Genomic DNA, 63,090 nt, shown 5'->3' on the forward strand with positions numbered 1-63,090 from the left:
TTGTAACGATCCCGGCAGTCTGAGTCGGGTCCTGTCTGGTGACTAGTTTTCTGTTGTGATCTCCAGTTTCCGAGGGGTTCGAACGCTCCCGGGAGCCTCTTGATTTCCGCACCTGCATCCCATCAGCAATCTGCACACCTGGTCCTGATCATCACCCCTTCTTAGGCTCTGGCCTAACATCCAGTCCCCTGCGGATCGTTAGCCAAGGAACATCACCCGTCCGGAACCTTCATCCAACCTCTGCCTGGTGGTCAAGCGGCTGCCGACCAGGATGGGATCAACCACTGCACCCCCAACAACTAATCAACGCCACCCGCTCTGTTCCCTGGATTATTAGCATCACTCTTGAATTTGTAATAAACACTCACCTTCGTTTCAACTTACCTTGTCCTGGTCTGCCTTCTGGGTTCTGGCTTAGCAACTCTGTGACAGAACGATCCGGCCAGTAATGAACCCAGCGGACCTGGACTCTGTTCGCCATGCCATTACCCATCAGGAGAAGATGTTGGGCCATCATAGCATACTACAGGAGATCGCGTTGTCGTTCGGAACCTTTCTACCGGTCTGACGGAGGTCCAGAACCAACGAGTTTCGGTGGAGGATCCACTACCGGGTTCACCCATCTCGGCCTGCCGCTTCTGGAGCTGTGTCCTTCCGTGAGCCCAAGGTTCCGCGCCGGATAAATATGAGGGGAGCTGGGAAGATGCCGTTCCTTCCTTATGCAGGTGTGGATTAGTGTTCGATCTACAGCCCTACTCTTATGCCGCAGACAAGGCTAGGATAGCCTTTGTGATTGCGTTGCTGCGTGTTCAAGCGCTGGAGTGGGCTTGGCCGTTGGGAACGACAAGACCCCTGCATGCTTCATACCAGGGGTTCACGGCCGAGATGAGGAAGCTCTTTACCATTCCGTCCGAGGAGGGACGCAGCTAGGCGCCTGTTTTCGCTTCACCAAGGAACTCCGTAGCGTGGCGTTCGTGATCGAGTTCAAGACGTTGGCTGTGGAGAGTGGGTGGAACGAGGAGTCTCTGCAAGCGGGCCTTTTACCAGGGTCTGTCGGAGCAGCTCAAGGATGAGTTGATCTCCTATCCGGAGCCGAGTGACCTGGACAGCTTGGTAGCCTTGTCTATTCGGGTGGATAATCGAGTCCGAGAGGCCGAAGGAGGGAGAAACAATGGGGTCCCTGTCCAATCGATCAGCTTCTCAGTTCCCAGTCGGGTCGGGTGGTGGACCATGAACACGTCGATCATTCTCCACCACAAAGGATTAGTGGAGAGGTCCTCTCTCCCGATTCTGAACCCTGCAAGTGGGCGGCACGGGGTAACCAAGGAGGAGCGTCAACATAGACGTAAGACCAACTGCTGCCTCTACTGTGGTAGCTCGGGGACATTACATCTCCACTTGTTCCCGGCGGTCGTCAGACTGCCCGGCTCGCTAAGTTGGGAGGACTTTTGAAGCAGCCAGTTTCAACCTCTCAGTACCTCTGTCAGACCCCCGTTTCCCGGCTACCCTTGTGAACAGGAATCAGAGCTTAGCGATTAACGCTTTTATCGATTCAGGTGCCGATGGAAGCTTTCTTGATGCCGAGTTGGTGGAACAGCTGGGGCTTTCCCAAGGAGCAATTGCCGGAAGCCATTGGGCGACCACTCTGAACGGCAGTAGTCTGGCACGTATCACGATGAGGGACTGAACCGGTTAAGATGCGGTTGTCGGGAATCATTCTGAGATGATTTCATTCTTCATTCTGCCGTCTTCCCATGTTCCTCTGGTCCTTGGATACCCCTGGCTGAAGGAACACAATCCCACGTTCGATTGGTGACGGGCAAGGTAACGCAGTTGGAGCCTTGATTGTGGTGCTAACTGTCTCAAGACTGCCTGCCCCCATTCGGTTCCCAGTCAGGTGATTGAGGCTAAACCCCAGATTTGTCCCTGGTTCCCGAGACATATCACGATTTGGGGGAAGTTTTCAGTAAGCAGAAGGCTCTGTCACTCTCCCCCACCGACCATATGATTGTGCCATCAACCTGTTCCCTGGAGCTGTCTACCCCAAGGGAAGGTTATACAGTATCTCCCGACCTGAACGTGAGGCTTTGGAGACCTACATCAAGGAGTCCCTAGCTGCTGGTCTCGTTGTCCCTCGTCATCACCCTGGGGCAGGATTCTTCTTTGTGGGTAGGAGGATGGCTCTCTTCGACCGTGTATTGATTATCGGGGTTGAATGACATCACGGTCAAGAACAAGTATCCTGCCCTTGATGAGTTCTGCCTTCGACTCCTTACAGGGTGCTCACGGTATTCACGCGCAAGCTAGACCTACGCAATGCGTATCACATGGTCCGATCAGAGAGGGGGACGAGTGGTTGACGGGTTTCAATAACCGATGGGTCACTTCGAGTATCAGGTGATGCCGTTTTGACTGACCAATGCTCAGCGGTATTCCAGAGTATGGTGAAACGGCGTCCTGAGAGATATGATCGGTCTCTTTGTGTTTGTTTACCTGGATGACATTCTGATCTTCTCGAAGGAACCTTCCGACCACGTCCAGCATGTCCGGCAGGTTCTGCAGCGATTGTTGGAGAATCGCCTGTTCGTGAAGGCCGAGAAGTGCGAGTTTCACGCCCAACACGACATCCTTTCTCGGTACATCATCTCCAGGGGAGAGATTAGATGGACCAGGAAGGTTAGAGCGGTTCTGGAATGGGCCCAGCCCGGTACGAGATTGCAGCTCCAGAGATTTTGGGGTTTGCGAATTTCTACCGCAGATTCATCCGGGATTACAGCCGTGTGGCCGCTCCGTTAACTGCCTTGACTTCCAGTATCAGGACCTTCAAGTGGAATCCGGAGGCGGATCGAGCGTTTCTGGATTTGAAGAGGCGATTCACCAACGCACCGATTCTCTCTCAACCGGACACGGCCCGTCAGTTCGTCGTTGAAGTGGAGCCGCGTCTGATGTGGGAGTTGGCGCCATCCTGTCGCAGCGATGCTCCACGGACAGTAAACTCCATCCCTGCGCCTACTACTCGTCGCCTTTCGCCTGCGGAGAGGAATTACGATGTGGGTAACCGGGAGCTTCTCGCGGTGAAACTTGCCTTGGAGGAGTGGCGCCACTGGTTGGAGGGGGCGGAGCAACCGTTTATTGTCTGGACTGACCACAAGAATCTTGCTTACGTGCAATCGCAAACGTCTCAACTCCCCGTCAGGCCAGGTGGGCGTTGTTTGTCCGGACGATTCAAGTTTTCCCTGACGCTCCGACCTGGATCTAAGAACGGCAAGGCGGACGCCTTGTCCCGGATGTTCTCCAAGACGGAGGAGATGGGTCCAAGACCGAGACAATTCTCCCCGGAACTGCGTCGTGGGAGCAGTTATGTGGAAGATTGAGGAGGAGGTGCTGGCGGCCCTTCGGACTCAGCCCGGTCCCGTAACGGTCCACCCGGTCGGTTGTTTGTGCCTGAGTCGGTTCGTCCTGCTGTCCTCAAATGGTCCCCACGCCAGCAAGATGGCTTGTCACCCTGGCGTGGCTCGGACAATGGCGTTTCTTCGCAGACGTTTTTGGTGGCCTGCCATGGCCGAGGATACTCGGGGTTTTGTTGCTGCCTGTCCAGTGTGTGCGCAGAATAAGAGTACCAATCGGCCCAGCTCTGGTCTCTTCCAACCCCACCTCCTGGGTCTCTCAGTTGCCTTGGGTTGAGTATGCCCACAATACTCTCCCTACATCTGCCACTGGGATGTCTCCCTTCCAGTGCCTGTATGGCTACCAACCTCCCCTGTTCCCTTCTCAGGAGAAGGAGCTCTCAGTGCCTTCTGTTCAGGCCCATATTCGTCGTTGCCACCGGACCTGGCATCGGGCCAGAAAGGCACTCCTTAGAGTTTCGGACCGGTATCAGCTCCAGGCGAATCGTCGCCGGATCCCCGCTCCCACCTATACCATCGGAGATAGGGTTTGGTTGGCCACCACGGGATCTTCCGTTACGGACTGAGTCTAGGAAGTTGTTACCGGGTTCATTGGTCCGTTTGTGGTGGAGAAGGTGATCAATCCAGTGGCAGTTCGACTCAAACTACCGAGGACGCTCAGAGTCCATCCCACCTTTCATGTCTCCTGCCTCAAGCCTGTTTTCCTCAGTCCTCTGTTGCCTCCTCCGCCTCCTCCTCCTCCTCCTCGGATGATCGGAGGTGGTCCTGCCTACACGGTGCGTCGCATCATGGATTCCAGACGGCGGGGCCGGGGTTTCAGTATCTCGTGGACTGGGAGGGGTATGGTCCTGAAGAGAGGAGTTGGATTCGCGGCGACAGGTCCTAGATGCTGACCTCATCAGTGACTTCACCGCCTCCATCCTGGCGCTCCGGGAGTCCGCCCGGTGGCGTTCGTCGGAGGGGGTACTGTAACGATCCCGGCAGTCTGAGTCGGGTCCTGTCTGGTGACTAGTTTTCTGTTCGTGATCTCCAGTTTCCCGAGGGTTCGGGAACGCTCCGAGGGAGCTCTCTTGATTTCCGCACCTGCATCCCATCAGCAATCTGCACACCTGGTCCTGATCATCACCCTTCTTAGGCTCTGGCCTAACATCCAGTCCCTGCCGGATCGTTAGCCATGAACATCACCCGTCCGAACCTTCATCCAACCTCTGCCTGGTGGTCGGGCGGCTGCCGACCCAGGATGGGATCAACCACTGCACCCCCAACAACTAATCAACGCCGCCCGCTCTGTTCCCTGGATTATTCAGCATCACTCTTGAATTTGTAATAAACACTCACCTTCGTTTCAACTTACCTTGTCCTGGTCTGCTTCTGGGTTCTGGCTTAGCAACTCGTGACACATGTCTTGGGGATATATTTGTGCATCTGTAACTTTCTCACTTATCATTATTCATGATTCATTCAGGATTATCCGTAATCATGGTAGCATCCACATTAATGTAGAAGTGTTTACAAACTTATTCTATTCTTATTTACAATAAAAGTGACTCCAAAATGACACAATAAATTATTTACCATTCATTTCTATTGGGTAATTTATTTTCTTAAACACAACCAAAACAAACAGCAAATGCATCCAACAAATGTGTAGAGTCACAAGCTTTATGTAGTCATTGCATGATATGAATATGGGACCAAATACTAAACTTTTGACTGCTTTAATACACATATACACTGTAAGTGAATTTGTCCCAATACTTTTGCTCCCCTAAAATGGAGGGACTATGTAAAAAAAATTCTAAACTGTTCACCTGATATAGATGAACATACCCTCAAATGAAAGCTGACAGTCTACACTTGTCATTGTATCATTTCAAATCCAAAGTGCTGGAGTACAGAGCCAAAACAACAAAACATTTGTCACTGTCCCAATACTTTTGGAGCTCACTGTATAGTTTTTAAAATAGGAGATGTTGAATTACTTTTTCTTCTCACTTTGTTTCATTCTATCTCTCTTCTTCCTTCCCTCTGCATCACTGTTAATGAAGGTCTATAAAAAAGCCCAAGAGAGATACAGTATGTGGTCATTCAAGTAAAGCGTTGGAGGAAGTGGATGGAGGGATGGAGAGTAAAGAGTGTTGGGGGTAAAATAGGACGGAAGAGAGGAGGAGGGGTGAAGATGCGAGGGGGGTATTGAGACTTGTTATTCGCTCGGGCATCCATCACTCCCTCCCTCAGTATCCGTCCATCTTTCTGTCTGTGAATCAGGGAGCCAGTGTTCACTCATCTCATCAAGCCAGTTCCTCAGTCAATGTGCATCTCTCTCTCTCTCTCTCTCTCTCTTATCTTCCCTCCTCCTCCAGCCTTCTCTATTCTCCTCTTCCCTCCCTGTCAGGGATTCAGCCACCCATCCAGCGGGAGAGTTTATGTCATCCATAATAAAGACCATTATCCTGCTTGAAAACACACCTCATGAAATATTGATCAGTATGAGTGTATGTATACCCTGTCTCCATGTGTGTGTGTTTATGCACTATTTATGTATGTAATATGCAACCTGTCCTAGCTAGGTTTCCATCCAATTGGCGACAGATCTTCAATGCGAAAATATGTGCATTTTCCCAACAGTGGTGTGTTTCCACCGAACTGACTTGTTGCGGATAAAAGTCAGTGCGTGACTTTTTCGCTTAAGTGTTCATGTACCAAATAAAAGTTCAATGTGTTTCTATTTCATTTTCAACTCTACTGACAGTTTTGTCACAAAAACGGATGTGTTAAATAGCTCATGTTTTCTTACTCTGGTCTTGGCACGTGCACTCTAGCCAACAGCTCGCAGATGTCAAACGGCAGTCAAGCATCAATCATCATGTCACCAGAATAAGACCCTCGATATTTACAGTGAGGGAAATAAGTATTTGACCCCCTCTCAATCAGAAAGATTTCTGGCTCCCAGGTGTCTTTTATACAGGTAACGAGCTGAGATTAGGAGCACACTCTTAAAGGGAGTGCTCCTAATCTCAGCTTGTTACCTGTATAAAAGACCTGTCCACAGAAGCAATCAATCAATCAGATTCCAAACTCTCCACCATGGCCAAGACCAAAGAGCTCTCCAAGGATGTCAGGGTCAAGATTGTAGACCTACACAAGGCTGGAATGGGCTACAAGACCATCGCCAAGCAGCTTGGTGAGAAGGTGACAACAGTTGGTGCGATTTATTCGCAAATGGAAGAAACACAAAAAGAACTGTCAATCTCCCTCGGCCTGGGGCTCCATGCAAGATCTCACCTCGTGGAGTTGCAATGATCATGAGATCTCAAGGCAGCTGGGACCATAGTCACCAAGAAAACAATTGGTAACACACTACGCCATGAAGGACTGAAATCCTGCAGCGCCCGCAAGGTCCCCCTGCTCAAGAAAGCACATTTACAGGCCCGTCTGAAGTTTGCCAATGAACATCTGAATGATTCAGAGGAGAACTGGGTGAAATTGTTGTGGTCAGATGAGACCAAAATCGAGCTCTTTGGCATCAACTCAACTCGCCGTGTTTGGAGGAGGAGGAATGCTGCCTATGACCCCAAGAACACTGTTACGAACCCCGTGGCTCTAAACATCTAGGGTGGATGGACATGAGACCCGTAACATAAATTCATGTAAATTATAAGTGTGGCAGGGAACAGTGAGAACCAAAAATGACACAACAACCATGAACTACCGTCAAACACAAAGTGTTTATTGCTGAACACACGGTAAGGGTTTGGGAAAAAGGGCTGAGCAGGACCCAAGAAATGAAACAATAGTGTAAAACCCCTAAACTGATCTTGCCTGCCTCAAGAACCGCTAGGCTACTGCTACCATACAAAAATACAGTGGGTGGTCCGCTCAGGTCTCACTAGTGTTTATAGACAGAGTTCTTCCTACGGGTAATGTACGCCAAGGGCAACTAGCTTAAACTCCCTTTTCCCAGAAACACACAAAGCTACCAAACAGGGTAATCAGCAATTATATACGTACACACCACACAGGATACAACAGTATCCACACTCAGGTAAAGAAATATATTCTAATAAAGTTACCAATAGGGTAACCAACAACTTAGTGAGTACACAACACACAGGACACCACCGTGTCCATACTCACATATGGAAAAAGTCTCTCTCTTTCTCAACAAACACAAGACTGGTTTTTATACAATGGGCTGTGTGATTCAACAAACGAAGTAACAGGTGGTGCTATTCACAGGAATGTTCACTGATTGGTCCAATCAGCAGACACCTCAACGACCACCAATCAGGAACATACAGGACACCTGTGATTAGGGCAGAAGGAGAGAAACACACAAAAACACAGGATACCTGTATCCGTAACACTCCCCACCCTTAAAAGAGCAAACCAAAATGGTTTGCGACACACGTACTATCACAACACCCAAAATTCAATAATCATCCTGTCGGGATAACAAAAAAAAACCTAGATTATCAAACACGAGACAAAGCATCTGCCATCACATTATCTAACCCCCTTTTTTGTGGCGGATCTCCAAATTATAATTTTGCACGACAAGTGCCCAACGCATAAGGCGTTGGTTCTGGTTGTACATCCGGTGGAGAAAAACTAAGGGGTTATGGTCAGTATACACTACCACTGGTAATGCACTGGAACCAACATAAACTTCAAAGTACTGCAGAGCTAACAACAAAGCTAGAGCTTCTTGTTCAATGGTGGAATAGTTTGTCTGACATTTGTTAAATTTCCGTGAAAAATAACAGACAGGATGGTCCACTCCACTCTGGTCTTGCTGCAGTAGAACAGCACCAGCACCTCTGGCACTTGCATCTACCTCCAGTTTAAACGGCCGCTCAAAATCTGGGGCAGCAAGAACAGGAGTACTACACAAGAGTGCTTTAGCAGTGTTGAAAGCAGTACAACAATCTTCAGACCATACAAATTTTCTCGCCGGACTGAGCAAATCCGTTAATGGAGCAACTACCGCAGAGAAATTTTAACAGAAACTACGGTAGTAGCCAACCATCCCTAAAAAACGGCGTAGCTCTCTTCTGGTGGTAGGTGCGGGAAATGCGTTTATAGCTGAGACCTTGGCATCTAGAGGGCGCACCTGACCATGGCCGACCTGTTTACCAAGATAAGTAACAGTGGCCTTCCCAAACTCGCACTTTGCTAAGTTCAGGGTTAGAGAAGCGGTTGCTAGACGTTCACACACTACCCTTAGAGTGTTAACATGATCAGCCCACTCAGTTGAATAAATTACCAGATCATCAAGGTAAGCACTACAATTAGGAACTCCAGCCAATACTGTGTTAACCAGGCGTTGAAAGTGGCTGGTGCGTTCCGCATCCCAAATGCCATGACAGCATATTGTAGGAAGTGATCTGGGGGTCACAAATTCTGCAGAGATGTCGGAGGCACGTGGGGTTAACGGCACCTGCCAGTAACCTTTTAGAAGATCTAATTTGGTTACATAGGTAGCAGCACCAACAGTATCAATACAGTCATCCAGTCTGGGTAACGGGAACGAGTCGGGCACTGTGACCGCATTGACTTTCCCGATAGTCCGTACATAATCTGGATGTCCCATCAGGTTTAGGAACCAGAATGCACGGAGAACTCCAAGGACTTGAACTTGGCATAGCCAGGTTATTCTCCAGCAAATAACCGACCCTCACCCCTCATTATCTTCTCTCTTAGCGACGTTGACACGATAAGGATGTTGCTTGATAGGTGCAGCGTTTCCAACATTAATGTCATGTTCTAACACATTTGTACCTGTAGGAACATCATTAAAAGACACGGAAAACTGTGTAATAGTCTCACAATATCATCTGACTGTCTGTCCGTTAAATGAATCAGGCTTGACGGGAGAGACAGCAGCATCTCTGAATTGGGCAATCTAGCACACTGCTGCTGAGTATTGCGCAACTCCAAACCATCTCCGTCCACATCATTAACATGACCTCCCACTACAGCCGTAGCAGCAACAGAGACAGCCGACTCGGCCAGTTTCTCTGGACTGTCTACCTGAGTAACGGGTCTGTTGTGGTATGTCTTCAACATGTTAACGTGGCACACACGAGATTGGCGTTTTCTATCAGGGAGTCTGTATCACATAGTCAGTTTCAGTTAGTTTCTTTTCAATGACATAAGGACCAGAGAAACGTGCTGACAATGACGCTCCTGGCACAGGCAACAACACAAGAACTCGGTCACCTGGCTGCAGTGAACGAGAAACAGCCTGTGTGTCATAGTGTCGTTTCATCCGTTTCTGTGAGGAAGACAGCGCTTCCTTTGCTAGAGCACAGGCAGCATGTAGGCGCTCACGAAAGCGACTAACGTAGTCCAACACATTTTCTTTCACACACAACTCTTGTGACAAAAACTGATCCTTAAGGACTTTCATAGGTCCTCTCATGGTGTGTCCAAACACCAGTTCAGCTGGAGCTGAACCCTAGGGGATTCCCTGTACTGTCTCACGGACAGCAAACAACACTAGAGGAACTCCCTCATCCCAATCTTTCTCAGATTCCAAGCAATATTTACGGAGCATAGACTTCAGGGTCTGATGCCAACGTTCAAGCGCACCCTGAGACTCTGGGTGATATGCGCTTGACACACGGTGTATAACTGACAAGGATTTTAACACTTGTTTGAAAAGTTTAGAAAGGAAATTCGTACCCTGATCAGTTTGTATCACCTTAGGTAATCCAAAAGTTGAGAAGAATTTGATCAACGCTTTACTCACCACCGGAGCAGTAATCCTTCGCAGAGGAATGGCCTCTGGGTACCTGGTGGCCACACACATAATTGTCAACATAAACTGGTTACCAGATTTTGTTTTTGGTAATGGTCCAACACAATCAACCATCACATGTTCGAATGGTTCACCTATGGCCGGTATGGGACAAAGAGGCGCGGGGGAAATAACCTGGTTCGGTTTCCCAACTACTTGACAGGTGTGGCAAGTCCGACAGAACTGAGCCACATCTTGTTTTAAGCCAGGCCAAAAGAAATGTCGCAAAACTCGATCATACGTCTTGGTGACTCCCAGATGTCCGGACCACTGGTGATCATGAGCGAGGGATAAAACATTTTGTCGAAAGGCTGTAGGAATCACTATTTGGTAAACAGCATTCCAATCTCCGCCAGCGTCAACATGGGATGTCCATTTACGCATGAGGAGATTACCATCAATGAAGTATGCCATGTTTTTCTTCTTTAGCTCGTCCTCTGAGACAACACTAGAAAAACATTTAGCCAGGCTAATGTCAACCTGTTGGTTAGCGATCAGCTGCTCACGAGTAACTGGTAACTGTATTGCCTCAGCAACAAGTTCCACATCCTTCTTCCTTTTCTCTGGGCTGTTGGTCAGACTGCACCAGCTTACCAGAGGTAGCACCCGAACTATCCTCTGGGTCACACTCTCTGAATAGAATCGTGTTCGACAAATCTATCACTTCACCCACTTGTCGTGCTTGAGCACGTGTGACAGCACAAGCGGGGAACACATCTGGATAACCCTGTGCCAGCTCCTCGGAGAGAGACTGGTCACTTTTATCCAATACCTCCAATATGGGTATTACCTTTCCTCCGGCAATATCGTTGCCCATTATAAATGTCACACCTTTTACTGGCAACATAGGACGTACGCCAACTCTGAACAATCCACTGACTAACTCAGAGTGTACGTTCACAAAGTGCAATGGCACTGGGACGAAACCCATTTCAATTCCTTGTACTAACACACTGGAACCACAATATGTATTACTGGACAAGGGCAACACATCAGCGAGTATGAACGACTGCGCCGCACCAGTATCTCTGAGGATTCTAACTGGACGCTGAGACGCTTCGTCATCTGATATAGAAACAAACCCCTCAAAAATGAACGGTTCATAACTGTGATCTGGGACAGGGCCTTTCAAACCACATTCACTATGAGGCTTCTGTCTTGATTCCGGCCTTACAACCGACGAATCAGCCCAACACCCGTTGGTGGCCTGGCGTGCTGAGGCATCCCCGGTTTGCGTTTAAGCAAAAGCAATCACTAACCAAATGTCCCACCTTATGACAATAGAAACAGTGACGCACATCTTTTGGGCGCGCTGGATGTACTGCTGGTCGACTAGGACTAAAAGTTAGCAACTCCGCAGCCCTGCTCTCCGTACGAGCCGAAAACACGCTCTTATGCCGTCAACACAAACTCGTCTGCCAATACAGACGCTTCCGACAGTGAGGATACTTTCTGTTCGTTCAGATAAACTACAATGCGTTCGGGTAAGCAATTTTTAAACTCTTCTAACAAGATTAACTCCCGTGAGAGAGTTAAAATCAGTTACCTTACTAGCACTGTGCCATTTGTCAAACAGATTTCCTTTGTCTCTAGCAAACTCCACATAAGTCTGAGTAGGAGACTTTTTATGAGACCTAAATCTCTGTCGATATGCCTCAGGAACAAGCTCATAGGCACGAAGAACAGTAGCTTTGACCACGTCATAATTCAAACTGTCTTCAAGAGGTAGCGCTGCCAGAACCTCTTGGGCTTTACCTGTTAGTTTACACTGAAGTAATAGGCACCATACCTCTTTGGGCCATTTCAATGCTACCGCTATCCGTTCAAAAACACTGAAATAGGAATCAACCTCTGACTCCTGAACACAGGTACCAAGGTGATCTGTCTACTAATATCAAACGTAGCAGATGACACAGCTGGTGAGGATGGCTCACTAGCAGGCATAGTATTAGCAGAGACTAACCTCGCTGTTTCTGCCTCTAGTTCCATTTTACGCACCTCCAGTTCCATCTTACGCATCTCCATTTCCATTTTACGCGTCTCCAGTTCTGCCTCTAGCTTACGCATCTCCAGCTTGTCTTGCCTGATTTGTGCCCGCTCTTCCGCCTCCATTTGGAGCCGTGTCGAGCGGACATCGATCCTGGCATCACTGTCAGTCAGTGGGGAGAGTGGGTCATAACGGGGCAATGTGGCTGGAGCCTTAGCCTCGTCCTCAGACACTGATGGGCTTACAGGAACAGCAACCACATCCCCTACCGGAGCAGCAGACTCAGGCGGCGGTAACTCAAGCACTCGCTCGTTTAACAATATCGCTAGCACTACTTCCCTAACTTCTGCTTTCACTAAACCCCTCGGTATGGGTACAGAAAAGTGGTCAGCCAAAACCTGTAGATCCACTCTACGGCAATTCTCAAAAACCCCCCACGTAGGGTTTTCCAAAAATGCCTCCAACTCAAAAGTAGCCATCCTACTAGCAACACGAGCCGTCGACTACTGAACACACAAAAAAAAAAACAGGTAGTTACAGCTGCCAAGCTCAACACTGAACCAGACACTGACTAATTTACATGAGTATCATGGGATAGATAGGATCCCGGACGAGCCCCCACTTTATGTTACGAACCCCGTGGCTCTAAACATCTAGGGTGGATGGACATGAGACCCGTAACATAAATTCATGTAAATTATAAGTGTGGCAGGGAACAGTGAGAACCAAAAATGACACAACAACCATGAACTACCGTCAAACACAAAGTGTTTATTGCTGAACACACGGTAAGGGTTTGGGAAAAAGGGCTGAGCAGGACCCAAGAAATGAAACAATAGTGTAAAACCCCCTAAACTGATCTTGCCTGCCTCAAGAACCGCTAGGCTACTGCTACCATACAAAAATACAGTGGGTGGTCCGCTCAGGTCTCACTAGTGTTTATAGACAGAGTTCTTCCTACGGGTAATGTACGCCCAAGGGCAACTAGCTTAAACTCCCCTTTTCCCAGAAACACACAAAGCTACCAAACAGGGTAATCAGCAATTATATACGTACACACCACACAGGATACAACAGTATCCACACTCAGGTAAAGAAATATATTCTAATAAAGTTACCAATAGGGTAACCAACAACTTAGTGAGTACACAACACACAGGACACCACCGTGTCCATACTCACATATGGAAAAAGTCTCTCTCTTTCTCAACAAACACAAGACTGGTTTTTATACAATGGGCTGTGTGATTCAACAAACGAGTAACAGGTGGTGCTATTCACAGGAATGTTCACTGATTGGTCCAATCAGCAGACACCTCAACGACCACCAATCAGGAACATACAGGACACCTGTGATTAGGGCAGAAGGAGAGAAACACACAAAAACACAGGATACCTGTATCCGTAACAAACACCATCCCCACCGTCAAACATGGAGGTGGAAATATTATGCTTTGGAGGTGTTTTTCTGCTAAGGGGACAGGACAACTTCACTGCATCAAAGGGACGATGGACGGGGCCATGTACCGTCAAATCTTGGGTGAGAACCTCCTTCCCTCAGCCAGGGCATTGAAAATGGGTCGTGGATGGGTATTCCAGCATGACAATGACCCAAAACACACGGCCAAGGCAACAAAGGAGTGGCTCAAAAAGAAGCACATTAAGGTCCTGGAGTGGCCCATAGAAAATCTGTGGAGGGAGCTGAAGGTTTGAGTTGCCAAACGTCAGCCTCGAAACCTTAATGACTTGGAGAAGATCTGCAAAGAGGAGTGGGACAAAATCCCTCCTGAGATGTGTGCAAACCTGGTGGCCAACTACAAGAAACGTCTGACCTCTGTGATTGCCAACAAGGGTTTTGCCACCAAGTACTAAGTCATGTTTTGCAGAGGGGTCAAATACTTATTTCCCTCATTAAAATGCAAATCAATTTATAACATTTTGACATGCTTTTTCTGGATTTTTTTGTTGTTATTCTGTCTCTCACTGCTCAAATAAACCTACCATTAAAATGATAGACTGATCATGTCTTTGTCAGTGGGCAAACGTAAAAAATCAGCAGGGGATCAAATACTTTTTTCCCTCACTGTAAATATCGAGGGTCTTATTCTGGTGACATGATGATTGATGCTTGACTGCCGCCCTGTGAAGTTCATCATCATTTATTTAATCTGTAGCTTAATAAACTGAATGGTTTCCCGAGTTATAGTGGGAGGACCACACACCATATCATCGTGTGACTCCAAGTTTACTTTGATATAATGGATATTATATCAATATTTGCGCATAAAGGCATTTCCACCACCATTTCTCGCATAATTAATTTTACCAACGCATAAAGATCCCATGTTTTGTCTGCATTTATAAAATTGTACCGAGACTTCCTGTTTCTATCACAGCTGTAGAGATTTATTTTATACGGTATGACTTTACTCATATAAAAACTGTAGATGGAAACGTGGTTAGTGATGTACACTGATTCATGTTATAGGCTCTTGTCAATCCACTTAAGTCAATCAATGTGTATGGGCCACATTAACCTCTCTCTCTCTCTCTCTCTCTCTCTCTCTCTCTCTCTCTCTCTCTCTCTCTCTCTCTCTCTCTCTCTCTCTCTCTCTCTCTCTCTCTCCTCCCTCCCCCCAGGTATTACATTCCCACTCCTCCATTATGCCTGTCTGTGGCTGCCACAGCCCCTCCCACCCTCAGGAAAGGCGAGCGTCCCCCACGCCCCTGCCCCCCCAGGAGGTGAGATGTCCTCCCCGGCGCCGTGCGGCCCTCTCCTCCCTGTCCCTGTCCCTCCTGGGCCTCCTGCTGTGCATGTTCCCACCTGCCCCCCGCCTGTCACTCTCGCAGAGACAAGGGCGGGGGCGTGGCACACTACATCCCCATGGCCCAGCCCCCCACCACCAGGTGCTGCCCAAGCTGGTGCAGGGCCTCAGCATCGCTGTGGTGCTGGTGGGCAACTCTAGCGAGGTGGCGTTGGCGGGCGCCCGGGAGAAGGACGACTTCCTGCACATGCCGCTGGCGCCCAACGTGGAGGTGCTCACCATGAATGAGACGGATCCCAAGAGCATCATCAAGAGCATCTGTGACCTGATGACAGAGCACTGGCTGCAGGGCGTGGTGTTCGGGGACGATACGGATCAGGAGGCTATAGCCCAGATCCTGGACTTCATCTCCGCACAGACACACATCCCCATCCTGGGGGTCCGCGGTGGCTCCTCCATGATCATGGCTGCCAAGGTACAGTGTGTGTGTTTGTGTGTGTGAGAGAGAGTGATAGAGAAATAAAAAAAATTGCGATGTTTTTATCTGTTTGTCTTGAACGTCTGTATTTCATTGTTGTCTTAAACAATTATCTCTTCAGAGAGAGAGAGAGAGAGAGAGAGAGAGAGAGAGAGAGAGAGAGAGAGAGAGAGAGAGAGAGAGAGAGAGAGAGAGAGAGAGAGAGAGAGAGAGAGAGAGAGAGAGAGAGAGAGAGAGAGAGATACTGTCACCTCGGCATGACAGAGTTCCACTAGATCCCTCTATGGCTCATCCCCATGACATTTCTCACCCACCCCTTTTCGTTCTATTCACTTTAGCCATGTCTAATGGGATGAAGCAATCTGGTCCTGCTTTATCTTAGCCGGCTGGAATCCGCGTTTGGACCGTGCTGTTGGACTGGACTATTCTTTCTGCAGCATAATCAACTTTTATTCAGCCTGAACAAATACAGCTGTACAAAATGGCCTCCCAGAAACCCCTAGAATTTCAAACAGTCTCCAAAAAAACACTGCCCGGAATGAGGTTGTCCGCTGGGCATTCCAACTGATGTCATGTGCTTACAGCACAACGGGTTCCATTGGGGATAAAACATGATCTCTGCTCACCCTTCCACGTTTGACCCTGCATCAACAGGGTCCACCAGTAAACATGACCCGCTATGACACACTAGGGCCACCAGTCAGCCATTCATCCCCCTCTATCCCCTCTCATTACACCATGGAGGATAGATGGCATTGGACAGTCAAATCACATTTACCTCACATCTCTATTGACACGTACAACATCCACTGGCCCTGCCCCTTGTGCCACGGCCATACATACAGTACATGTCACTGACCCCATAGTATATCCTACACACATATAAATCTTTATGATACACCACCCGCCCGTCTTATGCGTGTAAACATTATGTATTTTATTGCTTATAAAGAGGTAGATGGAGTATACATGCAGACTGAAGGTATAATTCATTAAGCACACGTGCCCTCCATGCGCCAGGAACTAAATGGATTTCCCAGGCCAGAAGCCAACACGGGGCCCAGGAGAGAGAAATGGAGCCACATCCAAGGCCATGCAAGTCTCCGTCTCCAAACGGATTTGTGTCTGTTGTTTAATGGGCTGAAACAATATTGGTTGAGAATATGGTAGAATAAGAGTGGGAGAAGGGAGAAGGGAGAAGGGAGAAGGGAGAAGGGAGAAGGAGAAGGAGAGGGAGAAGGAGAGGGATGGTGAAAGAACAACCTCTCCTCCTGAGAGGTCATCTTGGGGGAAAGATGGACAGCAGGTGAGTGGAGAGAACAGAGATAAAGAAGCTAGCTGCTGGAAACGTAGCAGACAGAATGAGACAGCAATCAGACTGGAGGTGTGAAGGAGCAAGGAGAGGCCCCGTAGCTGGGAAGAGAAAAGGTAGAGAGAGAGTGAAGGAGGTCAAATAAAAGGTTGAAGCAGAGAGCTACAAAAATGTGGTGTAAGGCTTGGGGAACTATACTGAACAAAAATATAAACACAACATGCAACAATTTCAATGATTTTACTGAGTTACAGTTCATATAAGGAAATCAGTCAATTGAAATAAATAAATTAGGCCCTAATCTATGGATTTCTCATGACTGGGCAGGGGCGCAGCCATTGGGTGGGCCTGGGAGGGCATAGGCCCACCCACTGGGGAGCCAGGCCCAGCCAATCAGAATGAGTTTTTCCCCATAAAATGGCTTTATTACAGACAGAAATACTCCTCAGTTTCATCAGCTGACCAGGTGGCTGGTCTCAGATGATCCTGCAGGTAAAGAAGCCGGATGTGGAGGTCCTGGGCTGACATAGTTACTCGTGGTCTGCGGTTGTGAGGCCGGTTGGACGTACTGCCAAATTCTCTAAAACAACACTTATGGTAGAGAAATGAGCATTCAATTCTCTGGCAACAACTCTGGTGACATTCCTGTAGTCAGCATGCCAATTGCACACTCCCTCAGAACTTGAGTCATCTCTGGCATTGTGTTGTGTGACAAAACTGCAAATTTTTCTTGATATGACACACCTGTCAGGTGGATGGATTATCTTGGCAAAGGAGAAATGCTCAGTAGCATGGATGTAAACAAATTTGTCCACAAAATTTTAGATAAATAAGCTTTTTGTGCGTATGGAATATTTCTGGAATCTTTTATTTCAGCTAATGAAACATTGGACCAACGCTTTACATGTTGCATTTATATTTTTGTTCAGTATAATAAGCCTAGGAGAATGGACAGACCGAGATGGGGGAATGGGAAATGTAAAAGAAGGTGTTTATCTCTCTCTCTCTCTTTCTCTCTCTCTCTTTCATACAAGGCCAAATGCCGCTGATGCAGTTGGCAAGGCAACCATTTGCTTACCTATACAGTAGGATCATAAGTGAGACAGAGAGCCGAGGGGGAATAAAATATTTTCATAGCTGATGTCTGGAATTGAAAACAGGAATGGTGCTGAAATAGTGCACAGATAGTATTTAGAGTGGATTTTGGTGTGTTGTTGTGAAATATACAGTATATACAGTGGGGAGAACAAGTATTTGATACACTGACAATTTTGCAGGTTTTCCTACTTACAAAGCATGTAGAGGTCTGTAATTTTTTATCATAGGTACACTTCAACTGTGAGAGACGGAATCTAAAACAAAATTCCAGAAAATCACATTGTATGATTTTAAGTAATTAATTTGCATTTTATTGCATGACATAAGTATTTGATACATCAGAAAAGCAGAACTTAATATTTGGTACAGAAACCTTTGTTTGCAATTACAGAGATCATACGTTTCCTGTAGGTCTTGACCAGGTTTGCACACACTGCAGCAGGGATTTTGGCCCACTCCTCCATACAGACCTTCTCCAGATCCTTCAGGTTTCGGGGGCTGTCGCTGGGCAATACGGACTTTCAGCTCCCTCCAAAGATTTTCTATTGGGGTTCAGGTCTGGGGACTGGCTAGGCCACTCCAGGACCTTGAGATGCTTCTTCACGGAGCCACTCCTTAGTTGCTCTGGCTGTGTGTTTCGGTCGTTGTCATGCTGGAAGACCCAGCCACGACCCATCTTCAATGCTCTTACTGAGGGAAGGAGGTTGTTGGCCAAGATCTCACGATACATGGCCCCATCCATCCTCCCCCTCAATACGGTGCAGTCATCCTGTCCACTTTGCAGAAAAGCATCCCCAAAGAATTATGTTTCCACCTCCATGCTTCACGGTTGGGATAGTGTTCTTGGGGTTGTACTCATCCTTCTTCTTCCTCCAAACACGGCGAGTGGAGTTTAGACTAAAAGCTCTATTTTTGTCTCATCAGACCACATGACCTTCTCCCATTCCTCCTCCGGATCATCCAGATGGTCATTGGCAAACTTCAGACGGGCCTGGACATGCGCTGGTTTGAGCAGGGGGACCTTGCGTGCGCTGCAGGATTTTAATCCATGACGGCGTAGTGTGTTACTAATGGTTTTCTTTGAGACTGTGGTCCCAGCTCTCTTCAGGTCATTGACCAGGTCCTGCCGTGTAGTTCTGGGCTGATCCTCACCTTCCTCATGATCATTAATGCCCCACGAGGTGAGATCTTGCATGGAGCCCCAGACCGAGGGGTGATTGACCGTCATCTTGAACTTCTTCCATTTTCTAATAATTGCAACAACAGTTGTTGCCTTCTCACCAAGCTGCTTGCCTATTGTCCTGTAGCCCATCCCAGCCTTGTGCAGGTCTAGAATTTTATCCCTGATGTCCTTACACAGCTCTCTGGTCTTGGCCATTGTGGAGAGGTTGGAGTCTGTTTGATTGAGTGTGTGGACAGGTGTCTTTTATACAGGTAACGAGTTCAAACAGGTGCAGTTAATACAGGTAATGAGTGGAGAACAGGAGGGCTTCTTAAAGAAAAACTAACAGGTCTGTAAGAGCCGGAATTCTTACTGGTTGGTAGGTGATCAAATACTTATGTCATGCAATAAATGCAAATTAATTACTTAAAAAATCATACAATGTGATTTTCTGGATTTTTGTTTTAGATTCCGTCTCTCACAGTTGAAGTGTACCTATGATAAAAATTACAGACCTCTACATGCTTTGTAAGTAGGAAAACCTGCAAAATCGGCAGTGTATCAAATACTTGTTCTCCCCACTGTATATCTATATATTTTTTCATTGTGAAATTGAAACCAAGTGATGGGTGACGGATAGATGGATGGACCAAAGGCTGGTGTTATAGAGGAACAGAGGGAAGGTGCGACAGCTGGTGGGTCTCAGACAGTGTCACCCAGGAACGTGGAAAAATATGGTTAAGACGGAGAGAAGAGAAAGATGGATAGAGGGAAGCTGTACTCACATCTGTATCAATGAATAAGATGGAAGAGAGATAAGTGAGGGAGGAGCAAGTGCATTACTGTATGACAGAAGGAGAGAGTGATGGAAAGAGAGAAGAAAGGAGAGATGGAAGGAGAGAAGGAAAGAGAGATGGAAAGAGATGGAAGGAGAGAAGGAAAGAGCGATGGAAGGAGAGAAGGAAAGAGAGATGGAAGGAGAGAAGGAAAGAGAGATGGAAGGAGAGAAGGAAAGAGAGATGGAAGGAGAGAAGGAAAGAGAGATGGAAGTAATCAGATTGAAGCAGTTTGGGATAGATAGTTATTCGAGGGACTAGAGTAGCTGGTTCTTTATATTGCTACAGTATCTAGCTTACATACCAAACACTAAATGCAAACAGGAAAAGTAACCCAATGACCCCCGAGGAATCTAATCCAATATGAATCCCGGTCTCTACAAATTTTTTATCAGCACAATCAAACAACAGAAGACGTCGTGACACCATAAATATTTGATTGCACTGCATTGTTGTATAGACAATGGGAAATAAGAACATTAATGAACCACTGTTGCGATACACATTTTCCCTGTGGATTCCAAAAGCGCTTTAGATTCTCACCATTGAGACAGCTTCTACCACCAGGCCATTGAGACAGCTTCTACCACCAGGCCATTGAGACAGCTTCTACCACCAGGCCATTGAGACAGCTTCTACCACCAGGCCATTGAGACATCTTCTACCACCAGGCCATTGAGACAGCTTCTACCACCAGGCCATTGCACAGCTAAACCCTAGCTGTCTACCTGCCTGCACCTTAAGAGACCCTTTGCATTGATTCTCTCCACACACACACACACACACACACACGCACACACACACGCTAACACACATCACGGTCACCGCTGCTGTTACTATTTATTATTACTATTTACTTAAGCTGCTATAACTAGTCACGTCTCACTTTACTACTTGTATATAACAGCCATCATAATTTGGCAAAACACGTTTTATAAATCCTACTGTATATTAAATTGTGTACATACGTCTGATAACTACTTTTGATAGCTTTTTTCCTTCTACTTTTTATTACTACTTGTAATTTTGGACTTTGTATTGGGCATTCGATTCTTAAAGGATAGTGATATTGTATTGTTGAGGGGAGAGTTATCAAGTAAACATTTCACTGTACTGTTTACACCTGTATCCGTGACCAATAAACTTTGATTTGATTGGAAATAGCTCCCTCCCTCCCTCCCTACCTCTCTCTGTTGTTTTGTAACAGTGAGAGCCTTGTGTAATGCTAACCGCTAGCTCTACCATGAGGAACAAAACAAACCTTATTTATTTAGCCTGTCAAGGTATGACCGAGGTGACCAATTAGTTCCTGTTCCTGCCTGGCTGCATTAAGTGTATTTTTATTTCCAGTGTTTACATTTTAGTCATTTAGCAGACGCTCTTATCCAGAGCGACTTACAGTTAGTGAATACAATTATTATTATTATTATTATTTTTTAAATATATACTGGCCCCCCATGGGAATCGAACCCACAACCCTGGCGTTGCAAACGCCATGCTCTATCAACTGAGCTACATCCCTGCCGGCCATTCCCTCCCCTACCCTGGACGACGCTGAGCCAATTGTGCACCGCCCATGAGTCTCCCGGTCGCGGCCGGCTGCGACAGAGCCTGGATTTGAACCAGGATCTCTAGTGGCACAGTTAGCACTGCGATGCAGTGCCTTAGACCACTGCGCCACTCAGGTTTATGTTACGGTGCTTACTGTGTGAATTTGTGCGTGTGTGTTTGTTTATGTTTGTGCTTGTGTGTGTGTGTGTGTGTTTATGTTTGTGTGTGTGCATGCATGCGTTTATGTGTGTCTTTGTGTGTGTGTGTGTTGTTTAGAGGAAATGGGCTAAATGGTGGCGCTGAAATGTGTCCAGGCCTAATTGTTGTGGGTGGATGAGTGGAGCGAGCTAGTTGAAGCATTTAATCACAGTACAACAGTGAATTCACTGTCACCAATTATGCCCAGGCCTTGTTTTTGGAAGCCAATGTCCTTCTTCCTGTGAGGGATGGGTATAAGGAGTGGCACTTGCTTCCCTAGGGCACCATACCCGTTGGCATTTTAGGGCAATGATGTGAGCACAAAGCAGCAACACCATGTTTCCCCGTGAGGAACACTCCTCCTCCCCCTTTCTTTACCGGGGGCTTTCATTTCAATCCTGTTGAGTTGGTCTTTCTGCATCCATTTATATTCTCAATTATGGCTTACAATAGCACCTTTTGTTGTACTAATCAGCGAGGCCCTGTGTTCTATTATAGTAATGTGCTGTTCTGCACCACAGAGCCATGTCTCCCTAAAAACACTGCCGCAATTAGAAGCATTTGTAAACGATAAGGAATTAAAATAAAGCGCTTCTCTGTCCGGCTGGCTCTCTGTTGGCGGCATGGCTCTGAGTGATTAGGTGCTGTTGCTGTGGTTCTGGTTCATTACGTGGTGTGGAGGGAAGGACCACACTGGAACACTCCATTTAGCCCATCTTTTGATCTCGTTTTTGTCTGCTCTCCTTCTTTTTTGGCATTGTTTCTCACCCTATTTTTCTTCCTCCCTGTCTCCTAGTACCCCTTTATTTTTTGTCTTGGTTTAGAAATGTGACACTTTCTCTTTCTCTTTCTCTTTCTTTCTCTCTCTCTCTCTCTCTCTCTCTCTCTCTCTCTCTCTCTCTCTCTCTCTCTCTCTCTCTCTCTCTCTCTCTCTCTCTCTCTCTCTCTCTCTCTCTCTCTCTCGCTCTCATATCTTCCTATCCTCCTCCCCCTAATTCCCATCGCTCCCACATCTCCTTTCATTGTCTCCATCTCCTCTCTCTCTATCTCATTATGGATGGTAATGGCAGTGCCTCAGCCTGGACCCTGGCAGCTCACAGGGGCAGACCAATGTCCTCCAGATGCCCAGGTGTTGGCCTGGCCTCCCCCATCCCTCCATCCCCCCGTCCTCACACCCCTCCCTCTGGACAGAGCGCTGGCCCCGTGCTGGGACCCTTATTACCCTTATCTCGCAAAGCCTCTGCCCTGTCTGAAGTGGCCGGTCAGGCCGGGCAATGGGCACTATCTATTCATAGGCTGTGGAATGACTCAGTGATTCTGGAGCACACAGAGCCCCAGTGTTATCACTGGCTCGCTGCCCTTGCCATGAGGGGATCAGGACCATGTTGCTCCATGTCCACCCTCTGACCAGCCCTGGTCATCCTTTGCTCTCCTCTCTCCTCTGAGTGTTCTCCCTCACTACTCTCTCTTTTCATTCCCTCTCTCCTCTGAGTGTTCTCCCTCACTACTCTCTCTTTTCATTCCCTCTCTCCTCTGAGTGTTCTCCCTCTCTACTCTCTGTTTTCATTCCCTCTCTCCATACTATCAACACGTTATCCACCCATTCAGTTTCTCGGGTGTTCATTTTTATCCCTCCTTGTTTGCTTCCACACCCTCTCTCTTTCTCACTTGCCTTGCACTTCTCTTTCCTGTTTTCCCTCCCTCCTTTTGCTCCTTTTCTCACCTCCTCTCCTCGCTCCGCCCTGCCTCCCCCTTCGGCTTCCTGCGTCCAACAAAGATCACAGGCTCTCTGTCAATGGAGGAAGGGGTGTGAAAGACAGAAGACATGAGTGAAGACCACAAGATGGGCTCAGTCAATTACCCAGCAGCGCCGTGCCAAGATGGCCCCTGGAAAAGCTTCACACTGCGAGACACACACTAAGAAACAAAAGCACACATACAGTGTAATGCTCTGAAACACCAACCCATATAACACATTTTCCCTCACACTTGACACACACACACACACAAACACACACACATACACACACACACACACACACACAGACAGACATGTTAGTGACTGAAAAGCAGCCATACACCAGGTGGGACAAAAGCCCTGCCTCTGGCCCACACCCAACTAGACCGACCAAACACAATTAGTTGCCGTAGTTTCGTAATGAGGTTTCTGAAAAACAGTGAAAGCTCACCCATACAGAAAGATCACTCCATTCACTCCCCCCTCTTCTCTCCTGTTCTCTGAGTTGAGACAAAGCGAGCTCCTGTGATGAATGTAAATGGTGCCCCTCCCTGTTCTCCTCAATTAGCGCAAACACTACCTTCCTCACTCACACAGAACCCACAACTGTCTCCATACAGAGCATCCTGCCCTGCCCAGCGCTCACACACATACACACAAACACCAATATACATACAGACAGGTGTATGTACACACAGACTGAATTTCTCAGACATGAGAAGAACAATACGATGCATCTGTTGTGTGTGTGTGTGTGTGAATATATCACAAAGATATATATATATTTTTTTTATAAATACTCAACAATAATAACCCTTATAGTCAGGCGTATACATATTGCATATATTCATATTCTGTATATTATGTAGTCCATACACTACACACACATACACACAAACACACACACACACACACACACACACACACAAACACACACCACAGATGCATTGTATTGGTCTTCTCATGTTGTCTGAGTTGTTTAAGGGAGAGATGCCTCGTTGCCATGGAGAGATTTGCATTTGCAATTGTAAAGTCAGTCCAACAGGCTTAGTAGACTTTATTGGCATGAGGCGCTAAGGGGCGCTTTTAAACAATACAGAATGTAAATGTACCTCAAGGAACAGAACGCTGTGTACCAAAACAAGAACAAAACGAGAAAGACATGACACAACGTTTTTCTAAATGACAACAGAACAGACCCTCCCTCCTCCACGTTTCTCTCTCTCTATTCTCATCCCTTTCTCACTTCTTTCCTTCTAGTTTTTTCCATACCTCCACCTGTGGATGTGATGATGTCCTTTTAGATACCTTGATGACATACTGCAGTGTTAGTTGAGGATCCGTTTGGCCATTCTAGCATACTGTGGTTGAAGGCAGTCTTTGAACACCTTACTGTCTAACAGTCAAAGATAGTGTAATAAAATCACAGTGGCTGTAGAGCCCTGAGCCATGGTACAGGATCAGAGCATGCTGCTCTGTCTGTGGCACTGAGACTTTTACAGCTCTGAATACAGAGCAAAGGCCATGAACAAAGACAATTTGGATGCTGCCATACAGGTTCAAGACGATCCATTTCCCCCGACTGATCCTGCTCACTGGCTGCAACGAGATGCAGTAGATCTCATAGAAATGAGGATGGCACTGGAATTGACCTAAGGTGTGTGAGATGTGTGTGTGTATGTGGTTTAGACGGTGTGTGTGTATGCGTACAAGTGCATCATTGCGACAAGTGGATTTTTTTGTTCGCACTAATGGCATCTTTAGCGAGACTGTTACGATGGAAACCACGTTACCATGGAAACGCAGCCTGTCTCTATGAATTGGAAGTATATCTCTCCCTCTCTCAGCCTCTCTCTCTCTTTTCCTATCTCTCGCTTTCTCTACCTTTCTCTCCCGACCTGACAGTGCAGCTGATGCGAGTTGAGAGGTGTACAGATCAGAGAGAGCGGTGAAAAGGGAGAGAGAGAGAGAAGAGGCGAGATTAGAGGTGTGGGTTAGAGGTGAGGAGTGGGAGCAGAGGAGGCATTTTGGGGAAATGGAGTCATGAAGCAGAGAGCAGCAGCTGTGAGAACTGTTGCTCTGAAAGAGAGAGGAGGATGTGTGTAAATGAATAGACAGAAGGATGGATGGAGAATTAAGTGGGGCAAACATTAAACTGAAAGAGTAAGTAGAGGGTAGTTGGAGAAAGAATTGCTCACACAATTGGGTGGAATGGAGAGATGGAGTGAGAAACGGGTGAAAAAGTATGATATCGAAAGAGTTCAGATTGAGTCAGTAACAACATAGTTGGAGGAGAGAGCGAGGGAGAGTTCTGCTCCAAATGTATTTGGGGAGAATATAAAGGAGGGAGAGAGAGTGAGAGATTGATTATGCTCTTGTAAGTGCTTTTGGCATTATTGGAACAATGCTGTCCTCCCAATCCAGCCAATTTGAATTAACATTGCGGAGAGAGTGATTGAGAGAGAAATGGAGAACCTGGCAAAGAGATAGCAAGAGAAGGGCAACGGCGGATGCTGAACGAAGGGGCGCTTTGGCAGTCAGACAGAGAGGGAGTGCGTGAGGGTCTGGAAGGAGGACAGAGAGATGGATAAAAAAAGAGGGGTTTTAAGTAGGACGGGGATACAGTGAGCTCCAAAAGTATTGGGACAGTGACACATTTGTTGTTGTTTTGGCTCTATACTCCAGAACAAATGTCATACCCCCAAGACATGCTAACCTCTCACCTTTAAAATAACTGGGAGGTTAGCATTTTGGGGGTATGATATTTATGCCTCTGTAACTTTCTCACTTATCATTATTAACAATTCATTCAGGATTATCCTTAATCATGGTAGCATCCACATTAATGTAGATGTGTTTAGAAACATATTCTATTCTTATTTATAATAAAGGTGACTCCAAAATTACACAATATATTATTTACCATTAATTTCTATTGGCCACAAAATAATCTGAAACACAACCAAAACAAACAGCAAATGCATCCAACAAATGTGTAGAGTCATAAGCTTGATGTAGAATATGGGACCAACTACTAAACTTTTGACTACTTAAATACACATATAAGTGAATTTGTTCCAATAAAATGTGGGGACTATGTACAGAAAGTGCTGTAATTTCACAACGGTTCACCTGATATGGATGTAAATACCCTCAAATTAAACCTGACAGTCTGCACTTTAACCTCATAGTCATTGTATCATTTCAAATCTAAAGTGCTGGTGTACAAAGCCAAAACAATACAAAAATGTCACTGCCCCAGTACTTTTGTAGCTCACTGTAGATGGTTAGAGACAAAGAGAACAAGATAATGGTAGGGTGTGGAAGAAGTTCCCAAGAGATGGAGAGACACAGAGAGAACGTGAGGATTTGAAACAAGGATGGGTAGATGGTAATGGAAGAAATTGTAGAAAAAAGGTGTGAGGGTCTGGTGGAGGAACCAGAAGAAGAGAGTGAGGGATGGATGGAGACAGAGAGAGAGAGCGAGAGAGCGAGAGAGAGAGAGGTTGGTGAGGGTGTGAGGAGCTGGAAGAGGAGCAGATGGGAGGTAGAGAGATTGGAGACGGAGAAGAGAGAGAGATGGATCTAAAGGGACAGAGAGCAAGATGGGCGGAGAGATAGATGGAGGACAAATGTACTGTACACTCACAAGGTTATGAGCATTTGTCTAATTTGATTCCTATTGCAAACTCACCTCCCTCCCTCGCTTCTCTCCCTCCCTTCTCTCCCTCTCTCCCTCCCTCTCCCTGACTGCTGGCTGATTGAGGAGGAGTGACCCTGGACATATTGACTGAATCAGCCAGACAAATAAAACAAACATTAAGTGGTTTTTTAATACTGTATGGGAATATATTACTCACAGGATAATACGCTGAACTAATTTAAGTGAAAAGCCATAGATGGACGGCTGGCCTTTTTTGCTAAATGAGATTTGGTCATTTAATGGGTAATTTAGTATTTGTGTCGTGAATGATTCATTGCTTTGTATTTAACGGAGGGTTAAATGTGTGTGTGTGTCTGTGTTAGTAACTGTGTATATTTGAGTTTTGGCTTCACACACGCAAATTAGCAAAGAGTTGATGAGGGGAGAGTGGAGAACACACGGGCCTATGAGCATAACACCACTGTAGCGATGATCTCAGGTGTGCTTGGAGGCCAGGGGTGTTGAGTCAGACGGCTAGTAGCTAGCTAGTAGAATAATGAGGGATAAGAGGTGCCTCCGTACCTTAAAGGGCTTTGGCCCCATCTGATGACCCACCGCCCAACTAATATCACTCCATTTGATATCTCACTGTGTAAATGGCCAGTGGCATGGTTCAGTAGAGTGCTCTGTGAGCAGCAGCAGCAGTGGAGCGCAGGTTGGTGGGAGTCAGTGTTGTCTTGTGGATACGCTGAGATTAGTATGTATAAAGTAGAGCTACTGGCAGTATCTGACTCAGGCACAGCTATTTATTGGGGGTTTGTGGCTTCCATGCATCTTTGCTGGCAAGAGTGTCTGTATTTCAATTACAGATGGTGTCTGGATAGTTTCTCACAATATGAGAACAACAAGCTGAGATTCCTCTCCAGTGTTTTATATCAATGTATTATTCAGGTCTAGTGCGGTATCCATGAAGGCCATTTCTTTCAAGTAGTACATCAAGATCCTGAGCGTGAAATGGATAGCGTAACCATAGGGTGGCGTGTCTGTGCGTGTCTGTAGGGTGTGTGTATATTTGCGTGTGTGTAGGGTGTGTGTGTATGTGTGTGTGTGTGTGTGTGTATGTGTGTGTATGTAGGGTGTGTGTGTGTGTGTGTGTGTATGGTGTGTGTGTGTGTGTATGGTGTGTGTGTTTGTAGGGTGTGTGTGTGTGTAGGGTGTGTGTGTGTGTGTAGGGTGTGTGTGTTTGTAGGGTGTGTGTGTGTGTAGGGTGTGTGTGTGTGTGTATGGTGTGTGTGTTTGTAGGGTGTGTGTGTGTGTGTAGGATGTGTGTGTCTGTAGGGTGTGTGTGTGTGTGTGTGTGTGTGTGTGTGTGTGTGTGTGTGTGTGTGTGGGGTGTGTGTGTGTATATGGGTGTGTGTGATAGGGTGTGTGTGTGTGTTGGTGTGTGTAGGGTTGTGTGTGTGTGTGTATTTGTAGGGTGTGTGTGTGTGTGTATGGTGTGTGTGTTTGTAGGGTGTGTGTGTAGGGTGTGTGTGTTTGTAGGTGTGTGTGTGTGTATGGTGTGTGTGTGTGTTTGTAGGGGTGTGTGTGTGTGTGTGTGTGTGTGTATTTGCGTGTGTGTTATTAGCCAGGGTGTGTGTGTATGTGTGTGTGTGTGTGTGTGTATGTTTGTGTATGGGTGTATGTGTGTGTGTGTGTATGGTGTGTGTGTGTGTGTATGGTGTGTGTGTGGGTGTGTGTGTGTGTAGTGTGTGTGTGTGTAGGGTGTGTGTGTTTGTAGGGTGTGTGTGTGTGTAGGGTGTGTGTGTGTGTATGATGTGTGTGTTTGTGGGTGTGTGTGTGTGTGTAGGATGTGTGTCTGTAGGGTGTGTGTGTGTGTGTGTGTGTGTGTGTGTGTGTGTGTGTGTGTGTGTGTGTAGGGTGTGTGTGTGTGTATATGGTGTGTGTGTGTGTGTAGGGGTGTGTGTGTGTATGGTGTGTGTAGGGTGTGTGTGTGTATTTGTAGGGTGTGTGTGTGTGTGTATGGTGTGTGTGTTTGTAGGGGTGTGTGTGTAGGGTGTGTGTGTTTGTAGGGTGTGTGTGTGTGTATGGTGTGTGTGTGTTTGTAGGGTGTGTGTGTGTGTGTGTGTGTGTGAGGTGTGTGTGTCTGTAGGGTGTTTGTGTGTGTGTGTAGGGTGTGTGTGTGTGTGTGTGTGTAGGGTGTGTGTGTGTGTATGGTGTGTGTGTGTTTGTAGGGTGTGTGTGTGTGTAGGGTGTGTGTGTGTGTGTAGGGTGTGTGTGTGTGTGAGGGTGTGTGTGTTTGTAGGGTGTGTGTGTGTGTGTGTGTAGGGTGTGTGTGTGTGTGTATGGTGTGTGTGTTTGTTAGGGTGTGTGTGTGTTTGTAGGGTGTGTGTCTGTAGGGGTGTGTGTGTGTTTGTAGGGTGTGTGTCTGTAGGGTGTGTGTGTCTGTAGGGTGTGTGTCTGTAGGGTGTGTGTCTGTAGGGTGTGTGTGTGTGTAGGGTGTGTGTGTCTGTAGGGTGTGTGTGTGTTTGTAGGGTGTGTGTCTGTAGGGTGTGTGTGTGTTTGTAGGGTGTGTGTGTCTGTAGGTGTGTGTGTGTGTGTGTGTGTGTGTGTAGGGTGTGTGTCTGTAGGGTGTGTGTGTGTGTTTGTAGGGTGTGTGTCTGTAGGGTGTGTGTGTGTGTGTAGGGTGTGTGTGTCTGTAGGGTGTGTGTGTGTGTAGGGTGTGTGTCTGTAGGGTGTGTGTGTGTCTGTAGGGTGTGTGTGTGTGTAGGGTGTGTGTCTGTAGGGTGTGTGTGTGTGTTTGTAGGGTGTGTGTCTGTAGGGTGTGTGTGTGTGTAGGGTGTGTGTGTCTGTAGGGTGTGGGTGTGTGTGTGTACTGTACTGTATGTGCTCATGATGTCAATTTGTTGCAGATATTTTTAGAATCTTTGGGAAATTGATGTATTTTATTCAGCTGGGATAGAGAGAGAGAGAGCATGAAAATGGGAGCAGAGATCAGGCAGGAAAAGAAAGAGCATGGAGTATAGAGGGAGAGGTGGAGAAAAGGATACATGTGGAAAAGTGGAGAAACAAAAGCTTGGCTTGAAATACAGAAGCATTTTTAATTAATTCTCAAAGAGAGACAGATTATCCTATTGTAGATATTCCATTTTCTATAGCTCCTGCATACAAGCATCTTGTGGGAGTTGATAGTGTCAATATGTCAAAGTGGCTGTCATTGTTGAAAAACGACTGTACATTATATTTTGCACTGGCATCCCTAAATTCACTGTCATGTTGACGCAACCCCAGTTTGAATGTGAACTTGTCTTCCTGCTCAATGACAGAGAGAGAGAAAGCGTGTGAGAGAGGTATAGTGGAGGTGGCTGCCAGAGGCTTGTCTGTACTGTGCCACAGCTGGTGAGACAGTGTGCAGTCACAGTGTGGGAGAGGAAGTGCAGCCTCACTCCAGCGTCTGTGCTTCTCTTTGCCCGCCTGCCGCTGTTAGGAGGAGTGGGGGAGATGGAGGGATGAGAGCCAATGGATGGATGCAGGGTGGGTTGTATAGGGTTTGAATAATATCACATTTTGATAATAGTGATGATAGGAATATAGTTGTTTAGCAGATGCATTAATCCAAAGAGAAATTCCATGGTGACGGAATTACGCTGAGACTGGGCCACATACAGCATGCTGAATATGTACTAACTTTAAGTCGCTTTATGAACTGATACGCAAAACGACGCCGGATTCAAAACGTATAATTTTTTGATTTTTTGCTACAAATAGAATGTTATTTATATGTTGGATACAATCTTCCCAGCTCTACAGATTTTGCTGCGAAGAGAGATTCATTAGATCATTTGTTTTGGTACTGTCCATTTGTAGCTTGTTTTTGGTCGCAGGTCCAGGAATGGCTGTAGGATTGCAATATTTACCTGGAGCTAACCCTGCAGATAACACTACTGGGTGATCTGAAAAGTCATAGTCAATCGATCAATACTTTTAGCAAAAACGTTTATTTTCAATTTACAATCTGTAGAAACAATGAGAATAGAAGGGTTCAGAACTTTTGTGAAACATCACAGAACAGTTGAAAAATATATGGCAAATAGAAATCCAATATGGATAGTTAAGAGATCGATGGGAGGTGTTGAATGGAGCTGAAGGTTGGGACTAATAACAACTAACAATAACTAATAACAACAAGATAACTAATGTAAAGCATACTGTGTCCATAATAAGTATATAGGTTATAGGTTGAGAGCTTTTGTTGAAAGAGCACAGTTTGAAAGATATGGCATATAGAAGCAAACCGGATGGACATCATGAAAATGATCAGAGAGGTTGAGGGTAGAGGAAGTTCAGGAGTAAAAACAAACAAAATATAATTATTGTAAAATTGACTGTGTCCATAAAATGTATATAGTATGTATAAACTGGAAGTAGAGGCCTTAGCGTTGTTGTTCACTAGTTTACTCCAATTAGGGAAGGGGTGGTGGGGTTGGAAAGTAATAAAGGGAAATATATTTTTTAAAAGGATATGTGTATATATATGTATGTATGTGTATATGTATGTGTATGTATGTATGTATGTATGTATGTATGTATGTATATATATATATATATATATATATATATATATATATATATAAATATATATAAACTAAGCAAAAAAAAACGTCCTCTCACTGTCAACTGTGTTTATTTTCAGCAAACTTAACATGTGTAAATATTTGTATGAACATAACAAGATTCAACAACTGAGACATAAACTGAACAAGTTCCACAGACATGTTGTAGAACGATCCCGGCTGTCTGAGTCGGGTCCTGGTCGTAATGTCTCAGTTTCCCGAGGGTTCGGGAACGCTCCGAGAGCGCTCTGGTTTCCGCACCTGCTTCCCATTAGCAATCTGCACACCTGGGCCTAATCAGCACCTTTCTTAGCTCTGGCCCAACATCCAGTTCCTGCCGGATCGTTAGCCTGAACAGTAGGTGTTCTGTGTATCAGTTTAGAAGCGTTCTAGCGTGAGTTTTGTTATTTTGTACTTTGTTGAGTTTTTGTGTTCTTACCTCCGTTTTTGTTCCACCTGCAGTCACACGTCCGGAACCTTCCTCACCTCTGCCTGATGGTCGGCGGCTGCCGAGCCATCACTGGACCCAGTACAGCACCCCCAACTACTCAACCACGCCGCCCGCTCTGTCCCTGGATTATACTGCACCTTTTGTCGTATCTAATAAACCCTCACCTTCGTTCAACTCTCCTTGTCCTGGTCTGCTTTTGGGTTCTGGCTGAGGGAACTGTGACAGAAACGATCCCGCCAAATATGAACCCAGCGGACCTGGACTCTGATTCGCCATGCCATTACCCAGCAGGAGAAGATGTTGGGCCATCATTAGCATGGTACTACAGGAGATCGCGTTGTCAGTTCGAACCTTTCTACCGCCTGACGGAGGTCAGAACCAACGCCAGTGTCCGGTGGAGGACTCACTACGGTTTCACCCATCTCGCCTGCCGCTTCTGAAGTTGTGTCCTCCGTGAGCCCAAGGTTCCGCGCGGATAAATATGAGGGGGAGCTGGGAAGATGCCGTTCCTTCCTTATGCAGTGTGGATTAGTGTTCGATCTACAGCCCTACTCTTATGCCACTGACAAGGCTAGGATAGCCTTTTTGATTGAGTTGCTGCGTGGTCGGAGCTGGAGTGGGCTTCAGCCGTTTGGGAACGACAGGATCCCTGCATGGCTTCACTACCAGGGGTTCACGGCCGAGATGAGGAAGCTCTTCGACCATTCCGTCCGAGGGAGGGGACGCGCTAGGCGTCTGTTTTCTCTTCACCAAGGAACTTCTTAGCGTGGCGACTTCGTGATCGGTTCAAGACGTTGGCTGTAGAGAGTGGGTGGACGCAGGAGTTTGTGCAAAGCGGCCTTTTACCAGGGCCTGTCGGAGCAGCTCAAGGATGAGTTGATCTCCTATCCGGAGCCTAGTGACCTAGACAGCTTGGTAGTCTTGTCTATTCGGGTGGATAATCGAGTCCGAGAGCGAAGGAGGGAGAAGCAATGGGGTCCGTCCAATCGATCAGCTTCTCAGTTCCCAGTCGGATCGGGTGGTGGACCAGAACACGTCGATCATTCTCCACCACTAAGGATTAGTGGGAGAGGACCTCTCCCGATTCTGAACCCATGCAAGTGGGGGCGGCATCGGGTTAACCAAGGAGGGCGTCAACATAGACGTAACACCAACTGCTGCTCTACTGTGGTCGCTCGGGACATTACATCTCCACTTGTTCCCGGTCGTCAAACTGCCCGGCTCGCAAAGTTGGGAGGACTTTTTGGCGGGCCAGTTTCAATCCTCTCGAGTACCTCTGTCAGACCCCGCTTCCCGGCTACCCTTGTGAACAGGAATCGAGCTTAGCGCTTAACGCTTTTATCGATTCAGGTGCGATGGAAGCTTTCTTGATGCCGAGTTGGTGGAACAGCTGGGGCTTTCCAAGGAGCAATTGCGGAAGCCATTGGCGACCACTCTGAACGGCAGTAGTCTGGCACGTATCACGGTGAAGACGGAACCGGTTAAGATGCGGTTGTCGGGGAATCATTCGGAGATGATTTCATTTTTCATTCTGCCGTCTTCCCATGTTCCTCTGGTCCTTGGATACCCCTGGCTGAAGGAACACAATCCCACGTTCGATTGGGCGACGGGCAAGGTAACGAGTTGGAGCCTTGATTGTCATGCTAACTGTCTCAAGACTGCCTGCCCCCATTCGGTTCCCAGTCAGGTGATTGAGGCTAAACCCCCAGATTTGTCCCTGGTTCCCGAGACATATCACGATTTGGGGAAGTTTTCAGTAAGAAGAAGGCTCTGTCACTTCCTCCCCACCCGACCATATGATTGTGCCATCAACCTGGTTCCTGGAGCTGTCTACCCCAAGGGAAGGTTATACAGTATCTCCCGACCTGAACGTGAGGCGTTGGAGACCTACATCAAGGAGTCCCTAGCTGCTGGTCTCGTTCGTCCCTCGTCATCACCCCTGGGGGCAGGATTCTTCTTTGTGGGAAAGAAGGATGGCTCCTTCGACGTGTATTGATTATCGGAGGTTGAATGACATCACGGTCAAGAACAAGTATCCCCTGCCCTTGATGAGTTCTGCCTTCGACTCCTTACAGGGTCGCTACGGTGTTCACTAAGCTGGACCTACGCAATGCGATCACCTGGTCCGGATCAGAGGGGGACGAGTGGTTGCGGGTTTCAATACACCGGGGTCACTTAGGTATCAGGTGATGCCGTTTGGACCCTGACCAATGCTCCAGCGGTATTCCAGAGTATGGTGAACGACGTCCTGAGAGATATATCGGTCTCTTCGTGTTTGTTTACCTGGATGACATTCTGATCTTCTCGAAGGAACCTTCCGACTCACGTCCAGCATGTCCGGCAGGTTCTGCAGCGATTGTTGGAGAATCGTCTGTTCGTGAAGGCCGAGAGTGCGAGTTTCACGCCCACACTACATCCTTTTCGGGTACATCATCTCCAGGGGTGAGATTAGGATGGATCAGGAGAAGGGTATTAGAGCGGTTCTGGAATGGATCCAGCCCCGGTGCAAGATTGCAACTCCAGAGATTTTTGGGGTTTGCGAATTTCTACCGCGAGATTCATCCGGGATTATAGCCGTGTGGCCGCTCCGTTAACTGCCTTGACTTCCAGTATCAGGACCTTCAAGTGGAATCCGGAGGCGGATCGAGCGTTTCTGGATTTGAAGAGGCGATTCCTGAACGCCGATTCTCTCTCAACCGGACACGGCCCGTCCAGTTCGTGCGTTGAAGTGGACGCGTCTGATGTGGGAGTTAGCGCCATCCTGTCGCAGCGATGCTCCACGGACAGTAAACTCCATCCCTGCGCCTACTACTCGTCGGCTTTCGCCTGCGAGGAATTACGATGGGTAACCGGGAGCTTCTCGCGGTGAAACTTGCCTTGGAGGAGTGGCGCCACTGGTTGGAGGGGCGGAGCAACCGTTTATTGTCTGGACTGACCACAAGAATCTTGCTTACCGTGCAATCGGCTAAGCGTCTCAACTCCCGTCAGGCCAGGTGGGCGTTGTTTTGACGATTCAAGTTTGCCCTGACGTTCCGACCTGGATCTGAACGGCAAGGCGGACGCCTTGTCCCGGATGTTCTCCAAGACGGAGGAGAGTGGGTCCAAGACCCGAAACTATTCTCCCCCGGAACTGCGTCGTGGGAGCAGGATGTGGAAGATTGAGGGAGGAGGTGCTGGCGGCCCTTCGGACTCAGCCCGGTCCTCGGTACCACCCGGTCGGTTGTTTGTGCCTGAGTCGGTTCGTCCTGCTGTCCTCAAATGGTCCCACGCGCCAGCAAGATGGCTTGTCACCCGGCGTGGCTCGGACTATAGGCGTTTCTTCGCAGAGCGTTTTGGTGGCCTGCCATGGCCGAGATACTCGGGGTTTTGTTGCTGCCTGTCCATGTGTGTGCGAGAATAAGAGTACCATCGGCCCAGCTCTGGACTACTTCACCCCCTTCCTATTCCCCGGCGTCCATGGTCGCATCTGGCCCTGGACTTCGTCGGGGTTGCCCGCCTCTGAGGGGAACACGGTCGTTCTGACTATCGTGGACAGATTCAGGTTCGCCCACTTTGTGCCTATTGCCAAGCTTCCCTCTGCCTCGGAGGCATCCGAGATCCTGGTTAGGGAGGTTTTCAGGGTCCACGGTTTGCCCAGTGATATCGTTTCCGACCGTGGCCCTCAGTTTTACCTCTGCTGTCTGAAGTCCTTCTGTTTGGCCATTGGAGCTACAGTCAGTCTCACATCTGGTTTTCACCCCCAATCCAATGGTCAGGCGGAGTGAGAGCCAACCAGAAGATGGAATCCACGCTACGCTGTCTGGTCTCTTCCAACCCCACCTCCTGGGCCTCTCAGTTGCCTTGGGTTGAGTATGCCCACAATACTCTCCCCTACATCTGCCACTGGGATGTCTCCCTTCCAGTGCCTGTATGGCTACCAACCTCCCCTGTTCCCTTCTCAGGAGAAGGAGCTCTCAGTGCCTTCTGTTCAGGCCCATATTCGGCGTGGCCACCGGACCTGGCATCGGGCCAGAAAGGCACTCCTTAGAGGTTCGGACCGGTATCAGCTCCAGGCGAATCGTCGCCGGATACCCGCTCCACCTATACCATCGGAGATAGGGTTTGGTTGGCCACACGGGGATCTTCCGTTACGGACTGAGTCTAGGAAGTTGTTACCGAAGTTTATTGGTCCGTTTGTGGTGGAGAAGGTAATCAATCCAGTAGCAGTGCGACTCAAACTACCGAGGACGCTCAGAGTCCATCCCACCTTTCATGTCTCCTGCCTCAAGCCTGTCTTCCTCAGTCCTCTGTTGCCTCCTCCGCCTCCTCCTCCTCCTCCTCGGATGATCGGGAGGTGGTCCTGCCTACACGGTGCGTCGCATTATGGATTCCAGACGGCGGGGCCGGGGTTTCCAGTATCTCGTGGACTGGGAGGGGTATGGTCCCTGAAGAGAGGTTGGATTCCAGTGGTCGACAGGTCCTAGATACGGATCTCATCAGGGACTTTTACCGCCTCATCCTGGCGCTCCGGGGAGTCCGCCCGGTGGCGTTCAGTCGGAGGGGGTACTGTAGCGATCCCGGCTGTCTGAGTCGGGTCCTGGTCGTAATCTCCAGTTTCCCGAGGGTTCGGGAACGCCTCCGGGACGCTCTGGTTTCAGCCTGCTTCCCATTAGCAATCTGCACACCTGGGCCTAATCAGCACCTTTCTTAGGCTCTGGCCCCAACATCCAGTTCCTGCCGGATCGTTAGCCTAAACAGTAGGTGTTCTGTGTATCAGTTTAGAGCGTTCTAGCGTGAGTTTTGTTATTTTGTACTTTGTTGAGTTTTTGTGTTCTTACCTCCGTTTTTGTTCCACCTGCAGTCCCGTCCGGAACCTTCACCTTCGCCTGGTGGTCGGCGGCTGCCGAGCCGTCACTGGACCCAGTACAGCACCCCCCAACTACTCAACCACGCCGCCCGCTCTGTCCCTGATTATACTGCACCTTTTGTCGTATCTAATAAACCCTCACCTTCGTTCAACTCTCCTTGTCCTGGTCTGCTTTTGGGTTCTGGCTGAGGGAACTGTGACACATGTGACTAACAGAAATTGAATAATATGTCCCTGAACAAAGGGGGGGGTCAAAATCAAAAGTAACAGTCAGTACCTGGTGTGGCCACCAGCTGCATTAAGTACTGCATTGCATCTCCTCCTCATGGACTGCACCAGATTTGCCAGTTCTTGCTGTGAGATGTTACCCCACTCTTCCACCAAGGCACCTGCAAGTTCCTGACATTTCTGGGGGGAATGGCCCTAACCCTCACCCTCCGATCCAACAGGCCCAGATGTGCTCAATGGGATTGAGGTCCGGGCTCTTCGATGGCCATGGCAGAACACTGACATTCCTGTCTTGCAGGATATCACGCACAGAACGAGCAGTATGGCTGGTGGCATTGTCATGCTGGAGGGTCATGTCAGGATGAACCTGCAGGAAGGGTACCACATGAGGGAGGAGGATGTCTTCCCTGTAATGCACAGCGTTGAGATTGCCTGCAATGACAACAAGCTCAGTCCGATGATGCTGTGACACACCGCCCCAGACCATGACGGACCCTCCACCTCCAAATCGATCCCGCTCCAGTGTACAGGCCTTGGTGTAACGCTCATTCCTTCAATGATAAACGCGAATCCGACCATCACCCCTGGTGAGACCAAACCGCGACTCGTCAGTGAAGAGCATTTTTTGCCAGTCCTGTCTGGTCCAGCGACGATGGATTTGTGCCCATAGGTGACGTTGTTGCCTTACAACAGGCCTACAAGCCCTCAGTCCAGCCTCTCTCAGCCTATTGCGGACAGTCTGAGCACTGATGGGGGATTGTGCGTTCCGGTGTAACTTCGGGCAGTTGTTGTTGCCATCCTGTACCTGTCCCGCAGGGTGTGATGTTCGGATGTACCGATCCTGTGCAGATGTTGTTAATGTGGTCTGCCGCTGCGAGGGACGATCAGCTGTCCGTCCTGTCTCCCTGTAGCGCTGTCTTAGGCGTCTCAGTACGGACATTGCAATTTATTGCCCTGGCCACATCTGCAGTCCTCATGCCTCCTTGCAGCATGCCTAAGGCACGTTCACGCAGATGAGCAGGGACCCTGGGCATCTTTCTTTTGGTGTTTTTCAGAGTCAGTAGAAAGGCCTCTTTAGTGTCCTAAGTTTTCATAACTGTGACCTTAATTGCCTACCGTCTATAAGCTGTTAGTGTCTTAACAACCGTTCCACAGGTGCATGTTCATTAATTGTTTATGGTTCATTGAACAAGCATGGGAAACAGTGTTTAAACCCTTTACAATGAAGATCTGTGAAGTTATTTGGATTTTTACGAATTATCTTTGAAAGACAGGGTCCTGAAAAAGGGACGTTTCTTTTTTTGCTGAGTTTATATATATTTACGAGAAAAAAAACATATGGGTGATTGGAAGTGATGCAGACAATTACATTGATGGAAGTTACAATCTATCTGCAATATTAAAGCTGATCTACCCCCTAAAAAATAAAAATAATACTTATAATACTTTAAGTAGTTTTGGGGCAATTCCATGGTAACCGAATTACGCTGAGACACTTTAAAATGGATATAAAATAAAAACCATTGATTTCAAAGTTTAGCAAACCATAGAACTCTATGCACAAGGACTACTTTTAACAATTTCCACTGAAAATGTAACAAAAACACATTTACAGGAATAACTGTGCAAATACAAAGTTTGGTAACAGAATAAAACTGAGGGAGTCTTTACTATAATTCTGTTACCAAACTTTGCACCTGCACAGTTTTCCCAGTAAATGTTTATTTATTTACTGTGTAAATTGTTCAAAGTAGTCATTATGCATAAGCGTTGTCAGCGATCGTTTACTGATGAGACAGACCAGGCGCAGCGTGATAGCGTACATTTTATTACTGTACTTAACGCGACACAAAACAACAAACAAACGATACGTGAAGTCTAGGTTACACAAAACAAACCTTTACGGAACAAGATCCCACCCAGACTGGTGCCAAACGGCTGCTAAGTATGGTCCCCAATCAGAGACAACGAGCTACAGCTGCCTCTGATTGGGAACCACCCTAGCCAACATAGATCTACCACGATCTAGAAAACACAACATAGAAAAATATGACATAGAAACTCCAAACCCTGGCTCAACATTTAAGAGTCCCCCAGAGCCAGGGCGTGACAGTACCCCAAAGGCGCGGACTGCGGCCGCGACACCAAACACAACAGGGTAGGGGGCCGGGTGGGCATTCCGCCTCGGAGGTGGATCCGGCTCCGGCGTGACCACCACTTTCTCTCCACCTCCCGTTGCGCCCCTGGTCTGGTCTGGCACCGCTGACTGGAGCTGGACCCGGCGACGGTGGATCGATCTGTACAGGCTCCGGACTGGAGCCGCTGGCGGAGCTGGACTGGGCACCGGTGGGCGGATTGCTCTGGCTCGGAGTGGATCCGCTGGCCGGGAGCTGGACTGGGCACCGGTGGGCGGATTGCTCTGGCTCGGAGTGGAGAAGCTGACCAGTGCGGACCAGGCACCGGTGGAACAGGCACGGGCCGTGCGGACTGGACACACGCACCACTGGCTTGGTGCGGGTAGCGGAGCGGGCCGGACCGGGCTGGCGGCGCGCACCACTTGCTTGGTGCGGGAGCAGGGACGCGGGCGGACCGGGCTGACGACGCGCTCACTGGCTGGTGCGGGGAGCAGGAGCGGGCCGGACCGGGCTGGCGGCCGCGCACCACTGGCTTGGCGCGGGGACAGGAACAGGCCGGACCCGGGCTGGCAACGCGCACCACTGTCTTGGTGCGACGGACAGGAACAGGCCGGGCTGGACTAGGAACACGCACCACTGGCTCGGTGCGGGGAGCAGGAACAGGCCGGACCGGGCTGGCGACGCGCACCACTGGCTTGGTGCGAGGGGCAGAACAGGCCGGACCGGGCTGGCGGCGCGCACCACTGGCTTGAGTGCGAGGACAGGAACAGGCCGGACCGGGCTGGCGGCGCGCACCACTGGCTTGGTGCGAGGGACAGGAACAGGCCTGGCTGGACTGGGAACACGCACCACTGGCTTGGTGCGGGGAGCAGGAACAGGCCGGGCTGGACTGGGAACACGCACCACTGGCTTGGTGCGGGGAGCCGGGGCGGGCCGGGCCGGACTGTGGAGGCGGACTGGAGGTCTGGAGCGAAGAGCTGACAAACCCGTCCTGGCTGAATGCCTACTTCCACATAATACGTGTGAGGCATCATCACAGGACGTACGGGGCTGTGCACTCGTACTGGCGCTACAGCACGTGGCACTGGCGCAGGATATACGGGACCGGAGGCGTACTGGAGACCACGAGCGTTGAGCCGGCACACCCCGTCCTGGCTGAATGCCCATCTTTGCACGACACGTGCGTGGTGCTAGCACAGGGCGTACAGGACTGTGCCGGAACACTTCGCGGCACAGTACGTGGCTCCGCATAACACGGAGCCTGCCCAGTCACACGCTTCCTAGCCTGAGTACGGGGAGTTGGCTCTGCTCTAACCCTAGGCTCCGCCAACCACCCTTTTAGCCCCCCAAAAATTTTTGTGGGGCTGTCTCTCGGGCTTCCTCCTCGGCCGGTACCCTCTGCGTTGCCGCTGCTCCTCTCTATAGCGCGCCTCCACAGTCTCCTCCCAAGGACGCCGATCCATTCCGGCCTGAATCTCCTCCCAAGTCCAGGATCCCTTCCCGTCCAGGATCTCCTCCCAGGTCCAGGCTGTCTGTTTCTGGACACGCTGCTTGGTCCTCTTTTGGTGGGATCTTCTGTCACGATCGTTTACTGATGAGACGGACCAAGGCGCAGCGTGATAAGCGTACATTTTATTACGTACTTAACACGACACAAAACAACAAACAAACGATACGTGAAGTCCTAGGTTACACAAAACAAACCTTTACGGAACAAGATCCCACCCAGACTGGTGCCAAACGGCTGCCTAAGTATGGTCCCCAATCAGAGACAACGAGCTACAGCTGCCTCTGATTGGGAACCACCCTGACCAACATAGATCTACACGATCTAGAAAACACAACATAGAAAATATGACATAGAAACTCCACACCCTGGCTCAACATTTAAGAGTCCCCAGAGCCAGGGCGTGACAGCGTTGTATAGTTTGTTAAACTTTGTTTGGCATACATTTGAACAAATCTGAGTCTTAGCGTAATTCTGTTACCATGGAAAGTAACTTGAAGTTAACACATATTCAGTATGCTGTATGTGGCCCATTGCAGTAAATGAACCTACCATTCTGGTGTTGAAAGCACCCTGATATGAAGATAATTTAACAAGTATATCTACTGGGGTCAAGTCCTGGTCACTCTATTTTTTATTATAGCTATAAAGGTTTGGAAGGATCTCTTCAATGTTTTACATCATTTAGTTTTATTCTACACTGTCCCATTTCATTAAAATATAATTTTAGATTTCATCCATGTGTATGTCAGCTATAACAAAGTAACCCTCTTTTTCACTCTCTACCCTTTCTCCTGCTATCTCTTCCTCTCCCCCGCTCCGTCTGTTCTTCTTTTCAAATTCATTTCAAAGGTGAACTTTATTGGCTTATTGGCATGACTGCTGTGTTGCCAAAGCAGATGAACACTGGATCAGCAGCACATCACTGTAGTGCAGTCTCCTTTAATCCCCCCTACACCTCTCTCCCTCTCTCTCTCCCTCTCTCTCTTCCTTTCTCTCTCTCTCCCTCTCTCCCTCCCTCTCACATTCAGGTTCAAAAGAGTCTTTATTGGCATGACATGGTTATACACGTAGTCGTCCGGTGTTAACACACAGCTAGTGCAATAACGACAACCTCTTTCTCTCTTTCTCTCACTATGTTCTGTCTTTCTCTTTTTCGATGTTCTCTCTTTCTCTCTCTCCAATAATACTTCTCTAATGTATATTGTCTGTGTACTGTGCAGTATGTGTGTGAGAGAGAGAGAAAGAGAGAGATATGAGGGAAGAGAGAGAGAGGAGAGATGAAGGGAGAGAGAGAATAGATGGGTGGGAATTAAACATTCCTGATGGTGGAAAGGAGGTTGCTGGGTTTATGGGTTGATGACATTAATGGGCCATTGTTCCATTTACATATTGAGCTAGTATGTGTGTGTGTTGGAATGGGAGACAGAAAAAGGAAAATATGAGAGGTGTCCTGTTGTCCCACTTCACAGACAGAGTCAGACAAAGACAGAGAGTTAACATGGGAGCGATACTCTTAACAATTCATGAGTCCAGTGGCAGGTTTGATGCTCTCCCACCAGAACCTAAAAAACCACAGCAGACACATGCCTTGTAGGAGTTTTGTCAGCCAGCCATGGCCCAAGGGCACGTTAATGTGCCAGTGTCACGTCTGGCAGAACGAGGGCACACACACACACAGGACAAGCGACCTGACCATGGCATGGCAAGGGGGCCGTGGTGGTAGCAGTGATTTAAAGAGGAGGAGGAGGGGTCTTGGGTGGCTCTGTGACAAAGCAAAGTGAGAGGCAGCTAGGGAAGGAGGATGGAGTTGGTAGATTGGCTTATTGTCTTACCCTGTCTTGTAACATGTTCTGCTTTGGAAATACTCCTGTCATGCCAATTAATTTTAATCGGGCTAAATGGAGGGAGCACGGGTAAGGAGAAGCTGAGAGGGAGGGAGGAAGACAAGAAAGAGAAAGAGGGTGGTCTTTTCACACTGACGGTGACGGAGAGCGTGCTTACAACATATTGCCTAAAAAATAACACACAGAAAGGCTGCCCATGAGGTGGGGATGTGTTCTGGGTGCAGGGTTAAGGGTGGAGGCTGACCACTGCCCTGCTCTGCCGTGTGTGTCTGTGTGTGTCTGTGTGTGTCTGTGTGTGTCTGTGTGTGTGTGTGTGTGTGTGTGTGTGTGTGTGTGTGTGTGTGTGTGTGTGTGTGTGTGTGTGTGTGTGTGTGTGTGTGTGTGTGTGTGTGTGTGTGTGTGTGTGTGTGTGTGTGTGTGTGTGTGAGAGCGAGCGAGCGCATTGAGGCAAACCTCGTGTTACCTCCAGCTCTGTGGGTGCTGGCACGGGGAGTCAGTGTCTGTTAGCGCAGCGACGTCTGAGTGTGAAGTGGTGCGATGCGGCCACAGCATGACCATGGCTCAGGGCCTGGTGTGGTGGAGAAAGAGGACAGGTGACATTTAGGATGAGGGCAGAGAGAGAGGTAGTGAAATAAAGAAAGAAAGAAAGAAAGAAAGAGAGAGAGAGAGAGAGAGAGAGAGAGAAGAGAGAGAGAGAGAGAGAGAGAGAGAGAGAGGACGTGCAGCAAGGGAATGACATTGGCCGCCTGTAAAGGACTAACCTGCTGTAAGACCAGGATTTTGAGTGCATGTCATGACCACAGGAGATGTTGTGGGCCGATCAGTGCTTCTGCAGCTTTTTTATTAAGACAGAGCTGGAACGTCAAACTGCTGCAGCCCTCAGTGGGTTGCCGTCTAAACCTAGACAAGAAATGGGCCATAGAGAAACGATCTGTGTGAGTTAAGTGGTTCGGGTTTCAGTCAGCTAACGTCTCATGTCGAGAGGCAAAACAAAGAGCTCTCTGTTTTTTTCTTTGGTCTTCCGTTCGTTCCTCTTCTATTTTCCCTGGAAGGGCTGCTGCGACGGGTGGTTACATTATAATCAGAATCATGTTAGGGGCAAAATTAGTCAAATATTTTAATCAAGACCTGGGATTTTTTAATTAGGGTTCAAAAAGTTGTTAGAATAAGGTCAGCACTAATTAGGTGATGGTCTGACAAATATGAGAACTAATTAAGTCTGCATGTGTTTGATTAAAGATAAGGAGGTTTTTATGATAAGAAATATGAAGCATGAGAGCAGAGAAGAGAGAGGAAGAGAGGCAGGTCTGATTGAGGTAGAGATAATACTGAGTGAGAGAGCTGGAGAGAGACAGAGAGAGAGAGACAGAATGAGACACAAGTGATTTTTTGATTATATATTCTGAGTGCATTATTTGTGTTCATATCAGCATGTTTGATTGGACGATTCTGTTAGCTATAATGTACTTTATGAGTTGTTTTTTGTGTGTGTATCCTGCACTGTAGATTTTAAACAAGCTAGTCTTCTAGCAAGACCTAGCGGGTTCTCTTTCCTCTCCCTCTCTCTTGCTCTGCTCACTCTCTCTCTCTCTCTCTCTCCCCCGCTCTCTCTCTCTCTCTCTCTCTCTCTCTCTCTCTCTCTCTCTCTCTCTCTCTCTCTCTCTCTCTCGCTCTCTCTCTCTCTCCATCTTGCTCTCCTGCCTCGCTCTTGCATCTCTACCACATCAGGCAGTGCAGAGCAGCAGTCAATAGCAACCCCCCTCGCTCACTTTATAATATATATAATAATATATAATTGCTCACTATATGTCCGCTGCAGAGAGACAAGAGAGAGAATGAGAAAACGATTTTTGATCAGTCATGGAAATAAATGTGCTGAAAACATATTGGCTCACTATTTAAAAAGAAGATAGAGAACAAGCTGGATGAAAATACAGGAGTTTTGGCGCAGGTACTGCCGACTAGCGCTAGGTAACGCTACCTAGAAAATATGTACAGTGGGGAGAACAAGTATTTGATACACTGCCGATTTTGCAGGTTTTCCTACTTACAAAGCATGTAGAGGTCTGTAATTTTTATCATAGGTACACTTCAACTGTGAGAGATGGAATCTAAAACAAAAATCCAGAAAATCATATTGTATGATTTTTAAGTAATTAATTTGCATTTTATTGCATGACATAAGTATTTGATCACCTACCAACCAGTAAGAATTCCGGCTCTCACAGACCTGTTAGTTTTTCTTTAGAAGCCCTCCTGTTCTCCACTCATTACCTGTATTAGCTGCACCTGTTTGAACTCGTTACCTGTATAAAAGACACCTGTCCACACACTCAATCAAACAGACTCCAACCTCTCCCACAATGGCCAAGACCAGAGAGCTGTGTAAGGACATCAGGGATAAAATTGTAGACCTGCACAAGGCTGGGATGGGCTACAGGACAATAGGCATGCAGCTTGGTGAGAAGGCAACAACTGTTGGCGCAATTATTAGAAAATGGAAGAAGTTCAAGATGACGGTCAATCACTCTCGGTCTGGGGCTCCATGCAAGATCTCACCTCGTGGGGCATCAATGATCATGAGGAAGGTGAGGGATCAGCCCCAGAACTAACGGCAGGACCTGGTCAATGACCTGAAGAGAGCTGGGACCACGGTCTCAAAGACAACCATTAGTAACACACTACGCCGTCATGGATTAAAATCCTGCAGCGCCACGCAAGGTCCCCCTGCTCAAGCCAGCGCATGTCCAGGCCCGTCTGAAGTTTGCCAATGACCATCTGGATGATCCGGAAGAGGAATGGGAGAAGGTCATGTGGTCTGATGAGACAAGAATAGAGCTTTTGGTCTAAACTCCACTCGCCGTGTTTGGAGGAAGAAGAAGGATGAGTACAACCCCAAGAACACCATCCCAACCGTGAAGCATGGAGGTGGAAACATCATTCTTTGGGGATGCTTTTCTGCAAAGGGGACAGGACGACTGCACCGTTGGGGGAGGATGGATGGGGCCATGTATCGCGAGATCTTGGCCAACAACCTCCTTCCCTCAGTAAGATCATTGAAGATGGGTCGTGGCTGGGTCTTCCAGCATGACAACGACCCGAAACACACAGCCAGGGCAACTAAGGAGTGGCTCCGTAGAAGCATCTCAAGGTCCTGGAGTGGCCTAGCCAGTCTCCAGACCTGAACCCAATAGAAAATCTTTGGAGGGAGCTGAAAGTCCGTATTGCCCAGAGACAGCCCCGAAACCTGAAGGATCTGGAGAAGGTCTGTATGGAGGAGTGGGCCAAAATCCCTGCTGCAGTGTGTGCAAACCTGGTCAAGACCTACAGGAAACGTATGATCTCTGTAATTGCAAACAAAGCTTTCTGTACCAAATATTAAGTTCTGCTTTTCTGATGTATCAAATACTTATGTCATGCAATAAAATGCAAATTAATTATTTAAAAAGTCATACAATGTGATTTTCTGGATTTTGTTTTAGATTCCGTCTCTCACAGTTGAAGTGTACCTATGATAAAAATTACAGACCTCTACATGCTTTGTAAGTAGGAAAACCTGCAAAATCGGCAGTGTATCAAATACTTGTTCTCCCCACTGTATATATTTCTTATTTACTTGGAGTCAAACTATCAATATAATATTGTCCAAAAATAATATTGCGATATGTAACTGTATCGGTTATTCCCCCTCAACACTACTGTCAGGGCTGCTGGCTGCTGCTGCGAGGAGGGCACACATCTGCATCATGTCTGTTCCTGACAGCACCAATCGGCTGTGGGTTAGCAGCTGTGGCTGGCGCTGCCCTGACTCCCTGGCCCGCTGCTGCTCACTCACTCTGCAGTCTGCACCAGGTCACAGCCCACCAGCCCCCCCCCCCATACTCACCTTCTCTCACTATTCTATTGCTCTCTCTGACTCATTTCTCTCCCTCCTTAATTTTCTCTCAATTCCTCTCTCTTTTACCCTCTTCATTCCTCACCCAGCTTACTCTCTCTGTCTCCATCTCTCTCTACCTTTATCTCTCTGTGTTGTTCCCTCTCTCCTCCTATTATTCAGCCTCTGTGTTGTTCCATCTCTCCTCCTGTTGTTCAGCCTCTGTGTTGTTCCCTCTCTCCTCCTGTTATTCAGCCTCTGTGTTGTTCCCTCTCTCCCCCTGTTATTCAGCCTCTGTGTTGCAGTCCAGTACAGTAGACTGCAGTGGCTGCTTGGGACAGACAGAGACACACTCCCTCCTTAGGCATTTTAATGTGTGCTAATCGATACCCCAGCGCTCTGGGAGGTGATCATTCGGACTGACCTTAATTATTGTTGCTGTAAATGAAGTGTAGTCTTTATTTGGCTCTGGGTCCCTTTCTCTCTCCCTTTCTCTCTCTTTCTCTTCTCCTCTTTTTTTTGCTAATGAAAATTCTGCAGACCTCTAGCTCTCTGAATGACTGCACGGGCCAGTACATTAACACTGCTCTTAGAAAGAGAGGAGGGGAGCTGCAGGGGACCATGTGGAGGAGGGGGGCTGGAAATTCAATTATAACTGTGTCCTGGCAGTAATTTCACTGGAATAAATGGGACAGGGAGTGGGAGAGGAGATAGAGAGAGATCACAGGAGAGAGGGACATGAAAAAGAAAGTGGCAAAAGGGGATGAGATGGGATGAAGGTAGTGTGTAGAGGGACAAATGGACGAGGGCTAGGGGTCAATCGTGGCTTAGTGGAGAGGAGGGTACAGTGGAAATGTATTATCCAAAGACTTGCAAAACACTGACTTAGACGTGGAATATACTGTTGTGGAGTATACTGTTGTGGAATATACTGTTTATTCACGGTTATTATGTACATGTACTGTATATCATATATAAGTGACAAACACACACAGCATACTTATTCACCCCTTTCCGCTGTGCCATTTCAATGGTATAGTCTGATCTCATTCATGCGGAAACAAGGTAACGGATCAACCCATGTGCGTCCCCTGGGTTGTGGAGGTTAGGCTTTGATGTTGAGTGAAGCACGGATTCCTAAGCCAAAGAGATTTCAATACCCTGCCCGGCTGACAGATACGTCTGATTTTACACTCTGACGCACTCTGACGCACACAGAAAAACACGGCCGCGCACACACACACACACACACACACACACATACAGTATTGGGGAAAAAACTGCAGAGTGTTGTCTAGACAACTCCTCTCCCTTGATTACAGTCCAGTTCAATATTAAATGTAAATGTGTAGCATAGCATTACTAACCCCGACTCTTCTGTTCCCCCAGGATGACAACTCTATGTTCTTCCAGTTCGGCCCGTCCATCGAGCAGCAGGCCTCGGTCATGCTCAACATCATGGAGGAGTACGACTGGTACATCTTCTCCATCGTCACCACATACTACCCCGGATACCTGGACTTTGTCACCAAGGTAACTCACCAACACAAGCCCTCATGACAGTGTAGCTCTCTCTTTTTCACCCCTTCATTTGAATACTGCCACCAGGCAATCTATGAGCAGATTCTAACGTCACTGTAGACTTATAGTCTTAACTTCTAGGATAGTGGTAGGAAGGCAACTACTAAGCCGACGGCTAATCTCAACATGTTCATGTAGTCAGGAAGTGTCAGTAGGTATTTAAATACTGTTACGTCGAGAGCAATCAGATTGGCCTTGTCAAATAGCCCTTCAGCCCTCTCACACACCTCTATCTTCCTCCATGTCGTTGAACACACTTTTTGTGATAACTCAATATTACAGATGATCATGCCCAACTCTATCTCTCAACCACCTACCTCTTCCTCCCTGGTCTCTCCATCCCTTCCTGTACCCTGTAGATCCGGAGCACCATAGAGAACAGCTTTGTGGGCTGGGAGCTGGAGGAGGTTCTGCTGCTCGACATGTCAGTGGACGATGGAGACTCTAAGATCCAGAACCAGCTGAAGAAGCTGCAGAGCCCTGTCATCCTGCTGTACTGCACTAAGGAGGAGGCCAACACCATCTTCGAAGTGGCCCACTCCGTAGGGATCACGGGCTACGGCTACACCTGGATCGTCCCCTCGCTGGTGGCTGGGGACGCTGAAGTGATCCCTGCCGAGTTCCCTACAGGTTGGTTTGGAATAACTTCTATGTGATTTATCTCCATTTAAAGTGTGTGATTGGTTGTTGTTTTGCTGTTGATTTATAGTTGGGAAGATGTGGGACCAGGTAGCTGGTACTGATCAAATCCTAACCTGAAATCCATGCACGAAATGCTAATTTTTTGGCAAAATCTTACATTGATATTTCTGCATGATTTACGATAAATGGAAGTTAGTCACGCGCATGTCAAATTGACAGATATGGCCCTTAATAATTTATTACCATGTCAGCTATGTAAATCATTTGATGTGTGATGGTCGAGTGGGCGAGGTATTGTACATGTTTTTCTGCAGGTTTTAACTGTCCCTTGAGTAGATTTGTCCTGCACATTAGGCAGTGACAGATGGGAGATACTGCATGAATTAAGGGTGTTTTGTGTCAAACTGTCAAAATAAACACTTCAGTTTATCACTGTTTGATGAATTTACAGTATAGGCCTTACAGTAACCTTCAGAATGTGAATTGTCTCACGAAGTTCATATTGCTAGCACATATAGGCCTACACCTTTAATGGAGAACTTACCAACTAATTGAGAGTAAAAATAATGTGGTACGCGACATAGTTAAGGCCTGGTGTTTGCGATGGTTCAGTGTGCAGCCAAGGTGCACGCTAACATGCTAATTTGCTAACAGACACGCTAAATCCTTTTCGGCCATGTTTGATGGCCTCCAATCCTCATAGGTAATTCCACTGATGCATTCCTTAAGTGGCACTCTGGGGAGCTACAGTATCTCACCTCCTCCCCCTTTCTCCTCCTCCTCCTCCTCCTCCTCCTCCTCTATCCCTCTCTTCTCCTCCTCTGCCTCTAACCCTCTCTCTTTCGCAATTAACTTAAACACACTTCTCATGATGCACAGATATTGCTAACATTTAGCATGTGACCCTCCTAATCTTACATCACAGACAATAATGAGCTGTCTGGCACTAATGGCCTGGTTTTGTAATCAGGTCCCCCAATCAACAGTTAGAATGAGAAGGAGGGGAGGTTGAGTAGAGGGCTACTGCAGTTCAAATGGAAGGACAAGGGGTCTGGTTCTCAGATCACAAGAGCTCATACACCTCCAAGTCAACGCCACTGACCCCATCTTCCTGTTTACCCCCATCGCCAAGGGAGATGAGATTGTCTATTTTGTTGCGACATTTTCCTCATGTCCTGAGATGGACATGTCCCATTGGCTGCCAACCAACCCTTTCCACTAGCATGCACACTAGTTCTATATTATAATTTTTGTAGGGTGAATATAAAAGCCTTGAGAAAGTATCAACAGAGTGTGACATTAGATATGGTCCTGGAAGGACTGAGCTGTCATCCCAGTGTCACGGATTCTGCCGAGGCTGCTCCTCCTCCTTGCTCGGGCAGGCTTCGGCATTCGTCGTCCCCTGAGTGCTAGCTACTGCCGTTCGATGTTATCAGTGTTTGTTTAGTTTTGTCTGTATTGTTTACACCTGTTCGTCATTATGTTTAATTGTTTCCCTTATATTACCCCTGTCTCTCATCAGGACATTGTGTGTGATTGTTTTTCCCTTCACGGTTGTCATTTTAGTGAGTGGGTTATTTCCTCCCTGCGTGGAGTTATTTCTGTGTTCTTTTGGATCCTTATCGGATTAAAGTACGTGTCCGAGAGTTCTGTGTCCTGCGCCTGACTTCTTTTACCGCATCTCACCGACAGTCGTGACAGAATCACACCTTAACATGGAGTCAGCAGGAGCGACGGCACCGACTGGATCACTCGAGGAGCGCGTCCTACAACAGGCAGCGATGCTCCAAAATCTTGGTGCCGCTATGGATAACGTTATGAACACTTTGGGACGATGGGAGAGAGGAGGTTTGCCCACATCTCCTCCAACGATACCACCACCATCGGCTACTCCTATCGTCTCACATCCGAGTCCAGTGGGATTCGGCTCTCGCTCCCGAGGGGCTTATGATGGCACCGCAGCCGGGTGTCAGGTTTCCTGCTCCAGGTGTAACTTTACCTGGCAACCATTCACCGGCACCCTCGGGATAGGAGCGTGTCCGCCCTCATCTCCTGTCTGTCCGGCAAGGCACTGGAGTGGGCCAACGCCCGAGTGGGGGGGATAGATGCCGCTACTGTGAACTATACGGAGTTCACCCGCCGCTTCAGGGCAGTGTTGATCATCCCCGGAGGGCGGCGGGTGAGCGTCTATTCCCACCTCAGACAGGGGAGGAGGAGCGCGCAGGAATTCGCACTGGACTTCCGGACTCTGGCTGCCAATTCGGGATGAAATGAGAGGGCCCTCATCGACCACTACAGGTGTAGCTAAGAGAGGGCGTTCGTCGAGAGCTGGCCTGCAGGGACACCAACCTAAGCTTCGATCAGCTGGTGGACATGTCGTTCGCCTGGATACCCTGTTGGCTACCCGCGGGACGTCCGGCGCTGGGGCCGTCCATTTCCATCCCCCAGCACCTCCGAGCCGAGCCCTATGGAGCTTGGGGGTGCTGGTAGTAGGGGAGGCCAGGAAGGAGGCTGTCCCCTGCACCAACTGTGGCCGCCGAGGACACACGGCGGTTCGGTGCTGGGGAGGGTCTCCTCGAGTTCGAGGCAGCAGGCAGCGCACTGATGAGTCATTCCCGGTGAGTAAGGTCCCAACTCACCCAGAGCTCTCTGCTGTTCATATGTGTATCCAAGCTATGTTTCCAGAAGTTTCTTCTTACTCCCAGCATAAGGCGCTAGTCGATTCGGCGCAGCTGGGAATTTTATCGATCGCCATTTCTCATATAAGTTAGGAATCCCTATATTACCAGTCGATGTGCCCTTCCCTATCCATGCCCTAGATAGCCAGCCTTTGGGGTCGGGATTGATTAGGGAGGTCACAGCGCCACTGAAGATGAAAACGCAGAAGGGTCATGAGGAGACTATACAGTTGTATTTAATTGACTCTCCTGTGTTTCCAGTGGTGTTGGGACTTCCCTGGTTAATATCTCATGACCCCAACATTTCATGGCAACAGAGGGCTCTCAAGGGATTGTCTGATCAGTGTGTGGGGCGGTGTGTAGGTGTTTCCATAGGGGCAACGACGGTGGAGAGTCCGAACCAAATGCCCACAATGCACATTCCTCCTGAGTATGCCGATTTGGCAAGCGCCTTCTTAAGAAGGCGACTCAATTACCACCTCATCGACAGGGGGATTGTGCGATAGACCTCCAGGTTGGCGCTGCGCTCCCTCGAAGCCATGTGTATCCTCTGTCTCAGGAGGAGACGGCTGCTATGGAGACATACGTCGCCGAATCCTTGAGACAGGGATACATACGGCCATCCACTTCTCCTGCATCCTCAAGTTTCTTTTTTGTGAAGAAGAAGGATGGGGGTTTACGCCCGTGTATTGATTACCGTGGTCTCAATCAGATCACTATTAAATACAGGTATCCTCTCCCTCTGATTGCTAGTATGACGGAGTCATTACACGGGGCGTGCTTCTTCACAAAATTGGATCTCAGGAGCGCTTACAACCTGGTGCGCATTCGGGAGGGAGATGAGTGGAAGACAGCACTCAGTACCACCTCGGGTCACTATGAGTACCTTGTCATGCCATACGGTCTAATGAATGCTCCTTCAGTCTTCCAATCATTTGTAGACGAGATTTTCCGGGATTTGCATGGACAGGGGGTAGTGGTGTATATTGATGACATTCTGATATACTCCGCTACACGTACCGAGCATGTGTCCCTGGTACGTCGGGTGCTGGGTAGACTGTTGGAGCATGATCTGTATGTGAAGGCAGAGAAATGTCTGTTTTTCCAGGAGTCCATCTCCTTCCTGGGACACCGGTTGTCTGCGTCAGGGGTGGAGATGGAGATTGACCAGCGTTTCAGCCGTGCGTATTGGCAGACTCCAACTACAGTAAAGGAGGTGCAGCGTTTTTGCCAATTACTACCGGAGGTTTATCCGGGGGTTTTGGACAGGTAGCAGCTCCCCATTACCTCCCTGCTAAAGGGGGCCCGGTGCGTTGCAGGTGGTCGGCTGAGGCGGACAGGGCGTTTAGTCATTTGAAGGACCTGTTCACCTCGGCTCCGGTTGCTGGCACATCCGGATCCCTCTTTGGTGTTCCAAGTCGAGGTGGATGCGTCCGAGGCGGGATCGGTGCTATACTGTCTCAGCGCTCGGGCACGCCTCCAAAACTCTGCCCCTGTGCTTTCTATTCTAAGAAGCTCAGTCCGGCGGAACGCAATTATGACGTGGGGGACAGGGAGCTGCTAGCTGTGGTCCAGGCCCTGAAGGTGTGGAGACATTGGCTTGAGGGGGCTAACCACCCTTTTCTCATTCTGACTGACCATCGTAACCTGGAGTACATCCGGGCAGCGAAGAGACTGAACCTCGGGCTAGGTGGGCCATGTTTCTTGCCCGGTTTGTCTTTAAGATCACGTATATCCCAGGGTCACAGAACGTTAAGGCAGATGCCCTGTCCCGACGATATGACACAGAGGAGAGGTCCATTGAGCCCACTCCCATACTACCGGAGTCTTGTCTCGTGGCACCGGTGGTGGGGAGGTCGACACGGAAATCGAGCGGGCGTTACGTACCGACCATTCTCCCCCAGAGTGTCCAGAGGGACGGAGGTACGTACCGCTCGAGGTCCGTGACCGACTGATTTATTGGGCTGACACGTCACCCTCCTCTGGTCATCCTAGTATTGGTCGGACGGTGCACTGTCTTAGCGGGAAGTACTGGTGGCCCACCTTAGCTAAGGACGTGAGGGTTTACGTTTCTTCCTGCTCGGTGTGCGCCCAGTGTAAGGCGCCTAGACACCTGCCCAGAGGGAAGTTACAACCTCTCCCGTTCCACAACGGCCGTGGTCTCACCTGTCTGTGGATTTTGTCACGGACCTTCCCCCTCCCAGGGGGAATACCACGATCTTGGTCGTTGTGGATCGGTTTTCTAAGGCCTGCCGTCTCATCCCTATGCCAGGTCTTCCTACAGCCCTACAAACGGCCGAAGCCCTGTTTACTCACGTTTTCCGGCACTACGGGGTGCCTGAGGATATAGTGTCTGATCGGGGTCCCCAGTTCACCTCTAGAGTGTGGAGGGCGTTTATGGAACGTTTGTGGGTCTCGATCAGCCTTACCTCGGGTTTTCACTCTGAGAGTAATGGTCAGGTGGAGAGAGTAAACCAAGATGTGGGTAGGTTTCTGAGGTCCTACTGCCAGGACCGGCAGGAGGAGTGGTCGGGGTATATTCCCTGGGCAGAGATAGCCCAAAACTCACTCCGCCACTCCTCCACTAATCTCACTCCTTTCCAGTGTGTGTTGGGCTATCAGCCGGTTCTGGCACCCTGGCATCAGAGCCAGATCGAGGCTCCTGCGGTGGATGAATGGTTTCGGCACTCGGAGGAGACATGGAACGCTGCGCACGTCCATCTGCAGCGGGCCATCAGGCGGCAAGCGGCGCCCGATCGCCACCGCAGTGAGGGTCCGGTTTATGCACCGGGAGATCGGGTCTGGCTCTCGACCAGAAACCTGCCCCTTCACCTACCCTGCCGGAAGCTGGGCCGGCGGTTTGTGGGGCCATTCCTGAGGAGATTGAACAAGGTATGTTATAGGTTACAGCTGCCTGTTAATTATCGCATTAACCCCTCGTTCCATGTGTCTCTCCTCAGGCCGGTGGTAGCTGGTCCACTCCAGGAGAATGAGGTACGAGAGGCCCCTCCGCCCCCACTAGACATCGAAGGGGCTCCGGCGTACTCAGTCCGTTCCATCGTGGATTCGAGGCGTCGGATGGGGGGTCTGCAGTATCTCGTGGAGTGGGAGGGGTACGGTCCGGAGGAACGGTGCTGGGTCCCTAGGAGGGACATCCTAGATCCCTCCCTGTTGACAGAGTTCCACCGGAGTCACCCGACTTCGCCCTGCTCCGCGTCCTCTGGCCGTCCCCGAGGCCGGGTCGGGGGGGTACTGTCACGGATTCTGCCGAGGCTGCTCCTCCTCCTTGCTCGGGCAGGCTTCGGCGTTCGTCGTCCCGGAGTACTAGCTACTGCCGTTCGATGTTATCGGTGTTTGTTTAGTTTTGTCTGTATTGTTTACACCTGTTCGTCATTATGTTTAATTGTTTCCCTTATATTACCCCTGTCTCTCATCAGGACATTGTGTGTGATTGTTTTTCCCTTCACGGTTGTCATTTTAGTGAGCGGGTTATTTCTTCCCTGCGTGGAGTTATTTCTGTGTTCTTTTGGATCCTTATCGGATTAAAGTACGTGTCCGAGAGTTCTGTGTCCTGCGCCTGACTTCTTTTATCGCATCTCACCGACAGTCGTGACACCCAGAGCCCCGTGGGTCTACAGGTTGGATGCTGTCTGTCTATTTCTGTCCAGTTGCCTGGTAATGGATTGGCCAGTCCCTGTCAAGCGGGCCGGAGCAGACAGAGAGGGCGTGAGGATGCAGTTTGACTGAGAAGAGAGGAGAGGGGTGGCTGTCAGTGGTGTGTGGCGCACGCCTCATAGTGTGTTTAGCCCCTTGATTGAGTCCATTGCGTGCAGAACCACTCTTCCTCGGCTCTCTTTCTCTATCTCCCTCCTGTCACTGTCTCCTCTGTCGACTGTATATTATGGATCTTTCTCTCTCTATCTGCTCTCCCTTTCTCTCTATCTGATCTCCCTTTCTCTCTATCTGCTCTCCCTTTCTCTCTATATGCTCTCCCTTTCTCTCTATATGCTCTCCCTTTCTCTCTATCTGCTCTCCCTTTCTCTCTTTCTGCTCTCCCTTTCTCTCTATCTGCTCTCCCTTTCTCTCTTTCTGCTCTCCCTTTCTCTATACCTGCTCTCCCTTTCTCTCTATCTGCTCTCCTTTTCTCTCTATCTGCTCTCCCTTTCTCTCTATCTGCTCTCCCTTTCTCTCTATCTGCTCTCCCTTTCTCTCTTTCTGCTCTCCTTTTCTCTCTATCTGCTCTCCCTTTCTCTCTTTCTGCTCTCCCTTTCTCTCTTTCTGCTCTCCCTTTCTCTCTTTCTGCTCTCCCTTTCTCTCTATCTGCTCTCCCTTTCTTTCTTTCTGCTCTCCCTTTCTCTATATCTGCTCTCCCTTTCTCTCTTTCTGCTCTCCCTTTCTTCCTATTCCCCCTCAATATATCTGTTTCTGCCTCTTCCCTCATTTCTCTCTCTCTCTTGCTCTCTCTATCCACCCCGTCCTTCTCATTTCTTTCTCTGTCTCTCTACAGGTTTAATCTCTGTGTCGTATGACGAGTGGGACTACGGCCTGGAGGCCCGCGTGCGTGATGGGGTGGCCGTCATCGCCATGGCAACCTCCACCATGATGCTGGACAGAGGGGCACACACCCTGATGAAGTCTGAGTGCCACGGCGCCACAGACAAGAAAGGGCCCATTGCTGGGAACCCCAACGAAGTGCTCAGGTAAATCTGGGGCAGATCACCTATCAACCCTATGAAATCGAACAACTCTTTCAACATCTGCACACACAAAGAGTAATACACACATCTCCCTCCCAAAACAGCCCCCCTCCGCCTGCTGCACCCCCACACCCGGACCCTCTCCTTTCCTCTGCTGGGCCTTTTGAACTCGTTGTGATGCGGAGCATTCTGCCGCGCTTTGCTTTGCCAGCTCTTTAATTGGTCCCAGTGGCGTTTCAGTCTGAGAACAGTAGCCCCGTTGCGCTGCTCTGTGGAACTGAGCGTGGTGTTGTATTCCGGGGCAGTTCCACCCTACTCTGCGTTTTGCCACTCTGCCTCTATGTGTTTGGGGGATTGTTGGGCATTCTGTTGGGACACCAAAGTAGGTTCGGCTGCTTACAAAAATCCTGTTTCCTCCACCATTTCGGGGCTTGTTGGGAGCGGAGCGGCTGAGTGCTATTTCTGTTGCTGTATCACGGCAGCACCTGGGGATGCTCTGAGCTTTCTCTCGCGCAAGCATTTCTGGGTGCAGTTAGGGATGTTTTTTTACGCAACAAAGCGCTCAAAGCCTAACTGAATCTAGCTCACTTTGGAAGCTCTGCCTGCTGTATTGTCTCACAGGAAGCTGTCAGATGTCATTTCAGCGTAGGCCTCTTATGTTATGCCGTATTTGTTTGCCACTGCCCAGTGCTTTTAGATAAGGGCACAGCTACTATCCCCAGTATATGTTTCCTCTGTAATACGCTCCCCAGCCGTCTCTAACCCATTGTTTCATAATCAACTAAGCTGTGCTCTTGATTAAATCACGCTGAACTGATCTCAGATCATGCTTTGGTTTTACTTGAACTAAACCTGTTTGTTGATAACCTCTGTCTTCAGGGAGTCAATGAGCTGATTAGCATTAAGCCCACAGATAGACAGATAGACTCAATCAGTGCTTCCTCTCATGTGACAGATATATAGCACTATGGGGCTATGAGACCAGCCAGATGGGATGCGAGGGGGTAATCAGACCTATAACAGCCTATATTACAATGTATCGTCATGTTATTCAGTCATTTTTTATTTATCGGATAAAAAAGATAAAGAAGTCTATGGCCTCTTACAAATCAAATCAAATCAAATTGTATTTGCCACATGCGCCGAATTCAACAGGTGTAGATCTTACCGTGAAAGGCTTACTTACAAGCCCTTAACCAACAATGCAGTTCAAGAAATAGAGTTAAGAAAATATTTACTAAATAAACTAAAGTTTAAAAAATTAAAAAACACAAAATAACAATAACGAGGCTGTATACAGGGGGCACCGGTACCGAGTCAATGTGCAGTCTTATGGCTTTGGGGTAGAAGCTGTTAAGGAGCCTTTTGGTCCTAGACTTGGCGCTCCGGTACCACTTGCTGTGCAGTAGCAGAGAGAACAGTCTATGACTTGAGTGACTGGAGTCTTTGACAATTTTTTGGGCCTTCCTCTGACACCACCTAGTATAGAGGTCCTGGATGGCAGGAAGCTTGGCCCCAGTGATGTACTAGGAAGTACGCACTCTAGCTGAAATATGAAACATGTATGTTGATACTTTGCTGTACTTCCCTTCAGGTTTTTTCACTTATTGAATCCTGGAGCGTTAGAGGACCTGATTCGTGGTATAAGTAATGTGTGGAAAAACATAATTAAATCCTGTATTTGCCCGAGGGATTTGTCAAGGATCTAGGACACCGGTATAAGGTATCATATGTGAGTCGTGTGGATTTTTTTATTTGAAATGAATGGATATTTTCTTTTCTTATAAGGGAATCATATTGTAGTCAGTAGAAACACACCATGGAATACATTGAATGACTTTTACCTGTACTTTTACATACAGGTAGAGTATAGTATGGACTGTTCCATTTAGTGGAACCAGAAGGCACATGGATCATAGTTTAACAAAGCTGACCCTGACCCACCTAAACATGGACAAGTTACATGTTCTAAATGAGCTTTGGAAAAGGGGTCAAGTGCTTTTAAGTGTTGTGGAAATGTTTGAGCAGTATTTTGACCCTGCATGGTCTTGAGAGCTTTTTGGCGATGGATGTAAAATGGTACCTTTTTTATTTTATTTATTTTATTTCACCTTTATTTAACCAGGTAAGCCAGTTGAGAACAGGTTCTCATTTACAACTGCGACCTGGCCAAGATAAAGCAAAGTAGTGCAATAAAAACAACACAGAGTTACATATGGGGTAAAAAAAAACATAAAGTCAGAAATACAACAGAAAATATATATACAGTGTGTGCAAATGTAGCAAGTTATGGAGGTAAGGCAATAAATAGGCTATAGTGCAGAATAATTACAATAGTATTAACACTGGAATGCTAGATGTGCAAGAGATTATGTGCAAATAGAGATACTGGGGTGCAAAAGAGCAAAATAAATAACAATATAGGGATGAGGTAGTTGGGTGGGCTAATTTCAGATGGGCTGTGTACAGGTGCAGTGATCGGTAAGGTGCTCTGACAACTGATGCTTAAAGTTATTGAGGGAGATAAGAGTCTCCAGCTTCAGAGATTTTTGCAATTCGTTCCAGTCATTGGCAGCAGAGAACTGGAAGGAATGGCGGCCAAAAGGAGGTGTTGGCTTTGGGAATGACCAGAGAGATATACCTGCTGGAGCGCAGACTACGGGTGGGTGCTGCTATGGTGACCAATGAGCTAAGATAAGGCGGGGGATTTGCCTAGCAGTGATTTATAGATGGCCTGGAGCCAGTGGGTTTTGACGACGAACATGTAGTGAGGACCAGCCAACAAGAGCGTACATGTCACAGTGGTGGGTAGTGTATGGGGCTTTGGAGACAAAGCGGATGGCACTGTGATAGGACACATCCAATTTGCTGAGTAGAGTGTTGGAGGCTATTTTGTAAATGACATCGCCGAAGTCAAGGATCGGTAGGATAGTCAGTTTTACGAGGGGCATGTTTGGCAGCATGAGTGAAGGAGGCTTTGTTGCGAAATAGGAAGCCCGATTCTAGATTTAACTTTGGATTGGAGATTCTTTATGTGAGTCTGGAAGTTGAGTTTACAGTCTAACCAGACACCTAGATATTTGTAGTTGTCCACATACTCTAGGTCAGACCCGTCGAGAGTGGTGATTCTAGTCGGGTGGGCGGGTGCTAGCAGCGTTCGATTGAAAAGCATGCATTTAGTTTTACTAGTGTTTAAGAGCAGTTGAAGGCTACTGAAGGATTGTTGTATGGCATTGAAGCTCGTTTGGAGGTTTGTTAACACAGTGTCCAATGAAGGGCAGATGTATACAAAATGGTGTCGTCTGCGTAGAGGTGGATCTGAGAGTCACCAGCAGCAGAGCGACATCATTGATATACACGGAGAAAAGTGTCGGCCCAAGAATTGAACCCTGTGGCACCCCCTTAGAGACTGCCATAGGTCCAGACAACAGGCCCTCCGATTTGACACACTGAACTCTATCTGAGAAGTAGTTGGTGAACCAGTCGAGGCAGTCATTTCGAGAAACCAAGGCTATTTAGTCTGCCAATAAGAATGCGGTGGTTGACAGAGTCGAAAGCCTTGGCCGAGGTCGATGAAGACGGCTGCACAGTACTGTCTATTATCAATCGCGGTTATAATATCGTTTAGGACCTTGAGCGTGGCTGAAGTGCACCCGTGACCAGCTCGAAACCGGATTGCATAGCGGAGAAGGTACGGTGGTATTCGAAATGGTCGATGATCTGTTTGTTAACTTGGCTTTCGAATACTTTCGAGAAGGCAGGGCAGGATGGATATAGGTCTGTAGCAGTTTGGATCTAGAGTGTCACCCCCTTTGAAGAGGGGGATGACCGCGGCAGCTTTCAATCTCTGGGGATCTCAGACGTTATGAAAGAGAGGTTGAACAGACTAGTAATAGGGGTTGCGACAATTTGCGGCTAGTTTTAGAAAGAAAGGGTCCAGATTGTCTAGCCCAGCTGATTTGTAGGGGTCCAGATTTTGCAGCGCTTTCAAAACATCAGCTGTCTGAATTTGTGTGAAGGGGAGAAGCGGGGGGGCATGGGCAGTTGCAGCAGAGGGTGCAGAGTTGGTGGCCGGGTTAGTGGTAGCCAGATGGAAAGCATGGCCAGCTGTAGCAAAATGCTTGTTGAAATTCTCGATTATTGTAGATTTATCGGGTGGTGATAGTGTTTCCTAGCCTCAGTGCAGTGGGCAGCTGGGAGGAAGTGCTCTTATTCTCCATCGACTTTACAGTGTCCCAAAACTTTTTGGAGTTAGTGCTACAGGATGCAAATTTCTGTTTGAAAAAAGTTATTTGCTTTCCTGACTGCTTGTGTATATTGGTTCCTAACTTCCCTGAAAAGTTGCATATCGCGGGGGCTATTTGATGCTAATGCTGTACGCCACAGGATGTTTTTTGTGCTGGTCAAGGGCAGTCAAGTCTGAGGAGAACCAGGGGCTATATCGGTTCTTAGTTCTGTATTTTTGAATGGGGCATGTTTATTTAAGATTGAGAGGAAATTACTTTTAAGGAACAACCAGGCATCCTCTACTGACGGAATGAGATCTATATCCATCCAGGATACCTGGGCCAGGTCAATTAGGAAGGCCTCCTCGCTAAAGTGTTTTAGGGAGCGTTTGACAGTGATGAGGGTGGTCGTTTGACCGCGGACCCGTTACGGGACGCAGGCAATAAGGCAGTGATCGCTGAGATCCTGGTTGAAGACAGCTGAGGTGTATTTAGAGGGTATGTTAGTCAGGATGATATCTATGAGGGTACCCATGTTTACGGATTTAGGGTTGTACCTGGTAGGTTCGTTGATAATTTGCGTGAGGTTGAGGGCATCTAGCTTGGATTGTAGGATGGCTGGGGTATTAAGCATATCCCAATTTAGGTCACCAAGCAGTACAAACTCTGAGGGATAAATGGGGGCAATCAATTCACATATGGTGTCCAGGGCACAGCTGGGGGCTGAGGGGGTCTGTAGCAAGCGGCAACAGTGAGAGACTTATTTCTGGAAAGGTGGATTTTTAGAAGTAGAAGCTCAAACTGTTTGGGCACAGACCTGGATAGTATGATGGAGCTCTGCAGGCTATCTCTACAGTAGATTGCAACTCCACCCCCTTTGGCAGTTCTATCTAGACGGAAAATGTTATAGTTGGGGATGGAAATTTCAGAATTTTTGGTGGCCTTCCTGAGCCAGGATTCAGACACTGCTAGAACATCAGGGTTGGCAGAGTGTGCTAACGCAGTGAATAACTCAAACTTAGGAAGTAGACTTCTGATATTTATGTGCAAGAAACCAAGACTTTGCGATTACAGAAGTCATCAAATGATAGCGCCTGGGGAGTAGGAGTGATACTGAGGGCTGCAGGGCCTGGGTTAGCCTACATCACCAGAGGAACAGAGGAGGACTAGAATAAGGATACGGCTAAAGGCTTTAAGAACTGGTCTTCTAGTGCGTTGGGTACATAGAATAAAGGGGCAGATTTCCGGGTGTTATAGAAAAGATTCAGGGCATTATGTACAGACAAGGATATGGAAGGATATGAGTAAAGTGGAGGTAAACCTAAGCGTTGGGTAACAATGAAAGAGATAGTATCTCTAGAGGCATCAATTGAGTCGGTCTCTGAGTGTATGGGGGGAGGGACAATGATGGGGCTTTAATGGAACTGGGTCAGACTGCTGTTCTTTCTTTCTTTCTTTCTTTCTTTCTTTCTTTCTTTCTTTCTTTCTTTCTTTCTTTCTTTCTTTCTTTCTTTCTTTCTTTCTTTCTTTCTTTCTTTCTTTCTTTCTTTCTTTCTTTCTTTCTTTCTTTCTTTCTTTCTTTCTTTCTTCTCTTTCTCTTCTCTCTCTCTCTCTCGCTCTGTCACACACACACACAGGAAATATGGACCCTATTGTCATTTTCCATTGATTCTGTTTTTCAAAATCAATTAATTTATTAAAACCTCCTCATCAATATTTCACAATATTGCCTGTGTGCCCCTTTGAACTGTTCACCATACTGTAGCTACATAAGCTGACATGTGGCCTGTGTGTGTTAATGACCCATCCTCCCCTGGGCTTTATGCGTTGACTAAGAGGAGGGGTGTGTATAGGTGTTTGGTGATTTTACACACACACAGAGAGAGAGAGAGAGAGAGAGAGAGAGAGAGAGAGAGAGAGAGAGAGAGAGAGAGAGAGAGAGAGAGAGAGAGAGAGAGAGAGAGAGAGAGAGAGAGAGAGAGAGAGAGAGAGAGAGAGAGAGAGAGAGAGAGAGAGAGAGAGAGAGAGAGAGAGAGAGAGAGAGAGAGAGAGGAGAGAGAGAGAGAGAGAGAGAGAGAGAGAGAGAGAGAGAGAGAGAGAGAGAGAGAGAGAGAGAGAGAGAGAGAGAGAGAGAGAGAGGAGGGCAGTGAGTGGGAGAAGGTGACATAGGCAGAAAAGTTAAACACATTTCACAGCAAAGAACATTATCGTTACAGAGATGGAGAGAAAGAGGGGGTAGTAGTGAAGTCAAGAGAGAAATATGGCATGTCTCCCCCTCTCCTTTTCCCTCTCTCTATCACACTCGCTCTTTCTCTCTGTGAGATTATGGTTCCCATAGCAACGCAGCAAATTGGTTTGGAAATCTTGGTGGTTGTGGGTACCATGACAACACATTACATATGCTTGTGTGAGTCTCTCTGTCGCCGTTGTCAACGTGTGTAGGATGGTACAGTATATACATTCCACACAAATACCCCACATGTACATTGTCATGCATAACTATACCATGCTCATTAAACATTCAAGAGGACACACTCGAGTCATTTTGTAAATGCGACCGGGAGACTCATGGGCGGCGCACAATTGGCCCAGCGTTGTCCAAGGTAGGGGAGGGAATGGCCGGCAGGGATGTAGCTCAGTTGATAGAGCGTGGCGTTTGCAACGCCAGGGTTGTGGGTTCGATTCCCACGGGGGGCCAGTATAAAAAAATATGTATTCACTAACTGTAAGTCGCTCTGGATAAGAGCGTCTGCTAAATGACTAAAATGTAAATGTAAATGTAAATGGC

At 48.0% G+C, this 63,090-nt stretch overlaps 1 protein-coding gene across 1 annotated transcript; it reads left to right on the forward strand.

Annotated features, from left to right (window-relative positions):
- Positions 1–14,860: 14,860 nt before the first annotated feature.
- On the forward strand, positions 14,861–56,079 carry LOC123481276 (glutamate receptor ionotropic, NMDA 2B-like; the record flags this gene model as incomplete). Its single annotated transcript, XM_045219868.1, has 4 exons — positions 14,861–15,436; positions 47,868–48,011; positions 48,419–48,689; positions 55,887–56,079. Coding segments are annotated over exons 1-4 (1,184 nt in total), but the record flags the coding sequence as incomplete, so codon positions are not given.
- Positions 56,080–63,090: the final 7,011 nt, after the last annotated feature.

This window comes from Coregonus clupeaformis, unplaced genomic scaffold, assembly GCF_020615455.1.
Source record: "Coregonus clupeaformis isolate EN_2021a unplaced genomic scaffold, ASM2061545v1 scaf2842, whole genome shotgun sequence".
Classification (NCBI taxonomy): Eukaryota; Metazoa; Chordata; class Actinopteri; order Salmoniformes; family Salmonidae; genus Coregonus; species Coregonus clupeaformis.